Below are 71,103 nucleotides of genomic sequence, written 5' to 3' on the forward strand. Positions count from 1 at the left end.
ATTTGTCCTTCCTCACCACATCCATGTATCTTCTCCTAGCTCCTAGTCCTCTTCCCTGTCAGTTCCACCCTCAAGATCCTTCTACCGATATCTTTCCTCCAGTTTCTCTCTCTGAGTCCTGATCCTATTCAACCTGGTCATTCCCTGAGGAGAACCACAACACTTTTATCTCCGCTACTTCTAGTTCCACCTCCTTTTTCTCAGAACTTCTGTCTCTAAGCCATAAATCATGGCTGGCATCACCACTGTCCTGTCTACCTTTCTCATCATTGTGCCTGACACTCTCATAATAAATATCACACCTGAAACTTCCCTCCAGCCGTTCCAGCCTGCATGTCCATGGTTTTTCACTTCCTTTCCACATTCTCCATCACTCTGCCCTGTCGACCCTAGTTACTTGAAGTTACATCTACTACTTGTGACTTCGCTTTTCCCCTGGGATAACTTCATTGGCACGCATCTATTCTGTTTTACTTCTGCTTTCCTTCATTCCTCTCTTTTTTGAGAAAATATCTCCACTTCTCTAAATCTGAATGCGTCCAGATCTCACTGAAGATCACAATATTAACCGTAAACATCCTATTGTTGCTTCCTTTCACACTGCATTTACATATGAGACTATCCATTACCATGGCAAACAAAAATGGGCTCAGAGCTGACTCCACTAAATTTGAAAAAACAACTGCTTAAATGTGGTTACACATCTAATTCCCACACTGGACTATATGTCAGCATTGTTTTATGCATTATCTATAATCCTTATAAAGTGTAATTTATATGTGTGTGTGTGTGTGTTAAAATTCTCTCGCTACGTTTGTCCAAACCGTGCAACGTAGAGAGTTGAAATTTCTTTTAGTGGCAAAAAATGACTGTCGGATGCTAATAGAAGAATTTATTCACCTTCTCAAAGTGTGTAAACTCAATCTTTTATTTGTTAAACAACCATTTTTCAAAATATATATATTTTAAAGGGCAACAATTGTCTTTTGGTTTACACTGAAAGATATGCACCTCATAATTCTGTAAGAACCCCCAAATAGGCAACATTGGAGTATGAGGCGCATAGTTTAAAGTGGGGTAAAAATAATGGTCTGTAGTCAGAAAACCATCCATGGTGAAAGAGTTATTAGCATGTCTGCATCACAGTTCTGAATTCCCTGGTTCCATCCTTGGTGAGTTCTGGCCTTCCTCTGTGGGGTTTGCATGACCTCCTCATGCCTGCGTGAGTTTTCTCCAGTTACTCTATATACATCCCCAAAACATGTGCGTAGGCCCATTGAACTCTGTTCAATGCTTGTTAGTCTACATTGAGCATTAGCTTGGATCCAATTCAGGGTGTACCCTGCCTACTGCCCATCGTTGGGACCTCGGTAATTCTTTCACGTACAGACTCTTAGCGGCAATTTAGAGTGTCCAATCAGCCTACAATACATATCTTTCGAATGTGGGAGGAAACTGGAGCACCCGATGGAAATCCACACAAGCCCGGGGAGAACATGCAAACTCCACACAGTTGGACCGACATGGATTTGAACCTAGGATCACAGAACATTCAAAGTAAAATTAATAAGATGCACTCTAACATTTGACACATTCGTCAATTATAAACAAATCTGTTAAATGCTGTAAAATGCAGGAGGACAACTGTGCAAATAACAGAGGTGTCAATAAGGGATACTGACGTTTAAGAGAGAACTTTGCATCTACTCACATATAGTTAAAGCTATGCGTGAAATCTAAAAAATCTCACAAACATGTCTCATCATGTCTAGACTGTTCACCCAAGCCTATATCTAGACTCTTGTGTTTTTCTTGGCATACAAAAACATCAACATGATCCATTCAGGAAGATGACAAAACCTGGAAGTCTGTTTAGGCTGCAGCTCAAGTGAAGTGTGAGACACATCTAGTGGAACTGCTAAGAGTAATCTTCAAAAACGTACAGCGGTCACACACAAGCAGTAAAACATAACGTTAACCAATAATAAGCTCTTTCTACCCATGAAAGGAAACACTGTGGCACCACAAAGTGCATGTCTACAAGTATCCTATACTTTAGAAGATACAATTTGGTGGACCTAATTCATTTCTTGGAGACCTAACCACTATCACAACTTCACCCTCGTCTTTCTTCATTTTGACGGTGAAATTTGAATAATGGGGACGGCCCGGCGGTTGAGTGGCAAGCGCGTTGGCCATACAGTGGGGGACCTGGGTTCAAATCCATGTCGGTCCACCTGTGTGGAGTTTGCATGTTCTGCGTGAGTTTTTTCCAGGTACTCAGGTTTCCTCCCACATTTTAAACACGTGCATCATAGGCTGAGTGGACACTCTAAATTGCCCCTGGATATGAGAATTTGGGGTGTCCCGTACCTCTCTCCCGCAGTCAGCTGGGATAGGCCGCGGCTCCCCCCGCAACATTACATATCTATGAGTAATAAATGTAACAATACAAGCAGACTCGGGTGATCATTTTTTTTCATTTTTTGTTTCGTTTTAGGCAACCTTTTGCTCGCAACGTGATGTTAAATGTGTCGGTCTGACACAGCACATATTTATATTTAATGTTTTAGTTTAACTGTTAGTCTTTATTTTGACAAACAAACACATCATTTACAGCATATGTGTTACAACTTCTCATTGAAATGATAAAATGTGAATCCAGGAACAGTGCCATGTTTGAAGTTCAAAAAATCTTGGTTTGAATCTTGGGAAATTGCCAGATTCTGTCCAGTTGGGGAAAAACAATGTGCAAGGACCAATGCAAACTCATCAGTAGAAATTTGAGACGTTTCTGTTAATTTCTAACATTTCTTATATTTCTCATTCCTTACATTTTGTAAAAGATGACACATTTTCTTAGATGATGAGTTAAAATCCAGGGATTGCAAGTTCCCTCTGTGTAGATGTGTAAAAAATGCTTGTAGATTTATGACAACCAGGAATGATTAAAATGTTAGGTAATTTCTTACTTGCCTTTCACATCATTATTTTGATGGAAACGTGGGAAGTTGCCAGATACTGTCCAGCTGGGGAAAGAGAATGTGCAAGGACCAATGCAAACAAATGAGGAATGCTCTAGAATCAACCCAAGTTGCTCCTTTTAAGCTGCCATTTGCTGGTTATGGAATGTGTAATTACTCTAAAATTAAAGTGCTTGTGCTGGTGTCTTTTGATGACCGCACTCAGCTGCATGTGGCTTGGGCGCGGGACATGTAGGGCATAACAGAAATGAAAGCATTTTGGAACTTTCTGTTCTTTCCACTAAAGGCAAAAACAGCTGTTGAGAATTGCCCGTCAAAGTACATGTAGAATTTATTTGGGGGGCTTCTTCCTTTTAAAATTCATCCATTCCACTCCCCCTGTCCTTCTGTGCTCAGACCACAGGAATGAAGCCGCTACCACGATATAATAATTTGACTAGCGTTAATATAAATATTGTAATGTAAATAAGCCTTAAGAATCTATATAGGACTCACATAAATAGTAAAAGCTGCCCAAGTATACATTGTATTTGTATTATATGAATATACAGTAACTCCACATTTTGTTGCTCCAGGTGTGACGGTTTGCACCTGTTTAAACTTAACAAAGCCACAAAACACAGTGCTTGCATTTCCATGGTTAAAACTCCAAATTTAGCTTAGAAGCAGGCAAGCAATTTACCTTTATATATCTATATATAACCAGGTAAATTATTCAGACCATCTTTTCATAGACTAAATTCTGAGCACACCGTAAAATTGAGCATTAACATAAGCAGGAATCTCTCTCTCTCTCTCTCTCTCTCTCTCTCTCTCTCTCTCTCTCTCTCTCTCTCTCTCTCTCTCTCTCTCTCTCTCTCTATATATATATATATATATATATATATATATATATATATATATATATATATATATATATATATATATATATATATATATATATATATATATATATATATATATATATATATATATATATATATATATATATATATATATATATATATATATATATATATATATATATATATATATATATATATATATATATATATATATATATATATATATATATATATATATATATAAATATATATATATATATATAAATATATATATATACATACATACATATATATATATATATATATATATATATATATATATATATATATATATATATATATATATATATATATATATATATATATATATATATATATATATATATACATACATATATATATATATATATATATATATATATATATATATAACATACATATATATATATATATATATATATATATATATATATATATATATATATATATATATATATATATATATATATATATATATATATATATATATATATATATATATATATATATATATATATATATATATATATATATATATATATATAAATATATATATATATATATATATATATATATATATATATATATATATATATATATATATATATATATATATATATATATATATATATATATATATATATATATATATATATATATATATATATATATATATATATATATATATATATATATATATATATATATATATATATATATATATATATATATATATATATATATATATATATATATATATATATATATATATATATATATATATATATATATATATATATATATATATATATATATATATATATATATTCTATTTTAAAATTAGCTGTTTAACTTTTTTTAAGCAGGCAATGGAGAAGTGGAATGGAGTGGTCTCACTTTAATTATTTAAGGCAGGTATCTTTAGAAAATATCAAGGACATAGAAATCAAATAGCAAAATCAAACCTGTCATGAAAGACATGGGATAATGAGGAACCTGGCATGGAAACGTGGCATGGTACAGACAAAGCAGACGAACCCACAAAGACTAACAAACACACAGGGTTTAAATAAAAAGACAAGGGCTGTTTATCCACGAGCAGCTGGTCACGAGAGGAAGGGAAGCCCGGAGGGACACAGGAGACGAAAAGCACACACACACATACACACACACACACACACCTCCACCCAAAACCCTAACAAGACATGACAGGTGGCTTGTCTAAATTAAATTTCCCTTTCACCTAAAAAAAACTGTTTACTTATCAGACAGAATTTTAGCCGTAGGATAAATATAGTAGAAATTGGTTAAATTTGCAACTAGAGAATGGCAAAATAAGACAGTGAAGGCTGTCTTCCAAGAACAATAACAGCACTCAATCAATAGACAATAGCCACTTGGGGTATCCGCCGAAACACCTTTGTCATCTGGCTTTGCATTCGTGGTCAGATAACAATAAGTTGTTGAGTCTGATGACAATGTTGGCAAAGTCAGTGAGTTCCACAAAGTCAGAAGTTATAATGTTGATGCCATCCAAGCCAGGTTTCTGGAGCCTTACCCAGGACATGATGGCTGGGAGATTTCTGGTTGGTAAAAAGATGAAACAGATCAAACCAAACAAAACTGAGCACATGGTATTAAAGATCAGAGGTACACAGAAAGACAGAAAAACATCAACAAACCACTGAAGCACCTGCAGCACTGAAATATAAAATAATAATGCATGCTTAACTGGACTTTTGCTCATGTTCATATATATATATATATATATATATATATATATATATATATATATATATATATATATATATATATATATATATATATATATATATATATATATATATATATATATATATATATATATATATATATATATATATATATATATATATATATATATATATATATATATATATATATATATATATATATATATATATATATATATATATATATATATATATATATATATATATATATATATATATATATATATATATATATATATATATATATATATATATCTGCTGTTACGAAACACTTTGATATGCAAATGACTGTTCCAATATATAAAAACAAGATCCAAGTAACAAAATCCCCCAAATCGTAAATGCATTTCCTTTTTTTATTTCTCCTGGTTGATATTCCACTGGTCTTCTATTAGATTCTAATAGAAGACCAGTGGAATATCAACAGGACCTGCATCTTCATTTTAGACATACCAATTAAATATATAACTTCGTGACAGCAAGCAGCAGTCAAAGGAGAGTTGTGAGCTTCTAATTAGAAGCTCACAACTCTCCTTTGACTGCTGCTTGCTGTCACGAAGTTATATATTTAATTGGTATGTCTAAAATGAAGATGCAGGTCCTGTTATCCACTGTAACATAACAAATGGTGTGCAGTTGATTAATATTGCAAGGCAATAGAGGCCAGCTCTTCAAGCATTGTCACACTTTCGAAGCGATTCCTTGGAATGGTCTTTCTGTACTGATCGATGAGATGAGAGACTTTTACTTTTATGACTTTCTATTTAATGTTTCATTGTTTTGAATTCAAGGAAAGTTGTTTAGATGTGTGTTTATGTGAAAGGGTTAGGGTTAGGGTTAGGGTTAGGGTTAGGGTTAGGGTTAGGGTTTGTGTGTAAACATTAGTTTTTGCATGCTTGTTATTAATTTTAATACATTAATAAATATTTTTTCTAATTTTTGTGTGTTTTTCAAAATTGGAAGACTTTAGTCCTTTTTAGAGGGTTTAGTATGTAGTTTTTTTAGGACCCTGAAAGGAATTAAGTAATTTGTATATAAAATATTGCTCTACTTGTGAAAAATTCAAGTTATGAAACAAGATCTGGAACCAATTAATTTCTTAAGTAGAGGTACGACTGTATTTGTTTTTGGGTCCAAGATAACTCAACATTTTGATTTACCGACCCCTGATATCGATGAATGAAAACCATCACCACCAAAATATGTCATTCGTATGCAGGAGCATATACCTACAAACCAGGGTGGCTGCATGCTAGACGCCCTTTCCTCTCAAATACTTGGCAGACTGAACAAAAGCAGGAAGTCAGCATGTTTGTCTAAAGGTGATAAATAATCCTGTTTTTTCAGAGGCCAAATTAGGCTCTGGTGTCTCACCACACCATTCTTTAAAAACTTTTATTTCTCAAGAGTATTCAGCTTTTCCTTAAGAATCTGAACATAAGAGGCATGGCATTTTTTACATTTATTTCAAGCACAGCTAATTGGCTGTGCAGTTCAAAGAATGAACAATGTTGTGACTATTTCAGACAACTCAGTCCAAGTTAATAGAAAGTTCACTGTCAGAAGAAATGAATCCGTAGTAATGTAAATTGAATTCGGAGAATTATCTAAGAGGTTCTGATGTTGATAGGATATAGGAGAAGAACACCACATGGTGTCACATAGAACTACGAGACATTTCAGTCTAACAAATTGCTGTACTGCCCTCGATTGAATACAGAATAAACCTAACTCAAATAATAAAATTCCTGGCTAACAACATAACATTCAATATGACTCTCTTTACCTTTCCACCAAATAACTCCGTAGTCCCCACACCAATCCCCTTGCCACAGTATTCACTCCAGGTGTGAGGATGGCTTGGGACACGTGGAATGATCCCTTCTTGGCCTTTTGCTTTAGGGTGGTTTCCAGGAACTAAGAGGCAAAATGTTTGTCATCCATCCATTTTACTATTGTCACAGGAGTCAGACAACAATAGGCGGTATTGGGGGCAGGGGATGATTCATCTTTTTATCCTTTGTCATCCAATTGCAGGGCACAAGGAGATGAACAACTATTCACGTTCATGCCAGTGTTAACCAGCAAACCGTGCATACTTTTGGGAAGTGGGAAAAAAACGAAGTTCCTGGAGAAAAGCTACGGGGGTAAGGGAGAACATAATTCCACACCTCCCGGGAATTAAACCGTCAATCTCACTACTGTGAAGTGGACGTATTAACCACTCTTTTACTATGCTGTGTTTATTAATGAAAATTAAACTTTAGCAGCCGCCTAGATCGATTCTCGCTGATGGCGAAATGGTTGTGAATGCGAATAGTCGTCTGTATGCCCTACGGCTATCTAGCGACCAGTCTAGGGTCTGGCTTCCCTTTTGCCCAATGTCAGTGATGAGTGTATGTCTCTAAACTGGTGAGACATTTTTGAGAGCTGATCAGTCATAACTCAGTTTGAACTTATTTTTGTGTGTGCTAATATTATGTCTTGTGTGTTGTTGGCATATGAGGTTTCCATATTTCATATGGTAAATCAGTGGTCCCCAACCTTTTTCTCACCACGAACCGGTAAAGGTCTTTCTATTTTCTCGCGGAGTGGCTAATGTGGCAGGCAACAACTTAAAATGTCAAGATTTTTTACAGTGACGGACCAGCACTAGGTAGCTCGTGGACTGGTACCGGTCCGCGGACCTGTGGTTGGGGACCATTGTGGTGAATGGCAAGTCTAGAGTATAGTCTGCCTTTTACCCCAACTCAGTTGTGAAAGGCTCCAACAAAGGTGAGGTTGAAAATGATTGATAGAACATTGAAATACTGACCTGGATGAGCTTGCCGGGTTCAGTAGTGTTTGCCCATGGTGCTGGGATCTTGCTGCCAGGCCACATGGCAGGGACACCTACACCTGATGGATGGTGGTAAAAAACTATCACCTGCGGGGTGAGAGGTTTAAAACTAAGTCTTTATATCACAGAGGATGACATTTTATTTCAAATGATCAATTAGATAGGTTAGTGGTTAGTGCATCGGCCTCACAGCACTGGAGTTCTGGGTTCATATCTAGGTCGGTCCACCTGTGTGGAGTTTGCATGTTCTCCTGTGTGGGTATACTCTGGGTACTCCAGTTTCCTACCACATTCCAAAAACATGGAATTGGACCTTCTAAATTGCCCCGAGGTATGGGTGTGAGTGTGCATGGTTGTAGGTCTCCTTGTGCCCTGCGATCGGCTGGCCACCAATTCAGGGTGTCCTCCGCCTCTGGCCCAAAGTCAGCTGGGATAGGCTCCAGCACCCCCCGCAACCCTTCTAAGGATGAAGCGGTTCAGTAAATGAGATAAGATGAGATGATTAATTAGCTAAGAATGCAATGTTGTACTGAATATGATCCAACAAATGAGTGTGACATTAATTAAACCAATATCCTGTATATTTTCTTTTTTTTCTTATTTACACCTAAAAATAGTGGTTATATTATAAATTCGGTTTAACCATGTAAATATTTATCATTATATGTTGACAATTGAGATCTATTATTTGTATTGGCAGCTGGTGGCTTTTATAGATATTGATTGAATTTATATATTCCTGTGTATATGGTAATTTCATAAAAAATCTCACTTGATGGTGTAGTTAGTTGTTCTCTCGACTGACTTTGGTGCGGGCAAGTGTGGGACTGATTCCTACCTGTCTGTCTCTCTGTTGTCCTTCAGCTGACGGATGACCAGTCTAGAGCAGCGGCCCAAAACCTATTTCTCACCGCAGACTGGTAAAGCTCTGTCTATTTTCTCTTGAACTGGTAAAGCTCTTTCTATTTGGACGACTTAAGACAAAATTAGGTGGGTGTGGGGTAGGTGCACGGACGATGTCCACGACATCATCTCATTTTCTGATCAGCTTTATCCTCATTAAGGTTGTGAGTGGTGCTGGACGCTATCCCAGCTGACTCCGGGCCAGAGAGACAGAGGACACCGTTGGCCAGCCGATCACAAGGCACAAGGAAACGTACAACCCTCTACACTCACACCCACATCCAATCAGTCTACCATGCATGTTTTTTGAATGTGGGAGGAAAGGGGAGGAACCCCACACAGGCCCGGGGAGAAAATACAAACTCCACACAGGTGGATGTGACCTGGATTTGAGAGCAGGACCCCAAAGCTGTGAGGCCGAAGCACTAAACACTTGCGTCACCGGGCAACAGTGATTATTTATTCAGATTTTAACAACTTCTGTTATTTCAAGTAGAATGGTGAGATTGAAAATGTTACTATTTATTACTCTGATGGACCAGCAACAGGTGGAGCGGTGCCGGTCCACAGACAATTTTTTCGGGACTTTTGGTCTAGAATGTACTCTGCCTTCAGCTCCGAGTCAGCTAAGATAGGTTCCAGCAACTCTTAATGCCGTACGAATAATGAATTAACCAAAACAGAGAGAATACTGCTCTCTGCTGTTGAGCATAGCACATAACCTTCCTTTCCTTCTTGCCAACTAATCCAGACACAGATTAGGGTCAGGAGTCAAGACTTTTTCATTCATTCATTTTCTGGACCGCTTAGACTTGCTGGGTGTGATAGAACCTATCCCAGCTAACCAGAGGCGGGAGCTGGGGGACATGTTGAATTGGTTGCCAGCCAATCGGAACCAGACAACAATTGAAGTTTTTACTCATACCTGTTCAAACCCATGAATTCTTTAAAATGTGGGAGGAAACCGAAGTACCCAAATAAAATACAGGCAAACTCCATACAGAAAGGTCTGAAAACCATCAGGGATTGAACCCTTCATCTCAGAACTGTGACGTGGGAATGCTACGATACTGGATTTAAAAACAAATGCTACATGCTAATATAGTGATGACCTGACCTGGTATTTGTGTTTCCAGAGGTAGTCCAACGTGATGGCCTCGACTTCACAGTTTTTACAGAGCTTGTTGCCAAACATTTCTTGAAGCATCTTAATGAGGTATTTGTGGTGCTCTGAGCTCATCTTATAGTAGTGATTAAAGTCCAAGAAGATCACCTGTTTTAACATCAGTTGGTTTACATTTTCAGATGGCACTAAAAAATATAGTACATAATAGGCCTATGGTAAATTGAAAAAAATAAACACAAGTATAGACTTTACCTCTTTCTGGTGCTCACACAGGAAGGAGTTAATTTCTCTGAGCCCATCTCTCACCTATTAGCAGGGAGGAAAGTCTTTATTACATTCATTCATGCATCTTCCATACCACCCATCCTCAAAAAGGGTTGCAGGGGTTGCTGGAGCCTAACCCAGCCGACTTCGGGTGAAAGGAACACTTTACACCCTAGATCGATTACCATACAGTCATAAGGTACACAGAGAGACCAACGACCATCCGCACTCACAATCAAACTACAACCAGCGGGACTTGAGCCCACACCTGCCCGCAACTCAGTCCGCTGATTGAACCTCTACTCCTTGAGGCATTTTTTATTACATATATACTGCAAAATAGTTTTGGCATAATTCCATCCTGTCGACAACTTCAGATGAGCTTTCTATTTTGATGGTGATAATATGCACATATTAGTTTGGGCTTAATTGGGCCTTTCAAATAGGAGGACCAGACTAGTGCAGACGAATTAACATGACTAGACATGTCACTTTGTCTGCACACACTCCATTAAACCCTGCCTTCATCTCCAGCCAACACGTTGCCAGGAATGATAATGATGATTGTGAACAAGAGTTCCAAAGAACATTCATTCATTCATCCTCCTCAAAAGCCTTTATGATTTGATTAATTCCAACGTTTTGTTGTAAACGTTATCACTTAGATTCATGGAAAAAGGTAATATATATAACAATTGAGTTAAGTGGTATTTCAAATTCAGGTAATCTAAATTTCTGTGGAGTTGGCATTTTCTCCTGCGCCTGTGTAGGTTTCCTCTGGAAACTCAGACTTCTCCCACATTTCAAAAACATGCATGGTATTCTACTTGGACACTAAATTGCTCCTAAATATGGGTGTGAGTGTGCATGGTTGTCCGTCTCCTTGTGCCTTGCGATCGGGTGCCCACCGATTCAAGGTGTCTCCCGCCTCTGGCCTGGAGTCAGCTGGGATAGGCTCCAGCACCCCCTATGATTGTATTAATGATAAAGCGGTTTAGAAAATCAGACGAGATGAGAGAAGTCTAATAAAACAGAACTTTACTGGATGAATGCAGTGCATTTATAAAAAAAAAGATCACTTGAATATTTAATTTGGTCAATCTTTTGCGTACCACTTGAGTAAACCTGTGTGTGTGCCAGTGGTGGTAATATTTCCACACTTTGAGAACCATGACTCTAGCCCTTATTCTGGGATATATGCAATTACAAAGCAGGAATATTCATTTATGTTTTCTATATCCACTTATTTCCCTCTAATTCGCCTACCTTGTGTCCAAACAGGCCATGGATAAAAAATATCTCAAGCCCAGGCTCGCCTGGTTTAGATGAAACTCTGAGATCAAAGTAACGAATACCTGCATCCAGTTGCTCCTTAAAAGTCAGGTTCTGTGGAAACAGACACACTGATTTAAATCCCTCCACAATTTCAGTGAATTCCAACATAAATCTATGTGTACCTGGGTCATGGACCACTTCACCATGACTTTCTTGGCTAAGACGCTAAACATGGTGGCCAAGTACTTGACATAGACCTTTTGATCAGGACCTACAGGAGCATGTACATCTACCCAATATGTGAAAGAGTCATGAGACCCTGAAAAAAAGATGAAGAAAATATGAATACAGTAATACCTTGACATACGAGTGTCATGACATATGAGAAATTTGAGATACGAGGAAAATTCAGCGTACATTTTTTACCTTGAGGTACGAAACAAATTTGAGATACGAGAATACAATATGGTTCCCGATGCGGGTGCCAATTGGCCAAATTTGCGAGATGCTGCTAATAAGAGCAGCATTGCTCTGTCTTTCTCGCAACATCTCCCTCGCGAAATGATATCTACGAGCACCAGCCGAACAGGTTGCATTTTTGCATTAATCAGTGCAAAATTAACAATGGACACTCTGCGATACTATCTGTCTGTACTGAATAATGTCACATATTGAATAACATAACACCTAGATAGGTATTTGTTACTTTGTGAGTGGATGGTGAATTAGAACAACTCATCTGGCTCCTCTCGATTCGGAGGAGCAGTGGCTCTACTCTGAACCCATCCCGGATGACCAAGCTTCTCACCTTATCTCTAAGAGAGAGTCCGGACGTCCTGCGGAAGAAACTCATTTCAGCTGCCTGAATCCAGGATCTTATTCTTTCGGTCATGACCCACAGCTCGTGACTATAAATGAGGGTGGGAACATCGTTTGACCGATAAATATAGAGCCTCTCCTTTTGGCTCAGCTCCTTCTTCACCACGACGGACTGGTGCAGAGTCCGCATCTCTGATGACGCTGCACCTATAGCCTGTTGATCTCATGTTCCATTCTTTCCTCACTTGTTAACAAGACCCCAAGATACCACCGGGGAAGGACCTGATCCCTGGGAATTGAAAATCCTTCTGACAGGGGACTCCGCCAGGGATTCCCAGCAGACCCTCATGATTTGTTTGTGTCTACTGGGCTGGACGGGCACCTGCCCCCACCATCAGAGCCAACTCAGTTGATCAGTTGACAGCTCTGGCCCTCTCTTTACCCGAGTGTCCAAGACATGCGGTCGTGGGTCCGATGACACGACTACAAAGTCGATCATCAAACTGCACCCTAGGATGTCCTGGGGCCAAATGTACACATGGACATCCTTATGCTTGAACATCATGTTCATTATTCTCAATCCACAACGAGCGCAGAAATCCAACAATAGAACTCAAGTCAGGTTCCGATCTCGGGGGCGGTTCTTCCCAATCACTCCCCTCCACGTCTAACTGTCATTGCCCACATGAGCATTGAACTGTCCCCGCAAAATGAGGGAGTCCCCTGAAGGAGGACTCTCCAGCACCCCTTACAAGGACTCCAAAAAGGGTGGGTACTCTGAACTGCTGTCTGGGGCATGCACACAAACAACAGTCAGGTCCCTTCCCACTACCCAAAGACAAAGGGATGCTACCCTCTCGTCCACCGGGGTAAACCCCAACATACAAGCGCCTAGCCAGGGGGCAATGAGTATGCCCACACCCACTTGGCACCTCTCACCGTGAGCAACTCCAAAGTGGGAGAGTGTCCAACCCCCCATCGAGAGGAGTGGTCCCGGAATCCAAGCTGTGCTTACAGATTAGCACAACTACGTCAAGATGGAATTTCTCAACCTCACGCACTAGGTTCTTTCCCAACCAGAGGGGTGACATTCCACGTTCAAGAGCCAGTTTCAGCAGCTCACAATTGGACCACAAGTGTCCCTCCTTTGGCTGCCGCCCAACCATCAACGCAACCGACCTCTCTGGCTCCACTCACAGGCGGTGACCCCAGGTGAAGGGGAACCCGCTCATTATTTCAGGCTCTGCCCGGTCAGGCCCCATCGGGCCACCAGGCACTCGCTATCGCACCCATCCTCCAGGCCTGGCACCAGAGTGGAGCCCTTGTGAATCACGTCTAGGCAAAGGAACATGCCATTCAATGTTTTTTTTCTCATCAAAAGAGGTCTTCTGAGCCATTCTTTGTCTGGTCCCTCACCTCAGACCAGCTTGCCATGGGTGACCCTACCAGGGGCACAAGGCCCCAGAAAAAATAGCTACAAGGATCACTAGGACACATAAAACCCATCACCACGATAAAGTGATAACTCATCGGGTTCTTTTCTTTCTGTTGGAATAGACATGGCAAATGTGTTATCTGTGCCTTTAAGGACACTTGGCCAATAGGCAAATTATATTCTCCTATAAAAAAAATAAGAACCATATATGTGTTTTTATTGAAAGAATAAGTCATCACTGCAGTATACTGAATTTTAGTAGCCATTAGAGATCTGGGATAATGCAGAAAAAGCTCACCTGGAATCGCAAGATGTTTAAGGGGCATGACACTGAGTCTAGGTGGCAGGGAACCCATCCAGTCAGCATTGACATTCCCGATCCCAGCAGGTCGAGTCTTCATGTCCGTCACTTTCCCAGTCAAACAACAAAAACAGTCCCTTCAGGAAAGGGCTCTACGATAGTGGTGTAATCTGGGTAATGGATTCCCTCCGACTCTCCGGAATTTAAAAGCAGTGAAGATCATCTTGGAATATTATCCAAATTTGTATACACCAAAACTCTATTTTCTCTTGAGAGGAAAGTGACTCAAGTTCCGTTTATGCTAGACCATGCATTCGTTAGATGTGATGAGCAGTAACGACCTTAGTAATCCTCTTAGAAAGACATTCCACTCATTATCCAGCCAGCTAATACTTATCCCAGGAGGTAAAGACCACCCTTAGGCAGGAGAACACGTGTGCATAGATATAGCCTGTTTTCTTTTCTCTATTCTTTGTTGAAAATAATACAAACATGTATAGACAAGTCACATTTCTATTTGGCATAATCACAATATTATCTCATAGGAGCTTTTGGCAATTAAGAACTGGGGTAGTAAAATAATTACAATTATATTGTGTTGCGTAAACCTCTCTGACTATGTGTGCTTTTTTTGGTTTCTTATATTTGTTTAAAAGGTGATTCATAAAAGCTACAGGTTCGATTAATAATGGCAATTTATTGCAAATTTCACTTTGTGGGTGTTATCATACAGATAGGAATAAATAACAGAAAATATGTTTTCAATTGGCATTAATTGGCAAGGTTTCTATCACATTTTGAAAAGCATTTTCACTTGCATATAAGTCTATTTTTAAATCTGTGATAATATACATTTTCTAGTTGAGAAACAGTGGGCGTCTTTGTATTGTGTTTTTATTCTATTTTTTAAATTTTAATTCAGCGGCTCAACTGATTTCTATAACCATTTTTTTAAATGATTAAATGTAGTTAAAATAATATAGACTGCATTTAATGAAATGCCATAGCGTCGCATTGAGAATAGTGTTCACAATAATAACAATAATGGCCACATAAACAAATAAATATTTTATTTTTAAATATTCATATAACAAAAGAAATTTCACGATCATTTAATGTACAATTGAAAAAAAACTTGAATACTACTTTATCACAAGTGCGTTTTCCATCCTTCAATAAACGTTCAAAACCAGTCCCACAATGCATTGCACCACCCCACCCGGGCGGGATAAACAAGCGTCCTACTCGTGTGTCTGTTACCAAGGTGACCGGCCGCGCACCCACACACACACGAACACGCACACACAAACACGTGCACGCAACCGCGCGCATCCAAACTGACAGACAGACGCACTTACAGATACACAAACACAGAAAGGTCTTATCGCAAATACAAGGCGATGCGAGAATTCCATGGAAAGAAAAATGTCTTTATCAACAGCACCAGATAACGTAGAAATCTTCTCAACTCAAACGGTAAGTTCAGAACGTTTTTATTTGAGAGTTCGACTTGTTGAATTACGGTTGAATGTCTGAACGAGCTGTCAAACGCTAACTCTCAACCACTAATAGGTCTTTATATTTACCTATATACGTTTAGAAACAGGAATATAAGGTTAAACGACTCAGGGTGAAGATTTTTGCGCCACCTGACACCAATAAAATGGAATTCTTTTTTTGACGAAGATTGGGGTTTAGTTTATTTTCCATGTGCGTTTTTATGTTACAACCGACCTTGATAGGCTAGCGGGTGTCATTTGTAACACGGATATATGTTAATTCCTTTTAAATCCTCCTAACAACAGGTTGCCATATGTGAAGGGGTGGAGTGCAGAGCACCTGTCCACCGGCTGCCCTTCCTGTTTAGTTTAAGTGTTGTGCCTGTGCTAGAAAAACTATCAGGAATGTTAAGGAATATATTGTATATACACACTCTAAACAAGTACTGTATTTTATCGCAAATAAAGACCCCCGTGTGTAAGCCGCAACCTTAAAATTGCCTTAAAATCGTTGAATTTTAGAATTTCTTGTGTATAATACAGAATAGGGAGTACAAATGTTATACTTTGAAGGGAAAATCTTACGAAAAATGATCGCACATGGTTTTTATGAGATACTGTATGAATCAAAAGCACATTATTAGGGTGAATATCATGAGGAAGTTAGTAATTAATCCAGTAGTGGTTGTTTTCTCACTGCAAAACTGAAAATAACCAACAAACAGTAAATGTTAATTTGCCGACGTCTACTGGTGAAAAAGAGTATAGCAATGCTGTAAGTCTTGAGCGCAAGACGTAATTTGTACACTTGATTCAGTCTTTTTGTTGTTGTTACAAATATGGCTTATTTGCGAGAAAATACGTCAATGTTTGTATATTTGCTATCTGGTGTTGTGGGCTAAAGTACTTTTGGCAAAGGTTTCAGAGAACTAATTTAGTTTGATCCTTTTAGTGTCCTATTTTCCTTTAAATAGCACAGCCAATAGTGAGTCATTGAAGCATTCTTGTCCATTGAATTAATTATGCAATTTTAACAAGCTAGGAAGAACAAAGTTTTACTATGTCAAACTGAAATGGAAAACTAATACTGCAAGCAATAGCTCTTAACATCCATAATCCTCTTTTTGGTACAAGGATGGTTGCAATTTTGTAAGAATAAAATTGGCCCTAAAAAAAAAAAAAGAATATATATATATATATATATATATATATATATATATATATATATATATATATATATATATATATATATATATATATATATATATATATATATATATATATATATATATATATATATATATATATATATATATATATATAATGTAAATATGTGTTCTTGATAAATAACTGCATATACTACTTTCTCAATTATATGATTTCCATCCAGTTTATAACATACTTTCCTGGTTCCAAAAATAAACTGCACATTTTACTAGCAGTGTAGCACCAGACCAGTGGAGCATTTGAGTTCTTGTCTACAAGGAGATGATGTGACATCCTATTTATACTTCTCTGTCAGCTTAATCTGCTGAGTGCTGCCAAGGTCATCTGTTTTGGCTGTGGATTTGCTAGTGTGACACATACTGAACCATTATTGCTAAGGCAATGATAACACCAATAAATAAATGAATACAAAGTAAGCAATCAAATTGTGTGATTGATTTTCTAATATTTCAAATGTGTTTTTATATCTGTTTAGTACAGGCTTGAAATGACAGACATCTAACCAGTGATGACTCATATCAAGCTTCTCATCAATCACTCCATTCCTCAAAGATGAATTTTGAACCACAAGAATTACCGTTACGCCTCAGATAAAAGCTGCCGTGGAAAAGTGCCGATGAACTACACTTTGGTTATGACCATTGAGTTAAAACCATTTTTAACAAGCTGATGAAACCATTGTGAGACATGATGAACCGCTACACCACTCTGAAGCAACTAGGTGATGGGACTTATGGTAGTGTGCTAATGGGGAGAAGCAATGAATCTGGAGAACTTGTTGCAATTAAAAGGTAGGTTGGGTATGAATAACTATTCAATTCATGGTTTGTCCCCTGGGTTGTGTTTTTTGGTTTTTTTTGTTACAGTCTACCCTCGACTATCGGGACTTCACTTATGGCAAATTCACTACTTCAATTTTTTTCTGCTGTTAAATATAAATTATTATTTTTTTAAAGATCCACAAAAATTTAAAATCACGGTCCAGTGGAGCGAGTGGTTAATGCGTCGGCCTTCCAGTTCTGAGGTCCTGGGTTCAAATCTAAGTCATGTCCATCTGTGTGGAGTTTGCATTTTGTCCCCGGGCCTGCGTGGGTTTCCTCCAAGTACTGCGGTTTCCTCCCACATTCCAAAAACATGTATGGTAGGCTGATTGGAGACTCTAAATTGGCCCTAAGTATGGGTCTGAGTGTGCATGGTCTCCTTGTGCCCTGCGATCAGCTGCAATCGGATTCAGGGTGTCCCCCACCTCTGGCCCAAAGACAGCTGGGATTGTCAGTCAGTCGTAGGGCACACAGTGGTTAGCGCGCCGGCCTCACAGCTCTGGGGTCCTGGGTTCAAATCCAAGTCACGTCCATCTTTGGAGAGTTTGCATGTTGTACCCGGGCCTGTGTGGGTTTCCTCTGGGTACTATGATTTCCTCCCAACGTTTCACCCCCCCCCCCAAAACAAAAAACAAACAAAAAATAAATAAATAACAATCATGCATGATAGGTTGGGTCCGAGCGTGAATGGCTGTCTCTCTCCTTTTGCCCTGCGATTGGCTGGCCACAGATTCAGGGTGTCCTCCGCCTGGTGCCCGTAGTTAGCTAGGAGATGTTCCAACACCCCCCCCACAAATCTTACGAGGATAAGCGGTTGAGAAAATGAATGTATTAACTATTAACTAACTAATACTTGTGCTACTTTGCCTGAGGGTGACAACAATATTTGTTTTTTTTAAGCATTGTGTCAACCAGGTTTAATAATTCATGAGATACCCAACAATGTGTTTACGGCTTGATTGTTTCGTTACCATGTAAGACAATACATGTATCATGGAGAAAGGGAGTGAAAGTAAAGAGAGGTGGATGTGTTCAGTTACTAAAAGGAAGCCCGAAAAGGACAGGTAACCACAGACGAGCAAAATATAACAACACATAATGTAACAAACGACAATTTTAAAAGGAAATATGGTGTTATTTTTTTAATGCTGTCCTAGACCCCAAGATGCACGGCTGACCAATGTCTCATTCAGAATAACAGGCCTAATTATTTTTCAACTAAATTGAATATTGAATGCCTTTATTGACATTGTACAAGTACTACAATGACATTTAAAGCACCACTATAAAATTCACACATACAGATGTGGTCAAAAGTTTACATACACTTGTGAAGAACATAATGTCATGACTCTCTTGAGTTTCCAGTTATTTCTACGACTGACTTTTCTCTGACAGAGTGATTGGAACAGATACTATACAAATAATATATCATGGTACAAGATTAATATTTGCAGTACTGAGATTGAAGTAAAAGTTTAATAATTCAGGTACATTGAAATTCAATGGTGGAGCTGTGGGAGGAATTTGACCATTTAATGTACGTATTCTTCTTCTCACATTCTGGTTATTAAGCACCTAAGATGAATGAAATATTCAAAACCACTCTCAATGTGATGCATTGATCGAAAATTTATACACACAATGCTTTGCTCTGATCATAATACCTATGCAAAATGGAACTCTCTCTTCATAGAATGAAGAGGAAATTTTACTCATGGGAAGAATGTATGAACCTCAGAGAGGTGAAGGTAAGATTTTTTTTTTTGTTCCCTTAACAAACATACCTTATTTGTCAGAAAATAAAGAATGTGACAATCTATATTATGCATAACACTTACATTACCCGGACCTTACCGGCATGTTTTTGACTGTAAAACTGACTTCTAAATGGTAGTAGTAGTGCACTTGACTATCACAATACGTAAGAACTGCCCTTTTTGTTTATGTATTTGTTTATTTTCATCAGTCGCTGAAGAAACTGAATCATGCAAATGTTGTGAAGTTAAAGGAAGTCATCAGAGAGAATGATCACCTATACTTTGTTTTTGAATATATGAAGGAGAACCTCTATCAGCTCATGAAGGACAGGTAAAGGAACAAATATTTTACACAATGGAAATTCCTGTAAGACCTTGTCTATGTCATTCATGATAGCAAGAATGTTCACCCGCTAATATAAATAATTATTGCCAAATTAGACAGGTATTATTTAAAAATAAATGGCTACATGTTTGATCAATGGCGCTAGCCTATTTATGAAGATACTTTTTTAATCTTGTATTTACAGAAGGAAATTATTCCCTGAATCAGTGATAAGAAACATAATCTTTCAGATATTACAAGGCCTGTCATTTATTCACAAACATGGTAGGTGTGTTGTGGTTCTGTCCAGGCTTCACACTACGAGATTCCTTCACAGATTTTGATGGAATCTTATAGTTTTTGAAGTGACTATCACCGCTTTTATCTCTTCATTCTTGTAAACTTGTTGGTGGAGGATGCCATATTGACAGCAGCATAAACCAAAATAATCTGTAAAAAGAGTACATTTCTGGTCATGTTTCCAAATATTTAACATGATGTCCCTGTCTTGAATTTGGACAAAGTTTGTTTGACATTTCATTTTCCTTCCTCTTTCTTTCTTTGATCTCATGTTAGAGAAAATAAGATGTTTTCAGAGAATGAACTTAGGAACATCTTGTTTCAAGTGTTAGCTGGCTTGGCTTTTGTACATAAGCATGGTAAGTAGCCTTACCTAGTCTCCATTTTCTGGTCTAAAAGTAGTTGTTGAGGTGGATTTGCTAGAATTCATTCAGCAGTGGAACTTCCAAAATGAATTTCTCAAAGGAGATAAAATTTGGAATTCAAACAGATGATTCTGGAAAAGTATGCTTCCAAAGTTAAACACAACTAATAAACACAAAAAAACATGCAAACAAGCATGATTATAACCATAGTATCAAACATGCATTTGTGGGGGAATACTACAATTAATAAATTATTTTGAAAAATGACTTTACACATGCTTCATTCTGAGGCTGTTTCAATTCAGTTACTCATTTGTAATTCACATATAACTTGGAAGTAGACCAATGTTATATAAATGACTGTGGAAGTTCCACTGCAGCACATGACCAAGGTATATTATGTTTCCCGGAAAAAAATGCCTTAAAACAGATGAGAGCTGGACAAAATATATGGAAATGTATTGTGACAGTCCCATCTTAGTATTTGATCAACAGCATACTGTAGATAGTTCCAAATTTGTCCAGGTCTCTTTGTTTATATGGTACATATATATCCTTAACTTTCCCAAATTTTACATGATCTAAAACAATGATTGCAGGTTTCTTCCACCGAGACATGAAGCCAGAAAATCTTTTGTGCATGGGTCCAGAACTAGTCAAAATAGCAGATTTCGGACTGGCTCGTGAGATACGCTCAAAGCCTCCCTATACTGACTATGTGTCAACAAGATGGTTCGAGTTTATGTTTCTAAAAAAACAACAAAACATTGTGTTATTAATCAGTGGTTTGTTTGGATTTACCTGAAATTGTTTTCATTTCATAGGTATCGAGCACCAGAGGTTCTGCTCCGGTCATCTACTTACAGCTCCCCTATTGACTTGTGGGCTGTGGGATGCATCATGGCAGAACTCTACACACTCAGGCCCCTTTTCCCTGGGAACAGTGAAGTGGATGAGATTTTTAAGATCTGTCAAGTCCTAGGTACTGTCAAGAAGGTGAGGCAAAAAGAGAAATAGATATAAACACTTTATTGACTTAGTAACTAATGATAATAAAACACCCTCTGCAGTCTTTTCCTGTCGGCTTCTGTGCAGCTACAGTGCCACACTGACACAGCGTAGGTCCTTGACCACTTCTCTGTTTTCAGTCATTTTTTGGATAAAAATACATCACTGGACAACACGGTAGTTGTTACTACCTAAATCACTATATTTTACAAGACATACTCAATATTCACATAAAATCAAACATTTTAAAAGATATTTATTAAGTAAAGTGTAAAAATGATGACAGTCTTGATGGAATTCAATTTGGGTTTTTTTGTGTAATGAACTCATCAACAACAACAGATGTCTACTTCTTTTAAACTGGAAGACCAGGCAATGAAATTCCATGTCTCAACCCATTTAAATAATACATAATGACTGACCCAACAGTGTGTTACAACAAACACCAAAATATGGGATGGTTGTCACATCAGCAGTGTTTTAGAATATATCTTTAAAAAAATCATATTGGGAATAAGAAAAAGAAGCATCGGGACATCCCTCAACAGAACATGGACTAAAATAGAACATATCTTCTTAAAGTTAATGGGGGTACAGAAGGGACCACCATGGATGGATACACTTTACTTTAATACACATATTTTTTGCATTATTTTTTCTAAATGAAAAATTCTGGGATCAGCTTGGTAAATAATCGGAAAAACATCTTGGAATCATATTGGAAGTGATAAAAAGGCATTAGGACATCTCTCACCAAAGCATGGTATAAAATACGTTAGGCATTTCTTATTAGAGCCTTATTTAAGTGAGCCCTAATGGTACATCTAAGACTAGCATTTTTACTGGATGAAAAATGATGGTATCAGATCAGTATCAGCTAAACACATCTTGAAAAGAATCAGATTGGAAGTTAAAAAAAAAACAGCATTGAGACATCCCTAGTTGTTATGGGATTGCTGTACAAATAAAGGTGAGTTGACAGTGAAAAATATCATACTTTAAATAGGAGTGGACAGTTTCATTTTGGTGACATTTGTGCAGTGTGACCGGGATACGCTTAACTGAGAATGACCCAACTGGTAACTGTATAACAATAAGTCAGCCAGGATAGAACGCAGCACATGCTTTGACCTTCAACCAGGATGAGCATCTGAAGAGACATATGAATAGACCATAAAGCTTTTCATTGTCTTTTTCATTAGCTGGACTGGCCAGAGGGCTACCAACTGGCTTCAGCCATGAACTTTCGCTTCCCTCAATGTGTGCCGACTCCTCTAAAGACGCTCATTCCCAATGCCAGTAGAGAAGCGATTGCTCTGATGAAAGACCTACTTCAGTGGGATCCCAAAAAAAGGCCCACCGCTGTACAGGTACTAAACACATTAGCTTCCTAAAGCATGTATGAATGAGATTTACAAAATTTAAAGTATTCCTCAATTATGTCTGAAAACACTGTTGACAGAATCATTTCTCTCCTTTCTGGCAAGGCCCTTCGCTACCCATACTTCCAGGTTGGACAGGTCCTGGGTCCTCGTCCTCACAGCCAAGAGGCAAAGAAGGTCCAGGCCCGACAGATTATACAAAAGCAGGTCTCGGATTCCAGGGTGGACCCCAAACAAACATTTTCTGAGTTCAAAGCCTCCAAATCCCCTCCCCAAAACATCCAGCAGCATCAACCTCTGCAGCCAATCATCCTACCTCAAGCCAGTAAACCAGGTGACATCAACCAAGAAGTGAGTCCTCCTTAAGTATTAATTGTTATCTTTGAATAATGGATGTATGTAGGTTTGCTTTGACCTTACACTGTTTGTTTTGACTACCAATGTATCACTGTTTTCAGAAAGCAGCATCACATGGCAATGAAAACAAAAATGTATCAGATGCCACAGGCATGGTGAAGAATGGAAGACGCCGTTGGGGCCAGACTTTAACAAAGACCTCAGACAGTTGGGATAATTCTGATCAGTCAGACACAGCTGTTTCTCACTCGAAGAAACCTAGTTTAGGAAACTCACAGGAGGAGAGGAACTTGAAGAAGCTCCAGCCTCAGTATGTAATAAAGCTTATCCACGGATTGTAGAGGAGATCTAGTTTTATTTGGCATTATGACATCTAACATATGCATTTGCATGAGTTGCAATTTGCTTTTTCATTCTGCAGGAGTTTGGAGCATAAGCCTATGTATTCTTACAGCGCTGTTACCAAACTACCCAACAATGTTATAGTTGGTCCAGTGGACCCTACTCTGCCAGGATCTGCAGCACGCCAGCATTATCTCAGCCAGTCAAGATACCTACCCGGTAAACAGTCTTGACTCAAAATTGTGTGACGGCTAACAACGATGACAAATTGCATGATTACAAATGTGTGTTTTTAAGGATTGATCGGCCAGAATCGGGCCACATCAGGGGAAAAAGTGTTGGCCAGTCTTAGATTGAGAGACTTGTGGGAGAATTCCTCAAATACTGTAAACAATCCATTTATTTCCAATGGAGCTGGATTATCAATGAACAGAGCCAACCCAGGTATGAGTTTATCTTGATGCAAATTAATGTTTATTGGAGCTGGAGGATGTGTGTTGCACAAAGTGATATTCCATTATTAGCGTAATGATAAAAAAAATGTTTTTTTTTATTATATGTAGCCTCATTCACACATTATCATCTTTATCACAAAGAGGCCCTCAATGGTAATTATTCAGATAATGTCTACCCTGAGTTGGTTACAGAAGCCATTTAAAAAGTGGTGTTATCAGAGTAAGCTTAGTGTCTGCGACTTTAGGGAACTTAACAATGCATTTGTCATGTAAAGAAGTCACACAACATCGCACCCTACTGTGCCTGCTCTTTTCCCCGGCTCACTTCGTCTCTCCATCTCCTTTTCTTATTTATGAGATTAAGGCTCCTAGATAACAAGTTTTGCTAAACTCACTACCAATTGCAACCCCACTGCAGTACCCGCTCATACGCCTAAATGCAGCAGTGTTTGTATAGCTTCTGCTAGCCGATAATACACCTTTTTGTTCTCTGTGTGAAAAAAAACTCAGTTGAGTAACGATCTAATAGTAGGGCAGTGTGATTTCAGATTGGCAAAAGCCATAGTCAAACTAGAGGGAGGAGTAGCTATTCTACTTCTGAGTTGACTGCTTAGCAACCACTTCCACCAAAGTGTCTTAGCCTCTCCAAGGGTCACGGGAGGTGCTGGAGCCTATCCCAGCTAACTACAGGCACCAGGCAGGTGACACCCTGAGGGTGCTGGAGCATATCCCAGCTGACTTCGGGCCACAGCCAATCAAAGGGCACAAGAAGACTGACAACGATTCATGCTCACACTCATACCTACGGGCAATTGATAGTGTTCAAACAGTCTACCCGGTTTTTGGGATGTGGGAAGAAACTGGAGTACCCGAATATCCACCTGGGATTGAACCCTTGTCCCCAGAACTGTGAAGGCGACGGGCTAACCACTCGCCAGCCGCAAAGAAATCAAGTTTTATTCATTCATTTCCGTAGCGGCCATCCTCATAAAGGTTGCTGGAGCCTTTCCCTAGACTGGTCGTCAATCAGCCGTAGGGCACACAGAGAGACAGACGACCATTCACACTCACAATCGTACCGCCACCAGCGGTAACCGAGCCCAAGTGTGCCCGGACTGAAGTCAGGCAGATTATTCACTACACCACCAGGCGACTCAAGAATAGCTATAAAAACAACAATAAAAAGGAACATACTTTTTTTGTTAATACAATATGAGTGAGACTTCATAGGGGGAAAGGCAAGAACAAAAGTCACAGTAATTTTCAGTAAATATTGTGAGGATAAGCGATTCAGAAAATGAATGAATGACACTGGCTAAACATAAACAAAATAACAACCACAGGGTGGCTGTTTCAACAAGGTTGATGTATTCATTCATTGAACTTAACGTGAAGGATTCAAGCAGCTAAAAAGCTCCATGGGGGTACGCTTTTGAATACACAGTTATACTGAAAAACAAAGAGCTCGAGTAGCAGTGGTTGCTTCAAAGGAAAACAATTCCGCATTTGACGTATTACATTGATAACCATCTCCCAATTGACAGACCTCTTTGAGTCTATCCCTAATATATTGAAAGACCTAAATCAATTGCTATTTATTGTCTGACGGGACCCGTGGTGCCTATTGAATATGCATTTCATAAATATTTATACACATAATTCATTTCAATAAACGGTAACCGATTGTAAAAACTGCACAAGTAAAGAACTTGGGACTACTGAACTATAGAGATCTTTGAAATTACAAAACACATTTACCGTATTGGCCCGAAAATAAGACGGTGTTTTTTTTTGCATTGAAATAAGAAGGAAAAAGTGTCGGTTGTCCTTAATTCGGGGTCTAGACATTATACCCATTCACATTGCTAGATGGCGCTAGGTATCTTTAACATTTTGAAGGTTAATGCAGTTATTGGAATTTAGTAGTTTTATCACAGTAGATTGGTTTATTTTCGTTTAAAAAAACAAAAGCCATTCATTCACAAATGTGATTGCCTTCTAGTTTACACATTTAAATGTTCAGATAATAAGATGTGATTGACAGTTTTTGCTTGATTTGATTGAGGAAAAATAACATGTTTTTCCTCTCGAATATGTTATAATCATTTGTTTTAGATGTACTGTATTTATTTTCTGTATGAAAATTTAATTTGTTTTTTAAAAAGTCTTATTTCAAACTTGAGTCATGAAAGAGAGGAGGTCGTCTTATAATCAGGATTGTCTTATATTTGGGCCAATACCTTACATAGATAGCATTCTATAACCTTCTGGAGGTGCTATTGAGCCAATGAAATCCTCTCTACGTACAACATGTACAGGCAGGGGTGCGAACCTCTTTGATAGAGAAAACCATAAACAATTCATGTTTTTAAAAGTTATTCCTTGAGCAGCTGGGTGAGAATTTGAAAGTAAAAATACATTACAATATGTGCCCCTTTTTAGTTTCTGAATTATTTTGGCAAAATTGTTACATTGTTTCTAATGAATGAGTATCAATGGGAGTATGCATGCAGAAAAGTCTAATAAAAAATGTTTAAAACGGGTGACGGTGCCACTGTGCTCACATGATGCTCCTATTGGTGAGTTTGGTACTGAGCTCTCTCAACATGTTTTCTCAGAAGTTAACAGAGAGGCAAAAGCAACCATAAAAAGAGTGAAAAGAGTTTTAAGGTGATCAAACATCTGATGCAGAGTAATGACAGCTCTTAAAGTACCATATCTTATCGCATATTAGCCGCCTCCATGTATAAGCCGTACCCATGAAACTGCGTTACAATCATTGAATGTTACAATTTCTCTCGTGTAAGATCCCCCCTGATTCACAATATTCACCTCCATATTCATGGTTTTAATAGGGAGTACAAATGTATTACTTTGAAGGGAAAATCTTAAGAAAAATCATCCCACGTGGGATTTCTGAGATATTTTATGAATCGAAAGGATCGTCTGCTCATTCGATCGATTGCACATTCCTAAAATTTTGTTAAGCGTATTATCTGTTTATCATTTCTCTATTTTGAAATAAATGACCGCATTGGCCTTATTGTTTTGCGTTATGGCGTTTCGTGCAAGTCAAGTGAAATTTATGCACATATAAGCCATACCATTGATTCAGTCATCATTTTTTAAAATCAATTATGGCATGTATGCGAGAAAATACGGTATAAGCCAAAATGGTACAATTATCTGTATATAATGAAATCATCACAAGTTACAGTACAATTGTCAACACACAATCAATTATCCTGTTCAAGTTTTGTAATTGCCAAACAGCAACCTGGATCACAGGAAATATTTGTTTCAAAAAAAGGTTTTGCTCGCAATATGCATTGAATTTCATTGTTTTCTATGATGTTGGTCTCAGGACAACCCACTCTAAGCCTCAGTAAAAAAAAAATAACAGAAGTATAAAGTTAGATCAATTTCCCAACAGACTCGGAATTAACTTCATGCTATTTCAAGTAGGGCAGCTCAACAGCTTGAGTGGGATAGCGCGTCGGCCTCACGGCTTTTGGGTCCTAGTCTCAAATCCAGGTCGGCCCACCTGAGTGGAGTTTGCATGCTCTCCCTCGGCCTGCGTGGGTTTTCTCTAGGTACTCCTGTTTCCTCCCACATTCCAAAAACATGCATGGTAGGCCGATTAGACACTCTAAATTACCCCTAGGTATGAGTGTGAGCGTGAATGGTTGTCCGTCTCCTCGTGCTCTGTGATCAGCTGGCCCCCGATTCAAGGTGTACACCGGATCTGGCCCGAAGTCAGCTGGGATATGCTCCAGCACCCTCTGCAAACGAATTAATGACATTTCAAGAATACTTCATGTTTCCCGTCAGTAAGCAGATTGACACAAAATCTTTAATACATCAGGATCTGACAATCTATATTTTATTTTCATTAAAAATATATCCTTTTACCGAGGATGAATATTGTAGTCAATGTTGAAAAGCCTTGCAATTTCCTTCAACATTATGACACGTCAGGATTTAAAAATTGTATTTCTGTTGGACCCTTTCACGCAAGATTGAAACTGACTCGTTTGTTTGACTGCTTCTTTCTCTTATTGATAGAAATAGTAACTCACTGTCTTTACTATCTTTTCAGGCAACTTTGTGACCACCAAGTATAACCTATCCACTGGTTTCATCCCTTCATTACAAAAAAAAGAAGTGGGCTCCGTGGGACAGAGGATTCAGCTCGCCCCTTTAGCCGGCCATCACACAAGTAAAAACTCTTTTTGGGTATTTCTACCAAACAGAAAAGGCTTTGCTGTAAAAAAAAAAATTAAAAAATGACACTAAACTTTCGTGTTCTGTCTAGTTTCAACCTTTCTGTTTCACTTTGGATCTTGTTCCTAACTTCTGTTTTTTTCTTCTTCCAGTCAATCCATCCTCTTCACCTGAAATTAGAAAAGATAAAACTAAATGTTCAAAGCCCAAGTCCATCTCATCTTTGAGTGAAACTAATAGAGGTATTAATTTTAGTAAAACAACAAAGCTGCTTATGCAATTCAGTAGACCCCAGATAGATAGTTTCGTAGAAATAAACAACATTTCTTATGATTTCCATATAGAGAACCATATTTTCATCAGACACACTTAAAAGGACACTCCAGTTATTTTGTTAACTTTTTTCCAAATATATGAAATTAATTAGAAAATAATGTGCTGAAAACATCCACACAGGCTGACAAGAATTGAGTGTTGAATGTCTGACGTACAGCAAGAAACTCACCTGCTGTGATTTTTGGGCAAACCTAAAAGAGGGTCCTTAAGCACAGGTAATGGGTATCTGCCAAACACAAGTGCTTTGCCACGAAGTTGTTGACACCAATTGACAGCCCTTATTCAACCCCCCAAAAATATAAATTCTTGCATGTATGTGTACAGTGTTCCCTCGGTTATCGCGGTTAATGGGGACTGGGACCCCCCGCAATAGCTGCATTTCCGCGAAGTAGGCGTGCCCCTTCAAAAATGCTTAAAGAAACGTATAACACGTGCACAAAAGCACCACAAAGCAAAAACATCATAGTAGTCCGGATGGAGGATCTTCTGCAGTTTTTTTGCACGTAAGAAACATCGTTATTGGGAGTTGTGAACATTGTTTTTTTTGGGCGGTGAAGATGCGCCTGTAAACAGCCATGACGTCATCAATGCGATTCCTGAACTCTCACCATGTTATTGACCATTTCTTTGGCCTTTTTTTGATATATTCTTATTGAATATTTATAATTTTAAATTAATATCTTTAAATTTTTTACTTTTATTTCTCCAGAAAAAAATCTGCGAAGCTCTGAGTCCACGTTAACTGAAGCGCGAAGTAGCGGGGAACACTGTATTTATGTTATTCGGAAAATGACGCAGTGTAGCTAGAATACAGCGGTGCCTTGCGGTCCACCAGCTATCTTTGGTTGCATCGTGGTCTGTTACGTCTTTGGCAAGAGGTCGAGGCGAGGAACCGAGGAATTAAGACCCAATCGCAGGGAAGCAGGCGAGGATGAGGGAGGTGGTGCTTAGACCAAAACTTTAATAACTTAAGCTGGATCTTAGAAAATATCAAAGACTTAGAAATCAAATCGCATAACCAAACCCGACAAGGGGAGATACGGGAAGGCGAGGAACGAGGCATATGGAATAGGGATCGGAGTAACGTGGAAGCATTGCGAGAACAAAAAGAAATGCAGACAATCTGATTTATGATTTAACTATCAGTGGGATTTAGATAGACAAGACAGGAACTAATTCTAAATGACATAAAGCTGTGTGAAAGCAATGGCAAGACAGGAGGGACAAACAAGAGGAGGGAAACTAACATTAGAACACACAGAGAAAGCAATGGAGTAACAATAACAAGCCCATCCTAACATGGTGGGCTGCAGTCCTGCCAAGGTTCCACTGAATTTATGTCATTACTTCTTGGGACAGCAGCTGAAAATGTATATCCTTCTTCACTAAAATACATCTTGCATTTGGTTAATGTGTGTCTTTTTTGTGGAATTTGTATAATAATGCAAGAAATAACAGACAGACAGCAAATAGCAAGCATGGCCCCTGTAGTCAGGAAGTCCTTTCCCTAATGCCTGTGAATGCGTATAAGTAGCTATCAGGCTGTAAAGGACCTGCTAAAGTTTGGGCGAATTTTAGCTGACCGTAGGCCTTTATTTATGGCATCTGCTGCACGAGGTACCATGACTACTATTGGAGTGCTTCCTTGGGTCTTTGCTCTCCGTCGGCTGGCTGTTGCCAAGCCCAGCCGACGAGGAAGGTTCTTCTTGATTTCACAAAGCCTCACTGGCATGGCAAATTAGTTTTGCCCACATGAAAAGTAATTTAAGATATCATTCACGTTGTAACAAGCTCGTGTTATGAATTGGACATTTTCCACTGGAGAGGGGCCTGGTTTGAGCACATTCACCGTACACGCCTACACTGCCTGCGACCTGATGGACTAGCTCAATTTTTCCATATTTTGAAGCCTTGTGTTTAGATTTGGTTTTTGTTTATACTTTAAACTTAGAAGGCTTGTTAACAACACTCCTTTATTAGACCCATTCAAATAATTTATTGAATTCAATTACCCTGGAGTGTCCTTTTAGTTGCCACATAATTTATACCACTTCATTAAAGTGCTCAAAGCACACATTCATAAAACCACAAATGAAAAGCAAATGAATAAATAAAACAATAATTACAAAGGGCAGCCCGGCGGCTTGAGTGGATAGCACGTCGGCTCTGGGGTCCTGGGTTCAAATCCAGGCCAGTCCACCTGTGTGGAGTTTTATGTTTTGCATGGCCTGGGTGGGTTTTCTCTGGGTACTCCGGTTTCCTCCCACATTAAGAAAAGGCAGGCGTAGTAGGCTGATTGGACACTCTAAATTGCCCCTGGTTATGAGTGAATGTGTATGGTTGTCTGTCTCCTCATGGCCTGCGATCGGCTGATCACCGATTCAGGATGTCCCCTGCCCCTGGCCCAAAGTCAGATGGGATAGGCTCCAGCACCCCTCACAACCCTAGTGAGGATAAAGCAGTTCAAAAAATGAATGAATGAATAATTACAATGTTAAAAGATGAAGAACATATAAAATATATTATTATATGCCATTTATTCAGACGCACATGCAGTATGTATATGAAATAAACTCATTCATTGAGTGGCCTAATGTTAAAAAAATACAGTAATTATTCTACAAACCCTAAATCCAAATAAAATGGTTTGCAAATCCATGTCAACTTATATTCTTGGAAACACTACCAATACAACAGATTTAATGCTCAAACTTTTTTGCTCTGTGAGTATGGTTGACTGTTCTTACGATCTTTCGCCTGTTTTTCAGATTTTTTTTTTCCGTTTAAATCATGATTACACACTATATTCTTCTTGTTTTTAATTCTCAGCTATTACATTTTAGAGATTTAACTGAAATTGATGATTCATCGAACTATTATAAAGGAAAATCTTGAAAATTAGCAGGACTACCCAAACTTTCATATCATTGGTAATCAGAATATCGTTGAAAGGGGGTCTGCAATTTCAGCGTTTTATTTATTTAGTTAAAAATGGGTGGGTTTTCTACTGAAAAAAGATTGAAAGGGATTTGCAAAGAACACTTGTTTTTATGTACATTTTACACGAGGATGTTGTATAATTGGAATTAGCGTTTGTAACAGACATACTTTACATTAACACTTATTAAGTAACGTTTGGTATCTTTCTTCCAGATTACGAGGGTTGGAAAAGGAGGACAGATGGAACTCAGGTATTGAAAGGAAGTAGCTACTCAGCTGTTGGGAAGACCTCTGGCAATTTAATGAGTAGAGCTCCTGCCATCCAGCCAGTCCACGGGAGGGTAGATTGGACTTCAAAGTATGGTGGAAATCGGTAGTTGGATGCTGGAGGTCCTTCGTCTTTAACTGCCTACTGGGACAACTGCTTTTAAAGATATACTATAAAAGCACAATAAGATAGAAGTACACTGAGAAGCCATTATCATTTTTATCACTTTTTGATCGAAATCTCGGCTGAATTTTTTTTATCTTTTGTAAAGGCAGAATAGTATAGGCCATAGTATAGGTCCTGTTTATGTTTCAAACTAATTATAATCACTTTTAAAGGATCAAATGTGACAGGAGAAACAAGGGAGTTTGTACATTTTTGTTCAAATGTAAGTTGCTGATTTTCTTAATACTGGACAGTGTCCTTAACAATGACCAGTTAGAGCCAAATTTATCAACTGTAGGAGGGATTGAATATAACCTACGACACCAACACTGTCTTTTGCTAGTTCTATTTATTGTATTATTATTTTTTTTACATTGCATTTATTTTACTTGCCTTTGTGATCCGCCATCGCAAGTCCGTACTTTTAGGTAAATGACAGACATCAGTTTAAGAATAATCGGACATAGGCCCTGTCGTCATCATCATCAATAACAAAAGTCTACTTGTCATCACACCCAGAAATTGCGCATGACGAAATTGGTAGTGCTTCTCCATAAGGTGCGTTTACTCGGCAAAAAACCTAAATAAGTGATAGTTACGGACTCGTGATTTGGCATTTATAGACAAACTTGCCTCGCTCTGATACGACATTGATATTGTATACGTTTAAAATGAATAAAAAACATTCGAGGGTTGATTCTTTTTCACAACAATTATCTCATGTATGTCATGACAGTGATAGACCCCCAATTCAAACTGGGAAGACTGGCTGTGAGTACTAATTTTTCATGATTGAGAGAAGGAAGGTTCGTCCGCATCTCAGTCAACATGAATCGGACGTCTACAACGATGGGTTAAATGAGTGCTCTATAGGGGTTAAAAATAATATAATTCAGTGTATCAGAGGCTTACGTGGAAGTTGTGATCCAAACACTTTAGCAGGTGTTGGGACATGACAATAATAGTATAAAATGTGGGATGGGCACGGGTGAGGCAAGTTTGTCTATACACACACAGAACAGGCAGTTTCGTTATGTCACCCAGGAACACATAAATTGAAAAACATGTGCACACGCCAATAATACGCAATTTATTGATAATTTTGATATTAGATATTTAGATGTTAATGCTGACATTGTCAATGCAATGACAAACTCTCTCTCTCGATTATAATTTTGATAGCGAGATTACCTGAATAATCGCTTTCAACAGTCAAATCTCTCTCATGAGTATAATTTGAGAGCGAGCGAATCCAGCGACGAATTGGCCGTCTACGAATCATCCTTCGACAAATTGTCCATCGACGAAATGTCTGTTCGACGAACTGTCCGGCGACCAAGCGCCCGTTCGACGAAACGTCTGGGGACGAAGTGTCCGTCGACGAAAGGTCCGGTCACGGAAGTAACAGAAGCCGTCCCCCTAATCTTGTTAGATGTAAAATGCAGTCGTAAATTCGTGCCGAACTTAGTAATAGTGTGTTTTAGAGAAGGCACTCGTGTCGAAAATTGAGGGTTTTTAATCGATTCCTAGCTACGTGCAGCCAATGACCTGGAAAAAGAAAGCTTAAAATGTTTGTCTTGATGGTTCTTTAAATATACAAAGTAATTTTTGTCTAAAAGTTTGGCATGTACTGAAAAGAATTGCCCAAAGTTGCACTTTTTTTTTACCTTAAAAATGCGACTCCCAGTTAAAAATATGTCTTTTTTTGAAAAACTGGGGCCCAAATTTAAAAAACAAAACAAGCACGGTAACATCGGATGTACGGTGTTGTTTCCGTTTTGTCCGATGTTAACGGACAAACACACATTCTCAGAATAGTAATATGTATAGATATCTCAACTTGTTTTTGTATACATTTCATACAAATAAATGGATGAAAGCAAACTAAGGATGATTAAAAATGAAAGCATACTCTAAAATGTCCATGTGAGTTTTTATGATTTATTATACAAAATACGGTTTAAATACAATATTTTGAAATCCTTGTAATTAATCATTGACCATCTGATGACAGAACCATTTTTTTTAAATATTCTGTTTAACAACCACTAATAATAATTAGAGCTACTGCTTCACTTTTATGACTGCACATGACTTCTTTAGAGAACTTTTCTTCATCAGGACTGTTGTGGTTTGTTGAGCAGCATCATACTGAGTTTGCCCACCATCAAAAAACTTAAAAACACATAAAAATTTAGTCATTTGTAGAAAAAATGAAATAAAAATAAGTCATTCAATGACAAAAATTACCTTGCACAAGCAATTAGGCCAGCAGGCATGAACTTCCTGGAGCCATAGAACCTTTTTCCCATGACACCCGTCAGTGCACCTGATGTGGCTGGAAGTCGATTGATAATTTATAAACGCAAGAAGCGAAAACAAACATAATGAATTAAAAAAAATAATGAATAAGGCAGTAGAGTGGTTAGAACGTCAGCCTCACAGCTCTGAGCTCATGGGTTCGAATCCAGGTCGTTCCAACTGTGTGGAGTTTGCATGTCTGTGTGGGTTTTCTCCAGGTACTCCAGTTTCTTCCCATAATCCATAAACATGCATGGTTATCTGACTGAAACTCTAAATTGCCCCTAGGTATGAGTGTGAATGGTTGTCTGTCTCCTTGTGCCCAGTAATCGGCTGACAACCGATTTAGGGTGTCCCCCGCCTCTGGCCCAAAGTCAGCTGGGATAGGCTCCAGCAACCCCGCAACCCTTGTGAGGATAACATTCAGAAAATGAATGAATGAATGAATAAATTAAATAAAATCCCTACCGAGAGACAACCAAATATTACTGGGTTCATTGGAGACCTGATAGGCACCAACACCAGCTAGTCCTCCAAAAACAAGGCCAGCAGCCAGGGAGGGGACACTGCCTGAAAGAGAGCACACAAAAGAGGACATCAGCTGTATCTGACATGCCACACATGGAGCATGGGTCAAGTAAATAATAGAAATGCACCTACCTGCTTTCACATAGCCGATAACTCCCCCCGACGCCACCAGGGCTGCATATCCATATCCCACCCAATCCACAGACATGTTTCACTCCTGGAATATAAATAGAAACATATACAAATTTACAAATATACACAAAAACGCGTACACACTCGTAAACACTCGTAAACACACGTACACACTGGTTCACACACTTACACACGTACACATACGTATACACGTATATATGCAAAGATGCATACAATATACAGTTATTTACACACATGTACACACACATACACATACATTGGTAACTCGAGATACGAGCTTAATTCGTTCCGGGACTGAGCTTGTATGTCGATATTCTCGTAACTCGAACGAACGTTTCCCATTGAAATGAACTAAAAACAAATTAATTTGTTCCAAACCTCTGAAAAAACATTTAAGTTTGAGGTTTAGCTCTATTTTCCCTGCCTCGACCCCGACTTTCACTATCGATGGGCAGTTTGCTTTTGTATTCCCTTCAGAATATTCCAAAAATTATGCACATAAATGTCCGCACAAAAAAAATGGAGAAAAAAAACACTGAACAAATGCAACGCTCCATCCAGTGCTTGTAGATATATGTTATACACAAAAGATATGTGGCAAAAAAAGACAGTGCGCTAAAATCATAAACACCCTCTCATGTCTTGGCCACCTGGCTTTCTCGTATCTCAAAATTTGTCTCGTATCTCGAGGTAATTATTTGATCGAAATTTGTCTCATATAACGAGATAATCACTCGTATGTCGGGGTGCTCATATGTCGAGGAACCAGTGTATACACATACACACATATATATATATACATATATTTTTTCACGTTTATTCACAAGCTGCCTTCAGATAAAAACAAAGGGGCGAACAGAGTTTGACAGAACACAGTCAAATGTCAATTGCCTGTCCAAAGTTATAGTGTTTCATTATGACAAGCAATGGGTATTTTAACTGTACAATCAAAAACCAATTGTTTTACCGATCATATCCAATTTGGAAAATTTACATCAATTGTTTAAAATGTATTAAAAGCGATAATGCACGCATAACGACGACATTATAAGCGAAGTATACTACATATTGTGTTGTTCCATTTTGCAAGTGTGCGCCTGCATAGATAAGAACAGCATTAAGGTGTGGACAACACGCGTTCGGTTAACATTACATTCACGTGTAAAAGCAACATGCATATCCAGTTTAAGTGAGATAGTGTTCCTCTTTTACGAAAAATAAAGCCAATGTAAGTAATTCTGAAGTGCCAACCTTGCTCGTCTGGTTTCTCCTCTGATGCTAAGAAGGTCCTTGTACCCCACCGGAAATTAATCACTGTTACACAAAGTGAGAAACAGAATGTATGACGGGAAATGCAGTGTTTATCTTTCAAATACATAAATAAATTTTAAAAAGAGGTCTAAATATATTTGTATAGTTTTAACGGATGAAATATTTTAGAATTGAAGACGTAAATTAAAAAAAAATCTTTACTTTAATGGTGGTTAAAACAATAAATATTTTTTATATTAATAATATTTGGTTAACTTCTTCTGTTTTCTGTCCCAAAGAGAAAAACAAAAACAACAGTAGTTTTTGCTTCTTTGGAGAAAGTTAGAAACAAAAATTCAAATTACAAATGCGTGTCTATTCCATCCTGTTTTTGCAAACCACAGTCAAAAATCTCTTGTTTTCTGTATTTTTTTTCTTTTTGCATGTTCTCCCCGGGCCTACGTGGGCTTTCTCTGGGTACTCCGGGTTCTTCCCACATTCCAAAGACATGCACGATAGGCTGATTGAACTCTCTAAATTGCCCCTAGTTATGAGCGTTTGTATCCATGTGCCTTGTTTTTGTCTGGCCACCAATTTTGGGAGGTTCCCTATCTCTGGCCCGAAGTCAGCTCTGATGGGCTTCAGCACCCCCCGCAACCCTAAAAGGGTTCAGAAAATGAAATGAGATGAGATACTGCATAAATTTAAGAATCCAGCGCCTTCCTTTTAACACACGGTGGCGCCAAAAGATAAAATGAAAGGATACTCAGTCACCCTTCAGTGTTTTCCACTTTTCTGTCGGACGGTGGTGTCAGAGCACCACAATTGACGCATCCTAGGGTCGCACACTATCTCAATCATATACGTTCAGAAAACACATGCCATCCTTGAATTAAAAAGTTTAAAGTGGTTTCAAGGTATTTAATATAATCCCTAAAAAAATACGTTAATTTTCCGAAATATATATGATATATTCAAATGCTAAATCAACCATATGTAAAAAAATTAAACAGCACAGAAAATAATTATTAAAAAAACTGAAATATTATCTTTACAAAGAAGTAAATGTAAAAAACACACCAAAACATTATTAGTACTCTTGTTAAAAAAATGAATATGAATGAATGCACACAATGCTCGAGGTACATTTTCTGACGCTTATTAAAGACAGCTTGCAGGTTTAGGACATCAGACGCCTGGAGGGCCAGTGAATAACAAGCTCCAGCCAAACAGGCTGGGTATTCCAAAAAAAAAAAAACTGCTAGTTAAGAAAATAAAATACAGTCCTCTAGTTACTTCCTCTTTTTTTTTAATAACTAACATTTTTAACCCGTTAAGGTCTACTGTTAAACTGTGCAAGGCCTAATTTTAAAATTAACAATTTGAACGTGCCGTTGCGGCAGAAAAAAAGAAGAGAGAAACAGGAATAGTATTAAATACTTAAAGTTACTATTATAATAAATAATATTGCAAGCTTTGGGCGAAACACTACGAGAGCGCGGGGAGGGGGGAGGGGGTGCATGGATTGTTTGGTGTGTGTGTGTGTGTTGTGTGTGTGCCTGTGTGTGTGTGTTTGGGGGGGGGGGGTCCTAAGGGGGGTCTGCTGCTGCCGAATTTTTCGAGTGTATGTATGCGCGTGCGTCTGTCCGTGTCCATGGAAGACAAGAGGGTGGGAGCTCATTCACTGTTGGCCGGGGGCGTTTTTACGTATTAGAAATAAACAGGTACTAAATAAATAATGACGTCACAAAAGCAGAATAGTGCAGACAATCATATTGACATTTCCCTTTTTAACATGTTTTTGATTGTTTGGTAATGCAAACTGAAGGAAAACAAGCAAATAAAAAAAGCAAAATGTGTAATCAACTCTAAAATATAGTCACGCACAAAATTATTAGAGCATATTTATTACTGCTTACTATATATTTTTTGTATTAGAGCATATTTATCAATGCCTACTATATTTTTTCCATACAGTGTTTGGTTCATGTTCAAATATAGTGTGAATTACTAAAGAAAAAAACAAAAAAAACGTATGTGAATTGAGTCCCTTATTAATTTACTTATACCTCTGCTTACCTTTTCGTCCCCACCCACTCAATTGCGCATGCGTCGGCAGGTAGCCCCACACCTTTCATTCCCCCTCTCTCCCTCCCGAGGCCAGGTGAGACGATCTGGTCCAGCTCGAAAAAAAAAGTATAAGGCTTTTTTTTTAGACCGCAGGCTTCATGAGATAACAAGACTCGGGCGATTCGACTAAAACAAACCAGCGAAAGGTGGAGGAAGGAGAAAAACGACGACAAAGGAGAAATATGTCAATAATGGGCAAAATGGGGCAATGGCAGGTATGTGCGTTTTATGCTTAAGACAAAGCTGCAGACGTCAGAATGTGCGAAAAGTGTCACAAGTGGCGACATGTCAGATGGATCATTAAAGTTTTGACTGTAAAACGCTGTATGCTCTTACAACATTATTTACAATATATTTTTTCTGCTTATTTTCTACTCTTAAATTGCTTTTTTTAGGATTGATGAGTGTTTTGACATTCAAGACATGTATTTATTCCATTTTTTTTAAATCCAAGTTGCTCGCATAAATGATGAAGCTTTTTTTTTTTTACATTATAGAATTCACAACATTACTCTAAATATTTTATATTCCAAAAAAAAGACACTTCCATATAATGTTGTCATTGCCAGTTTCGTTTTTCCCATCTCATTAATAACAAGTTAAATGGGGGGGATTGAAAGGTCCTCCACCCGAAAAAAATGTTAATCCAGATTTGAAACGAGAAGGGGCCAACGCCTTACAAAGAGAGCGAAAGACTGGCGACCTGTCTGCTCACCTACGGCCCTACTGAGGTGAAGTCTCAGAGGCCGGCGACAGGAACGAGCCAGGCTGCCTTGAGCCTCTTATTCACATGAAACGAGACCATGTTGTTGTGTTAATTATTGACTCCCCCCTTCCCCGAAAAAAAAATAACCCTCACAGATATAGCCGCCTGCAATAGTTCCCCCTTTTTACCATAACAGTGCAAGAATAGCCTGACAAGGTTTACACTCTCAATGGGATTAAAATAACAGTTTGAAAAAAAGAAAGCCTGGCAACAAAGTGCGCTTCTTAGTATTTGCATTGACTTGCTGTTTTACAACTTAAGCTCCATTTTTTTTCCTCATAGAAACCCGTGCGCGTGCACATCCCTGAGAGTTTTTTTTTAAAGTTCTATTTTAAGAGGTAGATATGCATTGTTGAGGGGTCCAAGAAATGGATGTATACGTGTGGCTGCGCGTGTGTGCGGCGCGGTGAATCAAAAGACTGTTGATATGCTAATGAGGTCCTGTGCCAATCGTTATTACAGCGTAACACCAGCCCTCTACTTTCACCGTTAGAGGGAGACCTCAGAGCGCAAGACGAGCAAATGCAAAAACAGGCGAGCACGCTCAACCTTCCATAAAAAGTAGTTTTGGAGCTGAGCGGGAAGCACAGTTGACTGAGTACAAAAACAGGGCGATACCTTGACTCAATTGCCAGCTCGGCATCCCATGAAAATGCTCTGGAAATTAACTGATAACATTAAATATGAAGATTGCGAGGTAAGGGGCTCCTCTTATATTTATTAACCTATTTTCATTCATGATATATGTATCTACTACAAAATTATTGTTGTTACATTTAGGGGTGTTGTACTGTGTTATTTAAATGTATTTTTTTAAAGAAACTGAAAGCAGATGACTTTTCGTAGTAGTAACAGTACTACATAACATAAAATTACTAATGTAATAATTATATTAATAATTTGATTATTACTTATATTAATTTCGTAAATAGAATATATTTACCAAGCTATATCATAGTAAAACCAGCATTTTACATTAAACTTCAATTGAATATTTTTTTACAAAGATTACATTACATTTAAATTATCATAAATACTCAATTCACAAAATTAAATCTACATTTTTAATTGCAGCTGACAAATTAATTTAAACGGCTTTGTGCACCCCAGGAAAGGAAATGAAACGAAATACATACTTTCTTTTTTTTTTTTGCAGGTGTATGTAAAGTGCAAAATTGTCTTTTAACGCGTGTAATTTGAGCACGCTGGTGGTGCCGGAGCTGTGTATGTGCGTGTGTAGTAATAAAGTGACGGGTGATGCTGTTGTTGTGGCCATAGACAAAGTTAGGAATTAAAATCTGGGACTTGTTTAGGAGTGGAGAAGCCAGTTGAACGTGTTTTCAAAGCTAGAAAGGGACAGACAGCAAGCGCTTCGTGTGCAATGAATTTAAAAAAATACTTTATTTAGCCTTCACGTTATGTTTTATAATTTATATTTGTTGTATGGCCTATTGCATAAGAAATGTACCATTTTCAGGTATAGGGAAATGTACAATTGGTTGTGTAGAGTCTAGTCGAGTGGAAAAGTTGGCGCCCGGCAAGCGAGCCTCGTCTCGGAAGACTTTATTCCAGTTTTATTTTTGAACAAAAAAAAAGAAAAAAACACCCAGTGGATTCATTCGCGTTCCATGGAGGATGTGTCGGAGACTGGGGTGGAAAACAAAAGGTCTGGTGGCAGAAAGGAGCTCTTCCGAACGCCGTCCTTAGAGGTGCCCACTCTTTCTTTCGTTCTTTCTTCTCGTCCACATTTTTTTTTGCCTTGGCCTGGGACCCTTTTAAACCCCCTCCCCTCGGTTCTATAGCCCCTCGTTCTGATTCGTCAGAGGAGAGTGAATGTCCCTTCTTTTTGTCTCTCTCTCTCTCTCTCTCTCTCTCTCTCTCTCTCTCTCTCTCTCTCTCTCTCTCTCTCTCTCTCTCTCTCTCTCTCTCTCTCTCTCTCTCTCTCTCTCTCTCTCTCTCTCGCTCTCTCTTTCTCTCTCTCTCCCCACTCCCTCCTTGCCCCCTTCTCTCTCGCTCTCTCTGATTAGATATTCTGATTCCTCCTTTCAATGGACGTCATTTAAGCGCAGACTTTGTGCCCCTGAGTTGCGTCCTCCACTCTGCGCACCAATTCCGACTATTCTTTCTGGTCTTTCTTCACTCCTTTTTGTTGTTATTATTACTATTATTAATTTTATTAAACTGTCCCAACGTCGCTGGGGCGCCATGATCGGGCTCTGTTAGGAATCCAAGAGAGGGAGGAAAGAGAAGAAACGGCTAATATGAGCTCAAGCCTGGGGACGACAGCATTGTGATTGCAGGGAAGAAAAGAGAAGAGAACTTTTTTCTTTTGGAAGAGATTCCAACCGTAAATCCGTCAACACCCTTGAATGTTGTTTTTTTAAATTAGATCGAAATGAAGGGCAATCGGGATCTAATTTATTATTTCTAATGGATTATCGCTCTCTTGTTGGAGCACATATCTGATTCGCGAGGCCATCGCGATCTTTTACAAGGGAAACGACTTTTTTTCCTGGGGGGAATTTTTTTTTTAAATTCCCCTACGCTCAGCAGCCAGACATTTTTTTTTAAATTGTAATAATTTTTTTATGAATTACATTTTAAGATGTTAGTGCACAGTTTTTCCGCTATGGTAAGTTGATGAACCTTCAATTGCTTGAAAGAATATAATGTAAAGTATTGCTTATGGCAATGATAGTAGAAATATTCATTACAGAAACCATAGTAGAAATATGTGCATGTGCAATTTGGGAAAATGTTAAATATATTTTATTTGCGATTAATTATTTTTGTTCTTATGTGCAATTTCAGAAAGTGTGTATCATGCTTTTTTTATCATTCCACTTGAGTTTTGAAATAACGAGAATAATGAAGCGTTTCTTTGTGTTGAAGTAATTTTCTGAATACGTGCATAATTCATTTTTTGACGTTGATTTTGTGCGTCTCCCATGGCAGGATCGCCACGACGGCACCAGCAACGGGACGGCGAGGCTACCTCAGCTGGGCGGCGTGGGCCAGAGTCCGTACACGAGCGCGCCGCCGCTCTCCCACACGCCCAACTCAGACTTCCAGCCCCCGTATTTCCCTCCACCCTACCAGCCCATCTACCCGCAGTCTCAGGACCCTTACTCGCACGTCAACGACCCTTACTCCCTCAACTCCTTGCACGCTCAGCCGCAACCGCAGCATCCGGGCTGGCCCGGCCAAAGGCAGGGTCAGGAAAGCGGCCTGCTTCACCAGCACCGCAGTCTGCCCCACCAACTGTGTCGGGACTACCGCAGGGAGGTGCTTCTACCATCCGGCCACGGCCTTGACACGGGACTGTCGGACTCTATCCCACTCCATGGAATACCTCACTCTTTAGAAGATGTCCAGGTAAACTTCTTATTCTTCTTAGTTTTTTTTGTCATGCAAAAAAAAAAGCTGTCATCATATTTTTTTTGTCTTCCATAAAAGCTCATAATTTAACAATTCATGTATTTTAATGAAGATTCCTTTACCAACGTTGGACTTATTGTGGCGAAATATTTTATGCATATGTGATATCAGTAATATTTATCAATAGATATATAACAAAACATATCATTTCATTATTCATTGTCAAATGTGTGAATGTGCATTTTTCTCGTTATATAACAATTTAAATGATATGAGAACTAAAGGTCCGTATATAATAAAATAGATGATTCCCTTGTTCAGAGTAAAATGTGTGAATGTGTATTTTCTCGTTCTATACAATGAAATGTTATGAGAATTAAAATCCGTATATAATGAAACAGATCATTTCATTATTCAGATTAAAATAAGTGAATGTGTATTTTCTCGCTGTATAACAATTCAAATGCTGTTAGAATTAAAATCCGTGCGCAACCCCGATTTTCACGGAGGAGGAGTCTTTAAACGGAAACAAACAGCAAAAATCTTCTAATTAGTTCATAGGCCTTTAATAGACTGCTGTCGTAATTACTATTCAATCTAGATTTGAAGTTGCCCTATGAGTGTGTGCGTGTGTGTATGTGATGGCAGTACGGAATTAGGTCAGGATTATAGGGCGACACAGCTTCGTTATTTAAGTCTGACATTGTCCTGCACTATTAGACGCCTTTAACAAAATCTAATTTTGGTCAAAACACTGCATGGTGTGTGTGTGTGCAACGTTGACGAAAACAACATCACTGTTTGTGGAAAATGCGCTTGTGTGTCTCAAGTATGTTTTACGCTTAAATGTGCTCTTTTTATGCTTTTCTGTCACAGCCTGTTGAGGATCAAGGAATTCACATTCCCGACCAGACTGTAATTAAAAAAGAATTTCATCCGAGAGAGATCACGCATGTTTCTGCAGGTTTACACACATATACACAAGTACACACACGCACACACACACACACGATTCTGCTTGAGAGAACTCAATGCAGTAATGCCTGACTGATCCTAATATGCGCTAGCCTATTTTTCATTACATGCTTTCCAAGTGCATCAAACCGGGCTTGCACCTTTTCCCCCTCCTCCTTTTCGTCTTTCTCGCTGATGGAATTTACTGTCAGCGTTTCACATCATGCGCGCACATGAGTTGAGTGGAGCTGGTGGGCTTTGTGAGACCCGGCCATGTATTAATGGCCACTGGATTCACTGGTTGGTGGGAGCCAATATAGCAGCAATCACGCTGCACGGTCCAAATGCTCAAAATGGCATGCATCTATGAGAGCGTGGAAAAGAGGGGCATGAAACCGACGTTTTGTATAATCACAAGCGTTTTCAAATCTATTTTATTGGATTACGCGGGCTCTACGTGCTTCCCTTGCAAGGGACTGCTTTATTGTTAATGTTAGCGTTTTTTTTTTTTTTAGATTTCACGTGATGTATTTATTTTTATTGCGTTATTATCTGTCTCGATCTGCAACATGATAATTGGCCTCCTAAATGTGCAATCTCAAGAGTTCGTTTGACTCCCATTGTCTCTATTAGGCTCCCCTGAGCCATTAATGTCACAACTGATCCATCCAAATGCGCGCGGCCCCCTTTGTCTCCGGTTACTGCGCACCGAAACACTTTGAAGGCCATTTCAAGCAGCACCCCAAATTCTTGTTTTTGGGGGTTTATTTGAAAACCCATACATCAGTATTTATGCCCGTGAAAATGTTTTTTTAACATGTATATGTATACATATATATATATATATATATATATATATATATATATATATATATATATATATATATATATATATATATATATATATATATATATATATATATATATATATATATATATATATATATATATATATATATATATATATATATATATATATATATATATATATATATATATATATATATATATATATATATATATATATATATATATATATATATATATATATATATATATATATATATATATATATATATATATATATATATATATATATATATATATATATATATATATATATATATATATATATATATATATATATATATATATATATATATATATATATATATATATATATATATATATATATATATATATATATATATATATATATATATATATATATATATATATATATATATATACATACATACATACATACATACATACATATAAATGTAAAAAAAAATCCTGTTCACAGGCATAAATACTGATGTATGGGTTTTCAATGGGACAAATATAATATTGGTCATTTTGAGGGGTTGGGGGGTGAGGATGGGAGTTTAAACATGTGCTGCTCTATTAGCTAAGGCTTCGCAATTCACTGAGCACGACCCCCCTAAATGTCTTCCGCCTAACCCTTCCCTGGCCCTTCTAGGTCCGGTGTCTTTATCCAAGAACAACGTCTCCGGCATCCCTATCAACAAGGATGGGCTCTTCGGCGGGGTGGTCAACCCGAACGAAGTCTTCTGCTCGGTTCCGGGTCGCCTGTCCCTACTCAGCTCAACGTCCAAGTACAAGGTGACGGTGGCCGAGGTGCAGCGACGCCTCTCGCCGCCCGAGTGCCTCAACGCTTCTTTGCTGGGCGGCGTGCTCAGGAGGTGAGAAAAATAGGTCGCTCTTTACAATATATATATTTCCTTATTTTATTGTGTTTGGGTGTCTTTATTTCCATATCTCTCCACCTCTCTCTCTCTCTCTCTCTCTCTCTCTCTCTCTCTCTCTCTCTCTCTCTCTCTCTCTCTCTCTCTCTCTCTCTCTCTCTCTCTCTCTCTCTCTCTCTCTCTATCTCTTTATCTCTCTCTTTCTCTTTTTCTCTTTTCTGTACCAAGAATAATTAAAATCGACCAAGCATGACACCTTGCTGCTGCTTTTAAGCCAGGAGGGGTGTGTGTTAAATTCCATATTAACTTCACCCTCTGTCTCTCTCTCTTTCCCTTCTCTCAAATTAATGTAGGCTGTTTCAAGCCCAGCTCTATAGGCCCACTGAAGGCATTACACATGAAAACATTGGTCTCTGGTGAACTGTCGACTGAAGTGTTGCAGCCTGTAATAGAGCTGCCTATTAACTAGGACTTTATTTATTCATTTTTACAGTATTTGTCTGCTGCTCAGCAGAGATCCAGTTTGGCAGTCTATTGGTTGTGGTTCTCCCAAAAAATGTCATTTTTAACACCTAAATAAAATGTGGTTCTTCCCATAAGGGGTAATTTTTTTTGCCAGACATTAAAAATAATTCAACATAATCATGAAGATTGGTTATCAACAGAACGAAATTTAAAATAGAGCTATTTAGGGCCCATGTCCAGGATATTGTTATTGTGTGCACTTGAAAAAAAATGTTAAATGACCCTTCTGAATATTTATTAAACATCTCGATATGCACATTTTATTGTTCCAGGGCGAAATCAAAGAATGGTGGCAGATCCTTGCGGGAGAAATTGGATAAAATCGGCTTGAATCTACCTGCAGGCAGACGCAAGGCAGCCAACGTCACATTGCTAACGTCACTTGTAGAAGGTGAGTTGAGTTACAGTACTAAAATCCCGGTTCATAACGCGGTAGCAAGTCCTGGATTTCTTGTCTGATGCCTTTCCGTTTTTTTTCCCATCTCTGTGTTGGAAATCAGCATATGCGATCATGCGTGTAATGTGGAGCGACTTTGCCTTGCAAGTAATAAAGCATGAAGGGTGCGCCTGTGTGTGTGTGTGTGTGTGTGTGTGTGTGTGTGTGTGTGTGTGTGTGTGTGTGTGTGTGTGTGTGTGTGTGTGTGTGTGTGTCTTTGTGTGTGTGTTTGGGCTACGCTTGTAATTCTACTGGCTTTTCGGTGGCCTTTGCAACAGCTATAGGTCCACGGCTGGCCTACTTCCACTCGCGGAGTGGGTGACTCCGTGTGTCGTGTTAATTATTGGGTGCTGCTTGTTTATTGGGTGCCGCTGAGTGGTTTCACCACGTGGACGAAAAGTCAATTGATTTTTTTGCTGCAAACATTAATAACGTCTCGTTTGAATGGCACTTTTTTTAAAAAGCTCAAATATTCACTATATATCTGTGAAGCCAATCTGAAAATATGTGTATTGGATGAATTGCATATAGGGCTTCGCATATTTTATTACTCAGCGGTGGATTAGGAGTTTGGAGAAGGTGATGCTCCATTGGTCTCTGTTAATCATTGTTGCAGAAACTAATGCAATATTCATTATTTTGTTTGTTTTGTAAACGTGGGTTGGTGAGGGGGGCTGGGGTTGTTCTTTGGCTCAGGACAATACAGAGGAGAAAAATCTTGCAATGCTTTTTTTTATGACTTTTTTTCATGTTAATTGGAGCTTCTCTGAACTGACGAATTTGGAGTGTGAAGTGCTGCAAGTAATTAAATGTGTCACGTAAACGTGAGATTTGAGTGAAATGCATGGCTTTCATAATTAATATAAAACCAATGACACTGTTCCTAACACGACTCTTGGTGTATTTTATTTTTAAGTCTGTTTATAATTCAACTTCACATTTAGGTATTTTCTCTCAGGAAAAAAAATGCATTGTGTTTGAATTCCATGAATTTGACTAAATTTGTATTCTAACGATAATCACATAATAATTTAGAATTGAATTCGATAAGGGTGTGAACTCTTGCCATATTTGATCAGAGGACAACATATCCAAGCTTATGTTTTTTTTTTCTTCCCGTCAGGCGAAGCGGTTCATCTTGCCAGAGATTTTGGTTACGTGTGTGAAACTGAGTTCCCTGCCAAGGCAGTAGCTGAATATGTAAACCGTCAGCACTCCGACCCAAACGAACAAGTCCAAAGAAAAAACATGCTACTGGCTACAAAGTAAGTGCACACGCTCTGCTTTAATGAGCTCGCGGCTTGACGCTTATACGATGTGTAAGAAGCAGCTGCACACATTATGCAAAGCAGGTTCAAGTTTTTTTTGTGTGCTCAAAGTTGATCAATTCCAAAATGTTTGCACATCATATATATCTATATCTATATCTATATGTATATATATATATATATATATATATATATATATATATATATATATATATATATATATATATATATATATATATATATATATATATATATATATATATATATATATATATATATATATATATATATATATATATATATATATATATATATATATATATATATATATATATATATATATACATTATCAAAATGTGTGTGGAAATTTATTCTGATGCATTACTTTTATTTTGAATTTAGAGAGGAGACAAATATAAATTGCATTTTATTTAATCAAGGATTCTCTATTAAGGACATTTTTTGCTGCCGAAGTGAATTTAGAGTTGATAATTACCATATAATTTTTAAGTCTCGTGACAATTCGTTTATAGAAGTTTTGTTCTCTATCTCACTCATTGAAACAAACGCATGCATTTCTTTCTATAATATAGCTAATGGATTATTGAATTAATAATAATTAGTACACATTGAATGCGATTCAATATTTTTCATTTACATAGTATATAAATAATAAATAGAAGAAAATATTCATCAAGTATATGCTCCTTGATTGACTAATGACGTTATATTTTCTTTGAAGGAAAAAATATGTACAAGCTAAATTATATGTGGTCTCTGGTGTATAAAACACATCTAATAAAATTAACATCTACATAATACAACTTGCAACTATCTAAATCTGATGATAACGTGATAAATAATATTTTTGAAGAACGAAATTAAAACCCCTTTTTACTCTTCCAAAAAAAGACCAAAAAAAAAAAAAAAAAAAAAACAAATCAGCCTAGAACGTTAAAAATATGAAGCAGGTGCACGTCACCTGTCTGATAAGTCACTTGCTAATTCACGGTTGGGACGGATAGGGGTTGGAGGGGGGTTCTTCAACAGATATGTGCATCCAATTCCAGCCTTAATTTCCACCTGCACGCACACAAATTTGCATCCTAAAAGAGGTCATTTGTGCTGCTGTCTCTGCAGGCAAGTGTGCAAAGAGTTCACGGACCTGTTGTCTCAGGACCGATCGCCTCTGGGAAACTCGCGACCGCAGCCCATCCTCGAACCGGGGATCCAGAGTTGCTTGACTCACTTCAGCCTCATCTCACATGGCTTCGGCACGCCGGCCCTATGCGCGGCCGTCACGGCCCTGCAGAACTATCTGACCGAAGCCATCAAAGCCATGGACAAAATGTACCTCAGTAACAACCCCAACAGTCATTCAGATAACGGCACTAAAGGCGACAAAGACGAGAAGCACAGAAAGTGATCCCCTTCCATCCAACACTATTAGGGGGACCAAATCCCCCGGAGGCCCATTTGGCGCCCCGCCCCCCACCCCCTCCCTCCTACACCCAGTCCATATAAATATTATAAATACTATCGATAAAGTCGTACCACTTGCTGACCTTGCGCCATGTTTTTGTGAGGTTAATGAAACCCATTTTTTTTTTGGATTCGCTGGGAAAAAAACCCACACAAGAATCTTCCTGCAGCTGTAAGAAATGTTCTTATTATTGTTATGATTAAAAAAAAAGAAAGAAAAGAACAGCTCCCGGGTGTGGAAGAGGTGTGTTTGCTCACAAAAGAAGACGTCTGATGTTTTTTTTCCACTACCTTCTTCGTTTTTTTTAAAAGAGCTGCAAGCAATGGACTGAAATCCAGCGACCCATTTGAATTTTGTGGGACAAAAAAAGGAAGAAAGCCCAAAGATGGACGAATTCTTCTGTCAGTATTGTGAATAATATCTTGGAGAAATTCCACTGAGCTTCTTGTCATCACTTCAAACTCTCTCTTCTCTCTCTCTCTTTCTCTTTCTCTCCAAGCGACCAACTTGAACTTTTTTTTTAATTTTAACACGATTCGCGGTTATATAAGGGAATCAGTGTTCATGTATGTATATATTTATTTATGTGTAATTTAATGGGAATTGTAAATATGGTGCGTCTGTTGAAACCCCCCTTTTTTAATTTATCTGGTGCCTCCTGTTTTAGTGGGTTTTAATATTCGGTTAGTTCTTCATGTGATTTAATGGTTCTTAGAAAAAAAAAACAGAAGTTTGGGGTCTTTTTTAAAAAAAAAATATTTCTCTGGGATATTTCAATTCAGCCCTCTTGTAGCATGTTGAGGCGACATTGAAGCAAGTGAACAAATTGAATAGAAATAAACTTCCACTTTTTCTCTATATATTTCATCCTTATTTGCTCATTTCAAATCCTTACAAAGAACTGTGTCGTTTTGCGTTTCTATTTTTTTCCATCCAAAACTTCCGTGTTGTGCCAATAAAAACACATCATGTTCTCCATTTGAAGCACCATTAAAAGCAATAAATGGATTTTTGTTTTTCTTTTCAGAAAAAAAAATCCCACCACGTTATTGGGGTACACTTAATATGTTGTTTTGTCCAATCATGTCCAAAAAAAATTAAAAAATTGGATACGGTTTTAAGCTGTTACTGTATAAACACGTGCTGGCAATAGGTTCCAATACCTGTCAATGTATATTATATTCATTTGTCGCCCAGAAAAAAATAAATATTTGATACGCTTCAACTGTACTTTTATTTTTATTCAACCCTCCCACCCTTCCCTCCTTTTTTTTGTTATTTTTACGAAACATTAATTGAGTTGAGGTCTTTCTTGTTACCTTTACAAGCTGAACTTAAAGTTTTCCCGGTATGCAACGATCATATAGCTGTGTTTGAAGTATAAAGAGCAAGAGAGGGACACGCCTCTGGGGTGTATAAACAGGCCTGCTGGTCTGAAGCATTGTTAGAAGACATGGATCAAATATTTGTTATGTTTTTTTCTTGTTTTTTTTTTTGTCTCTCAGTGTAATCACTGCCGTCGTGTGATTCTCTCCTTTTGTGTGTATGTGGCCTTTAGGCTTGATTGGTTGCGCGCAAAAGTCGTTGCGTAACATCTCCCATCTTTAGCATTCATTTTGGATGATGAAAATTTCACAGATATAAGATTGCAACTTCAATCGTGTCTCTTGGGGTTGATCTTATTTTTTCCATGAGGGGAAGGTGACTGAATTTCTTGTTACCCGTCCTTGGCATCGATGTATAACGCGCTGCAATGGAGCAGGTGAAGCGGCAGGCATTGTTGTCAGTCATGGGCTTGTATTTTTGTTGGCTCCTCTCCTCACTTTGTGTATGTGGGATCCTGTCCTCGGGCACAATAGAGTGCGCAAGCTCATAAAAGGGGAGAAGAGAGAGAGAGACAGACAGAGGGAAAGACAGAGAAAGAGGGAGAGAGAGAGAGCGCGAGAGAGATAAGAGTCAGAGAGAGAGAGACTAGCCGGCTGCGCTTGCTTATGGTAAACAGTCCCTTTCCAACGAACAACAACCAAAATCGTATTAAACGGGCCGTGTGTCATTAATATTGTTTAATAAATGTATCAGGGGCCTGGTTGAATTGAACATTTGCCGAGTGAGACGAACCCATTAGAAATAGCATCGGTGACAATACAATGCGCCCCCCCCCTCGTGCGCAACCCCCCCATCCCACACACAGCATCGTTGTGTTATTAGTGGCAAATAAAGAGTGTGTAATGGATTTGAAACGTTTAAGAAACTCTCATCTTATTGTTGTGTCGTTTTCCTTTCATACAATGATCTTTTTTTTTTTTAAAATGGGTCACGTGATAACGTGCTAATAATGATGTTGCTGTTGTTCAATTTCACTTAAAGAAGTGGTTACTGGGCAATGTACGATGGAAAAGACATCTTTGTAGTACTAAATAAGGGAATAAAAAGTGGTGGAAAAGAAAATGTCAAACAAATTATAAAAAAAACAAACAAATTTTTATAGTAGTTTAAAAAAATCAACATGGAGTAATGCAAAAAAAATTAATCAAGCCATTATTTTAGATTTTTATTTAAAATGGAGGCATTTTAGTACCTCAGGGGATAAAGGTGGGTGAGTGGGGGTGACATTTATGTTCAATTGACTGTTGATTGTGAACCCCACACTTCTGTGCATTGTTTATGATCACAATGTATTAGTTTGCAGGCCCTGGATGTACATTTTAATTTCATTATATAAAATATATTTTTTCCTATGGTGGCCCCTAAAAAGAACTATTTCTCACAATAAGGTTACGGATTTTAACAGCTCATCTCTGCCTCAACTGACATTAGTTGGGGACTATATCTTAATCAAAAACTAAAAATATTGTGTTGTTACAATAATAACAATTATAATGATAATTATACAAAAATACTACATGCTCGCACATGCCCAATTAGAAGACACCTTAACTTACATCTTGTCAAAAGGCAGAAAATTGGCAAAATATTTTGTCTTATGATTATGACTGTAACTACTGAATTGTACTGTAGCCAGTGGATAAAGCGTTGTATCATACATTTTTTCCTGCAAACCCCGTTAAACTTATTTTGAAATTAATACATCTATAAATATTAAAACCTGAGTAATATTAATTTGTGTCTTTTCAAATTACACAGGTGGACTAAGGATTCATCTCGTATGAGCCATATTTGAAGAAATGACTCGGACAAGAGGCAGACCTCGCCTAAATGACATTTGATACGCTCGTTGTGGCAATCGAATTATGGGACTTGAAAGTTTTGCAATGAAGCGCAAAATGGCTAATTGTCTTCAACTCTGACATCAGCCGTCATTTAGGGTTTTTTTTTGTGTCCGTGAAACGCCCCCCCCCCCCCCCTCCCATGAAAGGCACCACCCCCCTACCCTTCCGTGCCTGTCTCTGACCCCTTTTTGGGCCTCTTGCCCGGGGATCAGAAGCCAAGAGAGGTCATTGACTCCGCCAAATCGCCCTCGATTACTTGAGACATTAGGTAATCGATTAGAAAACATGAACTGACTTTGAATAAACAAAGTAATTGACACTTTAAAAAACATAGAAAAAAACATGGCATAATTTATTACAAGTAACGACACGTGAAAACACCCCAATTATTATTAATATCATCATTTCTTTACAAGGAAAATGTGTCTCTAAACACTGGGGTGTAAAGCCTGCCAATTTCACGGCAGTGTATCGCCCTCAAATATATAGGACAGAAAAAAAAGCAGATTAAAATGATGTTCTCTTAATGCCATTCAATTTCTAGTTGGAGTCTCTCTCTCGCTCTCTTACTGCGACTCTCTCTCCGCAGTCAGCCGGAGGGGGGTGTGTCGCCCCAGGCCAAACATATGCTTCTTTCCATTGCACTAATCCAAATGCAGCGTGGAGGAATAATTGCTCCAGTGGCCGTGGCTACGCTGGGTCTTTGTCCCTCACTGGCTCCCGTCAGCTAAGCACACGCCATCTCAATCAAGCCGACACCCCAACACCCTTGCTCACGCTCCACACACTTTGCCTAATATAAAATGCCATTTATTACATAAAAGAAAGAATGAAGTCAACTGGACTTCCTTCTTTGTTGAAAACGTTAGAGCCATATGCAATATTTTTTTTTTCAGTTTTGATTACAATTTGCCATGTACTCTTGAGAGGGCGGATGAGTGCCGTATTTTCACGACTATAAGGCGCATTTAAAAGTCTTAAATTTTCTCCAAAATAGACAGTGCGCCTTATAATCCAGTGCGCCTTATATATGGAAAAAAACAGAAAACCAAAAACGAAAAACCACCATTGTGGGATATTAAAAAAACACAAACACATGAACTGAAAAAATACTGTTAAATATGCAGATGCAATCTTAGTTTACATCATCTTCCATCATTTAGCTCCTCCCCCACTGCAAGATTTTATACAAAAAAATCCAAAACATCAACAATGGCTGGCTCTAGAGGTGACTGTGTAGTGAGTGCCTCATACCTGGAAGTCAATAGCAATTACCGTATTTTCACGACTATAAGGCGCATTTAAAAGTCTTAAATTTTCTCCAAAATAGACAGTGCGCCTTATAATCCAGTGCGCCTTATATATGGAAAAAAACAGAAAACCAAAAACGAAAAACCACCATTGTGGGGTATTAAAAAAACACGAACACATGAACTGAAACAATACTGTTAAATATGCAGATGCCATCTTAGTTTACATCATCTTCCATCATATAGCTCCTCCCCCACTGCAAGATTTTATACAAAAAAATCCAAAACATCAACAATGGCTGGCTCTAGAGGTGACTGTGTAGTGTGTAGTGACTATAAGGCGCACTCAAAAGTCTTAAATTTTCTCCAAAATAGACAGTGCACCTTATAATACAGTGCGCCTTATATATGGAAAAAAATGTCATTCATTGAGGGTGCACCTTATAATGCGGAGCGCCTTATAGTCGTGAAAATACGGTGGTTATTGGCCTCAGAGTGGGGGACCTGGGTTCAAATCCAGGTTGGTGCACTTGTGTGGAGTTTGTAGGTTCTATCCAGGCCCGCGTGGGTTTTCTCCGGGCAATCTGGTTTCCTCCCACATTCTAAAGACATGCATAGTAGACACTCTAAATTGCCCTTAGGTGTTAGTGTCAGCATGAATGGTTGTTTGTCTCTTTGTGCCCTGCGATTGGCTGGTCCCCAATTCAGGGTGTCCTCCGCCTCTGGCCCGAAGTCAACTGGGATATGCTCCAGCACTCCCCACAACCCTAGTGTGGATAACGTGGTTCAGAAAATGAGATGAGAATACTTTAAAGTAAACAAACAAATAAAAGAATAACAAACAAAAAAAACAAGAAAGCCCTTTTTTATTAGAATTTAGAGCCTTGCACTCTTCATTGGCGAGCATTTGTATGCAAAGTTTACCCATTGTGCTCTAAAAAAATATTAATAATCAAGCTACTAAAAGTATTACTTCGAATCTCAGGTTCTCAGAAGAGCCTCGTGAGAAAAGGAAGTAAAATAGCAGTATACAAAACATAATAGTGACGATTGCAACAATAATTATGTTTAAATATACAGTAAACCTAATGAAATAGTTTGGTTAGTCTTATTTTAATGATTAAGACCAGTGCCTGCAATTTGAAATATTATTTATAATAGTATTTTATTTGACTTTCAGGTATTTCACTCAAGGCCAAACACAATTACAAAGAGAAATATAGTTTGAAAAAGTAAAATAATAATAAATCAAGTTCACACATAAAAAAATAATGTGAATATAAGAATGAATAATAAAAATGAGAAAATCAAACTATCATACAAATTTAATATCATACACACACACACACACACACACACACACACACACACACACACACACACACACACACACACACACACACACACACACACACACACACACACACACACACACACACACACACACACACACACACACACACACACACACACACACACACACACACACACACACACACACACACACTCACTATCACACACACAGACCCGATGGCTTTATTGTTCGTGAATCAATGATGAAAAATCACTCTTGTAAATGTAGCATTTGCGACGACATTCCATATTTCCATGCCTAAGAAATGACACAAGACAGAGAAGGGTTGGGATGGGCTTCTGCGTGTGATGTGTGCATGAATGTCTGACTGAATTAATAGACATGATAATTTCACACTCTTTCATAGTGAGCTATCTGTTCCATCACAGCAAAATAAAAGGGTCACCGCGCAGCTGCGGCAAAGCCCAAGCAGCTATTATGAAGTTTGATGATAGACCCCCGCCACCTTCTATGCCGCCCCCCTTCTTACCTCCCTCCTCCCTCTCCCTTTTTCTCTTCTCCGTGGTACTTTGCTTCAGGCCAGCAATAGCTGCAGGCCACGCAGTGGCTCCCCATGATAAAGGACTTATACTCTGTGAACAGCTCTCTCTCTCTTGCTCTCTCTCTTGCTCTCTTTATTCCTCAATTTCTCTCTCTCTCTTGCTCTCTTTATTTCTCAATTTCTCTCTTTTGCTCTCTTTATTTCTCAATTTCTCTCTCTCTCTCTTCTCTCTCTCTCTCTCTCTCTCTCTCTCTCTCTCTCTCTCTCTCTCTCTCTCTCTCTCTCTCTCTCTCTCTCTCTCTCTCTCTCTCTCTCTCTCTCTCTCTCTCTCTCTCTCTCTCTCTCTCTCTCTCTCTTTCTCTGTCTATTCTCCCTCTCCACCTCTCTTTCTTTCTTTCTCAATCACGTGAATCACTGAATCTTTGCAATTTACTTCATTGATCTCTAAGCCATTTTTTTGATGGCACGGCCAAAGAGTAGTTGGCATATCAGCTTGACAAACTTGACATGACACAGAAAACCTTGTTTTGATTTGCACCTCAATAAGAACTAACAACTTTCAGATGTAAAACTACACAATTCTTTCCAAGTTACTGCCCAAATCTGTATCATGAGATAATAATGAAAATTAATCAAATCAGACAATAAGATTAAAAAAAAATGTTGATGGTTTATCATCAGTTAATGTATTGTAAATGTTGCAATTGCACTGCTGCACCAATTAGATTTACATTTATTTGCTACTGAAATATTCCATGATATAAACGCTCATGGTTAACAAAAGCACTGACTAATAAAATAAGTGATCTTTTGTTCATATGTCACAACTCTGTAGTAATTCCATTTTGATATTTAGCTGTTCTTTACAAAAGAAAATATATCATGGTTGGAGAAAAAGCTTGATTATTAATACAAAGAAACATTATTTTCTTTCGTAGCTCGATCTGCGTGGCTTGGCCTAGACCGGGAAGAGACACACATGATCCTACCACAGGCTAAATGCTGTCAAGAAGACTTAACACTGCAGAACAATTTCCCAATTACCTTTTTGACATGCATATTGACACAAAAGTCCAAAACTGCAATTTTCTTTCTGAATTCTTTTTGCTTGGGGGTCTCACTTTTATGCCAGTGGGCTGTCAGAAATACTCCACCCTCGCTCTATCCATCTGACTCAATCCCTCTCTCGCTTGCAATGATAGCGTGTGCTAAAGCCTGACAAGAAAAGGAAATAGTTGTTTGTAAAATGATACAAAAGGTTTACTCCACTTAATACTTTTGTCAGTTTCCTTAACAATATGGCAAAACTCAGAATGAGATATAGGGCCAAATATAAACTTGGTGCGGAACTAGAGTAAAGTGTCGATAAAAATGAATATATATGGATAAATAGCATTATATTATATATATTTAATGCATTTTAGGTTATACAAATTTTTACCTTTTAACAGAATTTAAAACATTTGTCAAGTGAAGATGCATATATGGTTATGAAACGTAGTTTGATCATGAAATGTGTCATTGTTTGTCCAAAAACAACTGAAATGATAGAAAAAAAATATGTAACACAAATGCTTCAATATTATCAAGATCAAACTTTCTAACTTTTAAAGAAATATAAATTGAATTTAATGTTTTAAGGTGGAACTAACTGAAATTAGAATAAAGTAAAGCTACCTTTAAAAGAAAATGGTTATCTTTCTCACATTGTGATATGCAGTGATAAGAACAATGGTGTGTTTTAAAAAAGAAATCCTAGTACTACATCATATAAAGTAAACTTAAAGCAGAGAACCCGTCATCAAAGTTACGATTAAAATTAGTCGATTTTTAATAATTATTGCATTAAGTATAAAGCTGCGTGAATAATTGAAGTATTTTTACGCCACATTGAAAACTTATTCTTTGACAACATTTTTAGCTTTGAACTGCTGTATCTCAGTCATTCGAAACACTTGTGGAGTCCATTTTATTGAGGCTCTGTGAGGTGAAATCGTGAGATTTTCTGACATCACGCATGAAGAATGTTTTCACTTTGTAACTTCCACATTATACACTTCCTCATGTTTCATGGTTCTGGGAACCTACCTTGGATGCAAATGTAATCTGACAGCATGCAAGTTTCGAATAATACCATTGAACACTTGTGTGGCCAAACCGCGACCTTACCAAATAATCAAGCGTATTTCTGTCTCTATTGTCAATCTCCGCGCTCTGGTCAAAGTCAACATGCCAGTTGACACTGAAATGCCATAATCAGTGGTGTGTTTGCTTGCTTGTGAGTCGTGCGGCCAGCCAAGAAGAGAAGAGTGGACCAGGGTCGTGTCATCTCCAGCTTGTCATTGTGTAGGGCTTGATTGGCAGATGCTAAACCGCATTACAGGAGCCAGTGTTGATGGAGGTTACTCCCACACTCATCTCAAAATAAACCAAAAAAAAAAAAAACTGGGTCATGTGTAGTTTGACCCCCCCATTTTATTGCACAGGCCGGGAAGAGCTGCAGAGTAGAGGATCAGGCCTCAGGGCCTTGGAAGTTTTGCATTTTAATACGATGAACCACATCTGAGGATTTATAAATCGGAAATTTCACAAACCTTTGGAAAACATGTATCTAAATTGTTTTTTTTTTTTTTTTTTTACAAAATATTGCTGTTCAAGTTGCATGATGTCAACATGTTTTATTTTTACAGAAAAATCTACTATTTTTACGATTAACACATACAGCATTGCCTTGACATACCCGTGTCCCAATATATGAGAAAATGGTGATATGAGGAAAATTTCAAGCAAATTTTTGCCTTGAGATACGAGACAAATTTCAGATACAAGCATACGAGACGTTTTCCGATGCAGCCGCCAAGTGGCCGAGAATGAAAGAGGCTACTTATGAGAACAGCATCGCTCTGTTTTTCTCACCGCATCTCCCTCGCCTAAAGATATCGACCAACACCAGCCGTACAGGTTGCTTTTTTGCATTAATAAGTGCAAAATGAAGGTGACAAATAATGGGTCCAAAACAGGCCAGTGCAATGAAGGCCTAAGCATCATTTACAAGCTGCACATTGACATTCATAAGGAGATGGAGAGCCTTCCTTTAATATGTTTAAAGGATAAACAGTTAGTGGAAAATAGCGTGCCTGAGTCGATAATCTGCAAAAAAGCCGTTTGAATCTACATGGACTTGAAAGCAAAGTAAGCATCTGAAAAAAGACAACTGCTGAACCCTTCAAAGTGAATCGTGGCTGGTTCAATAATATAAAAAAAATGAAATAGACGAAACGAACACTCGGTTCTGAGAATGGAGTAGCGGCAAGTTCCGACTCGAAACCCACAGTGGAATACATTAACACAATTGTCTTAGTTATAGCACAACAAAGTTATACCCATTAAAGTGTGTGTATCATAGGTTCATTTCAGTTAATATATATATATATATATATATATATATATATATATATATATATATATATATATATATATATATATATATATATATATATATATATATATATATATATATATATATATATATATATATATATATATATATATATATATATATATATATATATATATATATATATAACATAAAAAACGTATAATACAAAAACAACAATTTCTGATAAATGTGCAAAGGTACTCTCACCTTTAAAAGGTGCAGTGATATATTATTGTTCTTTTATTGTACTTAGTACTTTTTTAGAACATGCAGTAATAATAATAATAATCATGATAATTTATCAACATTTTTTGATTTTGAAAAGTAAATTTTACGTGGGATTTAGTGGCTTTTTTCGTAACTTCAAACTTGTAAAGTAAAAGAAAAAGTTTCATACAAAAAAAAAAAAAAATCTTGCAATACAGTAGGGCTTCATACCTGCAGCGCCCAGGCCCTAATTAGCACTCCCTGGCGTGCATAGGTCGGTCCGGCGGCTGAGTGTGTCACAGCTCTGGGCTTCTTAGGTTCAAATCCAGATTGATTCACCTCTGTGGAGTTTACATGTTCTCCCCGGGCCGTGTGGGTTTTCTCTGGTTACTCCGGTTTCCTCCCACATTCAAAAAATATTCACAGTAGACATATTGGACACTCTAAATTGCCCCTAGTTACGAGTGTGAGCGTGAATGCTTGTCCCAAGGGAGGATAAAGCGGTTCAGAAAATAAATGAGTGAATGGTGTCTGAAAAATACACAGGTTGTTAAGTTTGCGATGATTTAAAATTGCAATTGATTGACTTGAAATGAAGCAAAGACAGATGAAGTCACTTCTCAATGCTTTCCAAATGTGAATGAGACCCATAGTATTCAAAGGAGGCACAACTAAAAGGCTTCTGAAAAGCCAGCACCGTGTTTAACACAAGTCCCATTAAAATGAGCCCATTACAAGCAAGTGAAGAAAACAATGCCCGGGGCCCCTATAAAGTGTTGCAAAAACCTCATTGATAATTAAATGTTGGTTATGCGTTGCTCTCGCACTTTGCTTACCCATCAAACCTCCACCCACTGCTGCTGCCACTCTGCTGTTCCCTCACCACTTTGTTTAGCAAGGAATCACGCAGCCCCCCTAATAGGTGCCAATTACAACCGATGGGGGCTCTGGGGTTAATTGTTCCCAACACATTATTTGATTGGGCAGATTCACAGCAGTGCAGGAGTGAGAGAAGATGGTGACAAGGGGATAGCGGTAGATAACGCCTTAGTTTTTTTTTTTTTGGATGTGTGCACAGACACAGACAGACGGTGTGCGCTTGAATGCTTTGCACAGTATGTACTATGTGAACAATTATGGCAAGCAGATGCAACATTCAAAAGTATGTATTTAAGTTTAGCTAGCTGTAGTTAATATAGTACTACAGATCTTAAAAAAATGTTCTGACTGACCTGATCAAGAGTAGCAGTCTTGCAGGTCTTTCGAGGTATGAGCCTTTTATAGACACTTTTTCTCGTTTTGATAGGAGTTGAATTGATATACAGGTGCCATGGAATAAGCTAAACTCACTTCACAATAAGCGATACTTTGCAACATAGTAAACAATTAATTTTGAACTGACGTTTAGAGCTCTTTGAATGGTATGAAATTAAACATCCAATCCGTCTTTCTATCTACCCATATTCAACAACACTTATCTTGGTTAGAGTTGTTGCTTTTTGAGACTCACCTGACTTTGGGAGTAAGGCACATTTGTGTCTAGTCCAAACTCTTCAACAATCTGTTTTAGGACACATACTGACAGTCAGTTTTTCACACTGCAATTCACATTGTCAATGAGAGGGAATCAATCCTGAACTGCCTGTGCCAAAGTCACACAAATGACCACTTCAACACTGACACAAATTTGAAAGTTGAACTTTGAGCTAGTTTGGGTGAAAAATATCCACAACGCCTAACAAAAGAGCATTCCATATATTCTGAACTATCATCACCCTTAGGCCCCGAATATTTTTTTGCATTCTGCAACTTATATTTGGGTGCAACTTACTAGAGTATATCCAATTTTTTTCCCCTGATAGCTGTGACTTTTGCCATCTGCTGCCATAGTTGTGAGGATTATTATTTTCATAGATATTAATTAAAATGTTCAATAATTCAAGATCAATAGTTTGGTAAAGTATAATTATGTTATGTTTTTTGGCCACAGCCACCTGAATAACTGTGAATACATTGTATTAGATAAACCTTATTACATGTGTTCTCCTTTTTTAATTTTTTAAATTGTTAGAATGTCCTGCAATTGGCTGGCCACCGATTCATGGTATCCCCTACCAAATGGCCAAGGTCAGCTGGGATTGGCTCCGGCATGATTGTGAGGATAAATGCTACATAAAATGAATGAATGTATAATGTTTGTTCTAGTTTTCTGGGCTTTTCAGGCTATCTGGATAACATGGGACATATGGTAAAACAGTATACACAATACATGTTTTTCGTATAGCCTTATGCCATTTGAAACTAGAAAAAATCATGCATTCGTTCATGTTAAAATCAGGGATATCTTTGACACCCTCATCAACCACTTAACACTTGACCAAAATGTGCCTGAACACTGCTTGGACAGATTCCTCCATTCAAAACCAATACAAAACAATTTGGTTAGGACTCTCCCATGAGGCTTTTTTTTGCAAATTGTGTTAAAGATAATCTCACAAGTTATCGTGGGAATAAATAGTGGAGCAAAAAAAAAAACAGTTTTCAATAATTTGTACTGTTGACAAACCATGAACATGCACGATCACAAGGATAAAACAAACAAAATAAAAAATAAAACAAATGAAGAACAAGAAAGAAAAATCCTTATTTGTTCTTCGAGTCCACTGTGAGGCACATTGCCAAATAATACAAAAAAGGGTAGAAACAAACAGTAAACATGAACAGATGTTGAAAGAAAACACACATGCAGTACATATAAAATGGGTGCACCCTGCACACATTTTGGTTGATTTGGTTGACAACGACTAATCCACTAACAAAGATGAATACCGAGAGGAGATTTTCATCACTTCCTCGCATCCTTGAATAAACCAGCGCCATACATACTCGTCATTAAGGGTTATTGAAAAATTAACGTACATTGCCCCTGGTAAGTTTATTTTTTGAGCTTGTAGGCACACCCAATTAAAAGACATGTACTAAATTCACACCCATTGTCTGTTTTTTTTTTTTTTTTTTGCAAAATAGTGAAGACACTGCAAGAAGACATAAAAGTAAGTTGAGAGTGAAACATTTGACAGCTTGCTAATAGATCACTGCGGGCCCATCTGTTTCACAGCAAAATGGAAAAAAAAATAGCAAGCTCGTGATTTGGCCGTTGAGACTTACGACTGTCACTGTAAACAATAATTGTCAAACATATTTATCCCACAATCGCTTTAGCAGATGTTCCTCTTTTTTTTTTGGTTTTGTTTCAAGAGATTCTTTTTTTTTTCTCTTTTATTTTTTATTTTTTTTTGCTGTGTATCTCCTCTGTGCAGACATACAACTGCTCCACCCCCTCTCATTCTCTAGAATATTGAGCAGGTATTTGCCAAAAGGTGCTCCAGGGCACAAAGCACCAAGGATTGGGTGGGGAGAAATGAGTGGGGAAAAGGGGGAAAGAGGGAGGAAGAGATTATCTGGGCCCTTCATCAGTGCCTCAACCCCCGTCCCCCACCCTCCCCCTCCCGGTGGAGGCCTGAGGGCCTATGGAGGCAGCCCCGGTTGCCTCGCAGCCATGCAACCTCTTTATCACTCTAATCTGTTAATTGTAGCTGCTCAATTGGCACATGGTGTTTTATTTTTTTCTATTTTTTTAATTATTATTAAAGCCTGCCATGAACCAGATTCGGATTGTAACAAAAATGCTATGTCCATTTTACTCTCCCTCTTTGCCATTCCTTAGCTTCACCTCACACCAAATTCTCCCAATAAAAACCTAGCTCCTAACAATATGAGTCTATGATGGCGATGTACTGCAGGCAAGTGATCAGCAGATCTGATCCGCCTCTTTTTGTCTTTGTGCCGCTTGTTACTGCGTTTGTTACAGCTGCTCCCCTCCTCTGACAACCTCAAAAGAGAGCCAGGGGTCTCCCTTCTATCCCGTTCAGGCTTGTCCCTGCCGGCTGCTCTTTTTCCTACACTCCATTTCAATTTTTTATCGACCTTCATTCTTGTGTGCCTTGTACTTTTCCTCCAACGAATGATATAAAGTATATCTGTGTCGATTCAGATCATCATAATACTGGTGTGCATCAAAAACAACCTAAAACATAAATGACTATGTTTTTCAAGACCATTTTTTTTTAGTTTTTGTGCTACGCTTCCTGTTATATTACTTTCCTTTGCTATTTTTAGTGTTAAATTACACATGAAGCTCAATGATTAAAATGTGTATGTTATATATTTATGATGTCTGGGTTGCAGATGTGCTACCATTTAACCACATTTGACAGTCTGTGACAGGGTTTTTTTTTCCAAATTTAATTAGAATAAAAAGATAAAACTGCCACATGAAAATTAAGAACATATAAATCCTGTCAATGCAAGTCCAGTGTTTCCACAACAGGGTGATTAATGACCTATTTAAATGTATCTTGCCACACAATAATACATATCCAGCCTGAATGCACATTTTTTTAAACAATATGAAGGGGTTAAAAAGTAAAAAACATTTACACTTTTTATTATGTAGTGAATTAAATAAAGTAAATACATTAAAATAACATTAAAGTTCTTATTCCAGCTTACGTGCATAAAATCGAATTTTGACATTATCATAGTGAATTTTTAATATGCTTTTTATGTTGACTCCTCATTTATATATTACTTATGTATATATTATTTATTTATTATATTATTATTTGTTTGTTTGTTGTTATTTGTACATTTTGTGGCAAAGTTATCCATTTCATTATACTTGTATAATGACAATAAAAGCATTCAATTCAAATTCTATTTTTGAGTCCGTGCGCATGTTTTGGTTCTCAGTAAATGTAATTTGTTTGTGCAAAATTCAGTCACAGGCCACAAATAGACACAGACAACCATGAACATTTCATTTTAAACTGTCACTTGAAAATAAACTAAACACTGCATTGAAATTGGACTCTGCTTTTTTTAATTCAGTTATTTTCACGTGTAAAAGAGCTATCGGAAATTTTAAGATGCCGATTTGTACAGGTCATGAAGGAATAAATGAAATGTTGTGTTAAACATTTCATTTACATTCAGAAATATTATAACCTAATCTAATTAATTTCTAACTGCAGAAAATACAGTGGAAGGAAAAAGTATGCAAAACCCTGTGGAATGAGGTCAGGCTTTAATCTAAAACAGAAGAATGGTCAGAGCATATGTTAACAAGTACCACATATATATTTCTAACTTTTGATACTGTTAATGAACATAATGTTTTGCCTTGCATTCAGGATAGAGGAGGAAAAAAAAACATGAGTGAACCCCTAGGATTTCATAATTGTCAGAAATATAAAAGAGGTAAAGGTAGATCTTGAAGGGCATTTCAACCAACATGTGCAGTGGATTTGTTTGATGTCTCCAGGTAAATGAGTGCACCCGCCACAATGATTTCTTTGGCCCCAAACAGCTTGTGTTTGTTGTCAAAAGACTGATTAGTAAAAGGAGCCCTCTCAGCTGTCTCGGCTCACTAAAAAAAGGTGGACAGCAGCCAAATCCAGATAAGTTATTTTTTTTTCTTTATGTCATCAGTCATTCCAGTATCAGCATTTGTCCATAAAGCTGTTTTCAAAAGCCATGACTAATTTACATCACAGTCAATTTACACGCCACAACAGAAGACTGGGATATGTTTTTCCCTATTCAAATTTTGGTGGGTTATGTGAAGATTATCGAAGGGAAGCAAATGACTTATTTTCAAACAGTGTTTTGCCTTTTCTAACAGTCACAAATAAGGTTTTTGAAAGGTGCCCACCCCTGAGATATTTCTTGCAAGTGTTTGATTGTTGAGTGTTTATTTTCAACAAAGTTTGACTTGATGAGAAATGCATGGCTGCAGCTTGATGAAAGAACAATGGGGTGAACAATTCATGGCCGCCTGTTAACAACTCTTTGCTATCAGGCCCCCCATTTGGCAACAGGTGTTTTATGAGTCTGCACCCTCAAACACGGACAGAAGTCCTGTTTCAACTCTGTTTTCCCAAATGTTTAAGAGGTATAATTTCTATTTCAATTCAAAGGTTAAGCAAATACAGTGTTCCCCCGCTACTTCGCGGTTCAGCTATCGCGGACTCAAGAGCTTCGCGGATTTTTTTGGAAAAAAAAAATACAAATATTACATTGAAACAACATATTTTACAGGTTTTTTTTGTTATAACATGAATTTCACTCTCTCTACCCGTATTCTATATGGTGTACTGTATACATGGGGGTTAAAAAATGGAATTAAATTCAAATTAAGCATTTTTGAAGGGGAATCCCTACTTCGCGGCAATTCACTTATCGCGGGTGGTCCCGGTCCCCATTAACCGCGATAAGCGAGGGAACACTGTAGTGCAATTTTCGGACTTGGATTGCTACTTCTTCTTTCGTCTTTGAATCCAGCATCTTAAGGCTTATAAGCGGAATGTTTTTTGTTGTAAACATCCCATTATACTACATGGACATTAAAGCCCATTGTGGCTTATATATTGAGAAACAAGTTGTTTTTCTTAGATGTTTCTGGGTGTCAGTTGCAGTTAGGTCCATTTTACAGTCCAGAGATATGGTTATTCAGATATAATCTCAAAAAAGCACACTATTAAATCTGTGCAAAGCGCAATAATTTGTAATTATGAGTAATATGTATTTATATTTCACATAATCGTAATTATCTTAATGTCTGGTACAAATAAGTTTGAACTTTTAAAGTATGTTTTATCTTACTGATTTTTAATGTATTATAATGTAACAAATCTAATATAATTAGGCAGTATTTGTATTTTGTATGTTCATTTTTACATGATAAACTATTCAGTTGATTAGTTAAACAATAACGACAATTCTGCATGAATATTTGAATCGAAAAGGAATATTTGCCCATATTTACTTCATAGTTACTCTCTTTATTTCCATGATGACATAAAACATGTTTAAATATTGTCCTGAACTCATAAACGCAAATAAGATTGGAAAGGACAAACTTTGCTGTGTTTAAGGTTTCACAAAAAAGTCACATTTCCACAAGTTCAATGGCGTCTTTGTGTCTTTAATGAAAAACAAAACCTATAGAGGGAATATTTCCAACATGTGATAGATACATATTTTAGCCTTAAGACTTGTTCTGTGGGTTCGAAAGTGCATTTGTGCTGGTCTACATTTGCTCCATTTCTAAAATGGCTTTTCTAACTGCGCATTTTCAATGCAGCCTCACATCTCAATTTGCACATTTCACAATTGATTCATTTGTGTGCTTGAGAGATTTTTTTTCCCTTTAATATTTATTTTGAACTTTAAGCAGGCGTAAAGCTTTTATCTCAATTCTGTGGCTTGGTCACAAGGCCTCCATGCGACAGTGAGGATGTTACAGAACTAAACACACCATGAATACAACTATTTTGGGGGAAGAGGGCTGCTGACTGCAGCTGCAGAGACTTACTGGGCCCTGGATGCTCCTTAATTAATTTCAGCTTGCACGGTTGGTATTGACATTAAAATAACGAGAAAATGACTTCCATTGTGCTTGGAAATAGACATAACTGATCTATGGAGACATTCTAAAGGGTCTAAAACTTAAATGAGTAAAGTGATTATTACTATTCATTACTTCATAAAAACAAAACATATTTAAGGATATGGATGAAATAATAAATTTTGGTTCCAAGTACAAACCATGCAAAATAAGGAAACTGCTTTAAGTCAAACCAGGCCATCCGACTCTCCTACTACAGTATACTCTATACTGACAGAACATGGCAGGTACATATAATGAACAATACACATCAGGCTTAGATGTCAAACTGAAAGACCTTGGGGCCAAAGGCAGCCCATTGCATGATTTTAACTGGTATGATGTAATTTCTCTTACTAAAAAAAAAGTTAATTTTTTTGTCACTTTTTAGAATCTTCATGTTTCCAACATTTTTAGAAGCTCACCTTTGACCTAAAAAGGTTTTCGGACCAAACAATTCTACTGGGTATAATTTTAAAAAAGGAGAAAAAATTCCCTATATTAATTAATAAATAAAATAAACTATATATATATATATATATATATATATATATATATATATATATATATATATATATATATATATATATATATATATATATATATATATATATATATATATATATATATATATATATATATATATATATATATATATATATATATATATATATATATATATATATATATATATATATATATATATATATATATATATATATATATATATATATATATATATACTACTAAGTCTAACTTGTGCTCATATAAGCCTCACCCTTGTTTCAGTCAATTTTTTTGGTCACAAATATGGCTTGCAGCGTGAAACTACGGTGGTCACTGTTTCAAAACTGCTACCATTATGTTTCACCTTCCCATTGCTGACAAATCCTTGCACTGCCCTTAAAGTTAGTTGTTGGTGATAATGTATAAATAAACTGCCTGTAACTGTACTATATTTATTAGTAATAGAGTGTAATTAAGCTAAAGTGTGGATATTTACTTTGTGACTTGATTCACATACTATTGTACTCGTGATCCAAAACATTTCCAATATATTTTATGCGTCTGAAGAAGAAATGAAATGAGCTGGAGCCTTGGCTATCATTCAATTTGCAGTGAATATGTAATAAGATGAAGCCATTAAATATTTCCATGGGTTGACAGACATAATGGCCTACCGAAGGAAATCATAACGACGATGTGGTCTGCAAAAAAGATGACAAAAAGGTGGCCATATACAATGAACAGTAAAATAATTCAGAAGGAAAAAAAATGAAGTGGGATATATTCCGAGTGTGAAAAATAGTAGGATGAATTTATTTTGGGCTAAAACAGCACACTACTCCTATGGGAGGACATTCTACGAATAAGATTTTTGTCTGTGGGAAATTTTGTCTATTCATGTGGAAGAATTGTTGGCTAGGCAGTTGAGAGGTTAACGCGTTGGCCTGCCAGTTCTGGGGTCCCGGGTTCAAATCCAGGTCACTCGTCCTGTGTAGGGTTTGCATGTTTTTCTCTGGCTTGCGTGGGTTTTCTTAAGGTACTCCAGTTTCCTCCCACATTCCAAAAAACATGCATGGTAGGCTGTTTGGACATTCTAAATTGCCCTTAGGTATGAGTTTAAGCGTGAGTGGTTGTCCGTCTCGTTGCGCCCTGTCATGGACTGGCCACTGAATCAGGGTGTCCCCGGCCGGCCTGGTTCCCAAAAGTCAGCTGGGATAGGCTCCAGCATCTTCCGCAATCTTTGTTAGGATAAACGATTCAGAAATGTAGAGGAATTTCTGAGGTTAGTGGTTACGGCGTTGTGTACGAGCAGAGGCCCTTAACAAACGTTGGCTGTAATTGCAAAGTTCGAAGCATAAAATGCGTTGGAATGTTATCAAAATTTGAAGGGAAAGGAAAAAGTGGGCCAAATTATTTTGTCCAAAAATTCCAAACAGTTTTTTTCCGTATCAACTGCAACAAATTATTTTAGTTTAGAGTTTATTCAGTGGTCTGTGTCAGTAGGACACAATTGCCCTTCTATTCAAATCTATTACCAAATAAAACCTGTTACAAAATATGTAATCATTCATTCATACATCCATTCATTTCATCTTCCGTACCGCCCACCCTCGAAAATGTTGCGGGGGTTGCTAGAGCCTAACCCAGCTGTCTTCGGGCAAAAGGCAGACTTCACCCAAGACTGGTCGCCAGTCAGTCGTAGGGCACACAGAAACACAATATGCAATAATCAAAGTGTCATAATGTTTATTCATAAACTTATTAAGGCAATAGGAAGTTCTCACAAAGTACAATACATATTCTAATCTAGTTCATTTAAAAAAGAACAAAGAAATTAAACGATTGTTTTGATCTTCCCTTCTGCTGCATGACGGTAACTCCTGTTGGCAAATTTAAGATAAATGCCTGAAAAGGGAAGTTGGAGATTTCCCGTTTAGTTTGAACCACTTGTAATTGCATCTTTTCACATTCCGTGCTTTGACCGCATTTCACTAAAACCGCCTTTCATTGGGTGACTTTTAGCTGGCCTAAGTAGGGATACATTTTATTCTCAGTGTTCAGGGAAAGCCTGGGGTGTGTACAGCACACAAGTGGAAAGGCTTTGCAACTTAAAGGACCCCTTACCTTCAGGCACAGTTTTATTGCAACTTCTGTTTACATCTCCAAATACATCCCAAGTATTTCCATTATTAAGTTTGGACAAATCATTTGCCTGGGGTTTAGCCTAGTATGCCAATGAAACATGATCCTTCTGTTGATCTTATTACTGCCAAAGCAAACAAGCAGAAATCAATTTCAGCAGGAAAGGTAAAGAAAGAAAGGGGAAAAAGAGAGGAAATTAGATCAAAACGATGTGGGGTGTTGGTTGCAGCTGTGTGTGTAGGATAGAAAGGGTGGAGCGTGTGTGTGTGAGTGAGTGTGCGAGTGTCCACTGGCCAAAGACCCCAAATTGTGACCAGTCATTTTGGAGGCATAAACAGCTAGCCCGAGGTGAGATCAATCATATTATTTGCAATTTCATCATCAATAAGCCAAAAAAATGCAATGTGACCGTTGACACGTTCCAATTGGTATTTACTAGTGGTGACTCTGGTGACATCTTGAAGCTTTTGACAATGTGTTGCAATGCAATTAGTAATATGACATTTACACAACGCTAAAATTATTACATTTATTCAAAACTCAAGATTGAGAAAAGAAAGATAAAGGGTAGCAACAAATATTTGGAAATAAATCTATTTCTTGGTTTCCAATCAACATGAGGCTATCAAGCTGGTACAAATTTGTCAGATGATTGATTAATCTTTAGTTATCATACTATAACTCAAAATAATCAGTGTATTTTCCTGTTGTGCTTTGGAAACTATGATTCATACGTTCGTAAAATTTGGTAGGGGTTTGCGTGTTGGCCAGAGGAAGAACAAGATGACATTTTTTAAGCAATTGTCAACAAATGGCAAAAGATGATAAAGTTTTAAAAAAAAAATATTTTTACTCTGTAAATTATTCCTAGGAAATCAAGATATCCATGATCAGATTTGTGCAAAAAGGTATAATACCTTTAATGTACATTGACTGCTAATTCATGATTTCAACAACTGTTCCGCATCTTACGTTCTCGGGTGTGGTTTGGGAAATTATCAAATTTTTGTGTCTTTGCAGTCTAGCAGCTCAGCTGTGTAATCATGTAGTACTCTTCCATACGAGTTCTTGGCAACAGCAAGTTGCTAATTGCCTTATGCTTGGACATAAGCAAATTAGTCACACATTATAATGCAGTGACAATTATGGATTTGGAATAGCAGGGCGACTATGAAGGTGTGCTTACTATGAACTGGACCCTGGACAAAATCCAGACCCAAATTAAGTGGAGATCAAAAGAAAGTAAATAACAATGGAATTGTTTCTGCAATGTTTCTGGCGTGACGCAATACAAGATACAACAGCTCAGACTCTGCTGTGCTTGGTGTATAGTTAATAGGTAAACAAGAGAGCCTTTAAAACTAGCTACCACGTTGCTAAACTTGTTAAATCTAAAAGGGACCTCACTGGCAGAGCAGTTAATAATTTCTGTCCCGAGGGGCTAAAGAAATAACCCGAGTTCCTGTTTTTGATGAATACAATTTCCAGACACATTAGCGAGATGTCTGCAGACACCAAAATTGGGATTTTTGACACCATTTGTACCAGTCATGCATTTGCTTAACAGTTTGATGAATCTAATTATATAAGTGGACACAATCAACTCTTAGCGAATGCTTCTTTTGAGGATAGTCACAATCAGAGAAAACTTTCAAATTTGCCAGGTCCGCCAGAAGGAAAAACTACAGGGGAGGACATTTTTTTTCA

At 37.7% G+C, this 71,103-nt stretch overlaps 4 protein-coding genes across 8 annotated transcripts; 2 read left to right on the forward strand and 2 right to left on the reverse strand.

Annotated features, from left to right (window-relative positions):
• Window positions 1-4,714: 4,714 nt before the first annotated feature.
• Window positions 4,715-14,938, reverse strand: plcxd2 (phosphatidylinositol-specific phospholipase C, X domain containing 2). Its single transcript, XM_077735840.1, has 8 exons — window positions 14,600-14,938; window positions 12,230-12,366; window positions 12,039-12,158; window positions 10,761-10,814; window positions 10,500-10,655; window positions 8,456-8,566; window positions 7,427-7,557; window positions 4,715-5,451 (listed from the first exon to the last, which is right to left on the reverse strand). Exons 1-8 carry the CDS (start codon window positions 14,700-14,702, stop codon window positions 5,292-5,294), a joined length of 972 nt encoding a protein of 323 aa, XP_077591966.1. The 5' UTR covers window positions 14,703-14,938; the 3' UTR covers window positions 4,715-5,291.
• A 933-nt stretch (window positions 14,939-15,871) lies between these two features.
• On the forward strand, window positions 15,872-34,298 carry mak (male germ cell-associated kinase). Of its 4 annotated transcripts, none has more exons than XM_077735837.1 (15): window positions 15,872-16,078; window positions 17,804-18,119; window positions 19,846-19,900; window positions 20,119-20,240; window positions 20,440-20,519; window positions 21,499-21,631; window positions 21,724-21,895; window positions 23,110-23,277; window positions 23,395-23,640; window positions 23,748-23,956; window positions 24,068-24,207; window positions 24,286-24,432; window positions 28,543-28,662; window positions 28,820-28,909; window positions 32,157-34,298. In XM_077735837.1, the coding sequence occupies exons 2-15, from the start codon at window positions 18,016-18,018 to the stop codon at window positions 32,318-32,320; spliced, it is 1,950 nt and encodes a 649-aa protein (XP_077591963.1). In that variant the 5' UTR covers window positions 15,872-16,078; window positions 17,804-18,015; the 3' UTR covers window positions 32,321-34,298. The 4 variants fall into 4 exon arrangements, with proteins under 4 accessions (XP_077591963.1, XP_077591962.1, XP_077591965.1 ...); XM_077735836.1 differs by lacking the exon at window positions 20,440-20,519 and adding an exon at window positions 20,811-20,893; XM_077735838.1 differs by lacking the exons at window positions 15,872-16,078; window positions 17,804-18,119; window positions 19,846-19,900; window positions 20,119-20,240 and adding an exon at window positions 20,811-20,893 and having other exon boundaries at window positions 20,446-20,519.
• On the reverse strand, window positions 34,296-36,699 carry tmem14ca (transmembrane protein 14Ca). Its single transcript, XM_077735841.1, has 5 exons — window positions 36,610-36,699; window positions 35,338-35,422; window positions 35,146-35,247; window positions 34,627-34,714; window positions 34,296-34,551 (listed from the first exon to the last, which is right to left on the reverse strand). The coding sequence occupies exons 2-5, from the start codon at window positions 35,411-35,413 to the stop codon at window positions 34,494-34,496; spliced, it is 324 nt and encodes a 107-aa protein (XP_077591967.1). The 5' UTR covers window positions 35,414-35,422; window positions 36,610-36,699; the 3' UTR covers window positions 34,296-34,493.
• Window positions 36,700-40,020: 3,321 nt separating this feature from the next.
• On the forward strand, window positions 40,021-50,483 carry tfap2a (transcription factor AP-2 alpha). 2 transcript variants are annotated; one of them, XM_077736212.1, is made up of 7 exons: window positions 40,021-40,202; window positions 42,461-42,880; window positions 43,760-43,809; window positions 45,319-45,543; window positions 46,344-46,462; window positions 47,631-47,772; window positions 48,916-50,483. In XM_077736212.1, exons 1-7 carry the CDS (start codon window positions 40,152-40,154, stop codon window positions 49,199-49,201), a joined length of 1,293 nt encoding a protein of 430 aa, XP_077592338.1. In that variant the 5' UTR covers window positions 40,021-40,151; the 3' UTR covers window positions 49,202-50,483. The 2 variants fall into 2 exon arrangements, with proteins under 2 accessions (XP_077592338.1, XP_077592339.1); XM_077736213.1 differs by lacking the exon at window positions 40,021-40,202 and adding an exon at window positions 41,550-42,137.
• Window positions 50,484-71,103: the final 20,620 nt, after the last annotated feature.

Source organism: Stigmatopora nigra, chromosome 16, assembly GCF_051989575.1.
Source record: "Stigmatopora nigra isolate UIUO_SnigA chromosome 16, RoL_Snig_1.1, whole genome shotgun sequence".
In the NCBI taxonomy this organism is placed as follows: Eukaryota; Metazoa; Chordata; class Actinopteri; order Syngnathiformes; family Syngnathidae; genus Stigmatopora; species Stigmatopora nigra.

Bases quoted from the DNA above. Each gene is read 5' to 3' on its own strand.
- plcxd2 (XM_077735840.1), bottom strand. From the start codon at position 14,702: ATGAAGACTCGACCTGCTGGGATCGGGAATGTCAATGCTGACTGGATG. The intron at 12,159-12,229 runs GTACACATAGAT...CTGTTTCCACAG, and splicing joins TGAAGTGGTCCATGACCCAG to AACCTGACTTTTAAGGAGCA. The intron at 8,567-10,499 runs GTCAGGTCATCA...CTCACCCCGCAG, and splicing joins TCTGGAAACACAAATACCAG to GTGATAGTTTTTTACCACCA.
- tfap2a (XM_077736212.1), top strand. From the start codon at position 40,152: ATGAAAATGCTCTGGAAATTAACTGATAACATTAAATATGAAGATTGC. The intron at 46,463-47,630 runs GTGAGTTGAGTT...TCTTCCCGTCAG, and splicing joins GCTAACGTCACTTGTAGAAG to GCGAAGCGGTTCATCTTGCC. The intron at 47,773-48,915 runs GTAAGTGCACAC...CTGTCTCTGCAG, and splicing joins AACATGCTACTGGCTACAAA to GCAAGTGTGCAAAGAGTTCA.
- tmem14ca (XM_077735841.1), bottom strand. From the start codon at position 35,413: ATGTCTGTGGATTGGGTGGGATATGGATATGCAGCCCTGGTGGCGTCG. The intron at 35,248-35,337 runs GTAGGTGCATTT...GCTCTCTTTCAG, and splicing joins TATCGGCTATGTGAAAGCAG to GCAGTGTCCCCTCCCTGGCT. The intron at 34,552-34,626 runs GTAATTTTTGTC...TGTGTTTTTAAG, and splicing joins GGCCTAATTGCTTGTGCAAG to TTTTTTGATGGTGGGCAAAC.
- mak (XM_077735836.1), top strand. From the start codon at position 18,016: ATGATGAACCGCTACACCACTCTGAAGCAACTAGGTGATGGGACTTAT. The intron at 20,241-20,810 runs GTAAAGGAACAA...ATCTCATGTTAG, and splicing joins TATCAGCTCATGAAGGACAG to AGAAAATAAGATGTTTTCAG. The intron at 23,957-24,067 runs GTATGTAATAAA...TTCATTCTGCAG, and splicing joins TTGAAGAAGCTCCAGCCTCA to GAGTTTGGAGCATAAGCCTA.